Source organism: Lycium ferocissimum, chromosome 9 (assembly GCF_029784015.1).
Source record: "Lycium ferocissimum isolate CSIRO_LF1 chromosome 9, AGI_CSIRO_Lferr_CH_V1, whole genome shotgun sequence".
In the NCBI taxonomy this organism is placed as follows: Eukaryota; Viridiplantae; Streptophyta; class Magnoliopsida; order Solanales; family Solanaceae; genus Lycium; species Lycium ferocissimum.
The window spans coordinates 2,019,835-2,091,923 of record NC_081350.1 but is presented as its reverse complement, the minus strand read 5'-3'; the positions used below and the strand labels follow the sequence as shown (position 1 = coordinate 2,091,923).

Genomic DNA, 72,089 nt, shown 5'->3' with positions numbered 1-72,089 from the left:
ATCATTATCGTGCTCGTAATGTATCTCTTATCTCATATGGCTATTCATGAACATAGACTCTTAGTTTTTCGGAATATAGGAGATTCATGGAGAAAGACGAAAAACTATGCCATAGGATTCATGCCTTAGAAAGAAAGGACTAGCCTCACATACCTTTTTCATTTAACTATTCTATCGCTTGCTCGTTCTTCTTCAATGCCCACGTTTCTACCTTCAAGAGAATTCGTATTAACATTAGCTAAACGATTACATAAAAGCGCTTACTAAAGCTAGAGAAAATTGGGCAGCATTCCCTTTGCTTATACGACTTCCTCCATATTCATTTGCATTATCCACATTTCTCAATTTCACTTCAAATTCTCCATAATCATGGTCATAGTTCACTATTACGTTTTCTCACATATAATGCTTATCCCATGTTTCAAATGTCATTCATAACGTACTGACAATCACAATATAACAATAATCATGATTCAATCCAAACTACTACTCAACAATGGTATTATTCCCACATTTATGACCCATTTTCTATATTCTTCTACAATCCAAGTGTTTCAACTTTTCAATACCTCAAACATCATGAAAATACCATAAAACTTACCTTAGATAGTGTAGGAACAAGCCTTGAGTGTAAATACTCTTCTTGCGCCAAAACCCCAATTCACTTCCAATGGGATTTCTTGACTTAGATGACTTTAATGTGTTTCACATTCTTGATTTTTGTTGGTTTGATGAAATTGATCATCAATTTCCTTTGGGTTCTTGTGGATAAAGAGTGGAGAAGATTCTAGAGGTTTCTTGACTTGTGGAGAAGAGAAATAAAATGAGAGAGAGGTCCTTATATGATTTTAAAATCTGTCCCGACCATGATCTACGGACCAACATACGGTCCGTATAATTTATACTGACCGTATGTCTAGCCGTAGATTTGGTCCAGAGAGGTATGACATTTTGGGATGATTATACAGCCAGACATACAGCCAGTATAATTTATAAGGCTAGTATGTTGGGCCGTATAATGCCCAGCTCTTCCGAAATCATTCTCGTTGACTCGTTTGATCTCCAATCCTTATGGAACCTTCTTGGCACTTGTTTAACACCTCAATACCAATCTAAGGGACGTTATAAATATTCTCCAAAGCATCATTAAAACATCATTAACTCGATACTCATAAATCTTGCCCGACACACAACATATGACTTGCTTTGCTTAACAACTTTATTCCCTTACCTTAAATGTCTTTGAAATCTCGATTAGGGTCATCAAATGCTATTTCTTACTTATCAAAATATCGTATACGTCATGCCCTTTGTTAGTCTATTCACTGTACGCTAATGGAAAATTTCCACGGTGTAACATTCTTCCCCCCTTTTTGGAACATTCGTCCTCGAATGTTAAGTCATCGGGGATTCTATAAAAATTTCGCCAGAGTTTTTCCTGTAATATGGCACTACCATCCTGTCACAACATCCCATAATAACATTGCCTCATAGGGCCACAACACAATAGTAATATAAGTTGGTCACACACGACCCATATGTATAGAAAGAAAACATACATACCTCATAATCTCAATATCTCATCATGGATCTCTTCCGGGGGCTGAAACAAGTGCGGGTATGTGGATTTCATCTTCTCTTCCGCTTCCCAAGTCATTTCTTCTCGGTTGTTATTTCGCCATAAGACTTTAACTGAAGCCACTTCCTTGTTTCGAAGTCTCCGTACTTGCCTGTCTAATATGGCAATGGGCACTTCTTCATAAACTAGCTTTTCTGTCACTTGAACATCATCTATTGGCACAATCTTCGTAGGATCTCCCACACACTTGCGTAGCATTAAGACATGGAAAACTGGATGGACTAATTCAAGTTCTGGAGGCAAGTCTAATTCATAAGCTACTTGACCCACCTTACGGGTAATCTTATAGGGTCCAATGTATCGAGGACTTAACTTTCCTTTCTTACCAAATCTCATCACCCCTTTCATTGGCGACACCTTCAAAAATACCCAATCATTAACTTGAAATTCTAATTCTCGTCGGCGGTTGTCCGCATAAGATTTTTGGCGACTTTGGGCTGTCAACAATCGATCTCGGATCACTTTGAATTTTTCTACGGCTTGTTGAATCAACTCAGGGCCTATTAGCTATACTTCTCCTATTTCAAACCATCCAATTGGAGACCTGCACTTCCTTCCATATAAAGCTTCATACGGAGCCATCTGAATACTGCAACGATAGCTATTGTTGTATGCAAACTCAATTAGAGGTAAGTGGTCATCCCAACTACCCCCAAAATCTAGAACACATGCTCTCAGCATATCTTCCAAGGTCTGAATGGTACGTTCGGCTTGCCCATCAGTTTGCGGATGAAATGCCGTGCTGAGCCTTACTTGAGTACCTAAACCTTCTTGGAAAGATTTCCAGAACTTGGCTGTAAATTGCGCTCCTCTATCTGTCATAATGGATATCGGAACACCATGGAGTCGCACAATCTCCTTGAGATACAACCTTGCATAATCTCCTGCTGAGTATGTGGTTTTGAGAGGAAGAAAATGAGCTGCTTTCGTCAATCTGTCCACGATCACCCATATGAAATCATATTTACCTCGGGAATGAGGTAATCCCACAATAAAATCCATATTGATCACTTCCCATTTCCAAGTAGGAATTTTCATTGCTTGCAATAATCCTCCTGGCTTTTGATGTTCGATTTTCACTTGCTGGCAATTTGGGCATTGAGCTACAAATTTTGCTATGTCTTTCTTCATTCCATCCCACCAATAAAGTAACTTGAGATCGTGATACATCTTTGTTGCTCCTGGATGAATAGAATACCGAGAATAATGAGCTTCTTCTAAAATTCGACGACGCAATTCTGCAATATTCGGAACACATAGTCTGCCTCGGTATCTAAGAATTCCATCTACAGAAGTTTCAAATGGAGACTTCTCTTTTTCGTGAAATGTATCTCTATAATGGCTCAACTGAGGATCTTCATATTGCCGCTCTTTTACTTCCATATCCAAGGACGAAACTATGGGATTATTAACACTAACTCCTGCACCACCTGAATCAATTAGACGCATTCCAAGATTACCTAGTTGATGGAGCTCATGAATCAATTCTTTCTTCTCCGAAGGAACTTCACATAGTCTGCCCATTGATCGACGGCTAAGCGCATCAGCTACTACATTTACTTTTTCGGGGTGGTATAAAATATTTACATCATAATCTTTCAATAATTCTAGCCACCTCGCCGTTGCATTCAACTCCTTCGTTTGAAAAAAATGTATTGGAGACTCTGTGATTCGTATAGATATCAACATGCACACCATACAAGTAATGTTCCGCACATCTTTAATGCATGAATAATCACAGCCAATTCGAGGTCATGAGTTGGGTAATTTTTTTCATGTTTTCGCAGCTTGTCTCGAAGCATAAGCAATGACTTTACCGTGTCGCATTAACACACATCCTAACCCAACACCGTAAGCATCACAAGACACCACATAACCATCTGGCCCTTCTGGAAGTGTTAAGACTGGAGCTGAGGTTAATCTGTCTTTCAACTCTTGGAAGCTGCGTTCACAAGCATCATTCCACTAAAATTTGGCTGACTTCTGGGTTAGCTTCGTCAACGGGGCTGAAATGGAGGAAAACACTTCCAAAAACCTTCTTTAATAACCTGCCAAGCCCAGGAAACTACGGACTTCTGTAGGCGTCGTAGGCCTTGGCCAAGTCTTCTGTCACGACCCAACCCCGTAGGCCGTGACTGGTGCCTGACCTGGACACCCGTATGCATACCTATTAAATATAATCAAACTGAAACTACGAAAATACGGAAACTTATAAAGGAACTCCAAAGCTCGTAACATTGTCATATATATATTTCCAGATCAACTGTCTCCTGAGGAGTCACGACTGATCAAATCATAAAATGATACGCAAGCCGACAAGGCTGCCATTACATATCAACATCAAGTCATATGCAAGCCGGTAAGGCTGCCACTACGGACGGACATCATATCATAGCACATCGTATAGACACAGCTGAACAGAACTGATACACAACCCACATATATGTCTACAGACCTCTAAGAGTACGAATAGCAAAATATGACGGGACAGGGCCCCGTCGTACCCCTAGATAACATATACACATATACATCCAAAAGGATCTGTACCAAAATCTAGGCTCCGAAACAACGGAGCTCTCCAAGACAGCAGAAAGGGAATCCTAAGCTGGCGGATCACCAAAGCGAAAATCTGCACCTGCGGGCATGAAACGCAGCCCCCCCCCGAAGAAAGGGGGTCAGTACGGAATATGTACTGAGCATGTAAAGCATGAAATATAGTAAACAAGATCATACTGAAATAAGGAGGTAGAAAACTAGTACAAGAATTTAAAAACCACAAGGCTTGCCTTTGAAACATAAATCATGCGTGTCAATATCATACCCAACTCGTTATGGGACTTAGTGACATAATTAGATAATCATCTTTGTATATATGCATATATAACGTCCCAGCCCTCTAGCGAGGGACTCACAAATCAAAATCATCATATACATATACATATAACGTGTCCCGCCATAACACTCGGGTGAGGGACTCGGTAATAAATATATATGCCATCCGGCCGCCATTCTAGTATCATCATATCATCATGTCATCATATCATCATATACATGTACATATAACGTGTCCCGGCCCTCGGTAGTGAGGGACTCGGTGAATAATGAGGACTATATGCATTTAAAACATTTTCAAGACTCCGGACTCGTCATTTGAAAAAGACATGTTAAGACTTGCACGATGTCAGTAGTGAGCAACCATATGCATTAAAACATTTTTCAAGACTCAATAGAATAATCAACACGATGTCATTTAAAAATCAGACAATGGTTATATCAAATACTATTCAAATGTTGCTCGGACATTTCAACTAACTCTCGAATACTATCATGAAGTATATCAAAAGGAATTAGAAATCATATTCATATGTCAATCAAGTATGAAACATCTTATAAGAGTCCAGCCACAAGTTATCACAAAGTTCCTATGAATAAGAACAGATGTATATCGACTAGTGTCCAACATACATAAAGCTGAAAAGAGAGGCTCAACCACTCGGGAGTTCTAACATCAAGAAGTAAATAAGAATTATAGATCACATCCAAAGTCAATGAATAGAATTACCCCAAAGTTCATATCATTTATCACTTAAATATAGGACATGCCAAAAGAAAGAAAGGATGGCTTTACATACCGTTGACGACTATTCGTAAAAACGTTCGCCTCGTCGCTCTTTTAGCCTATTTAATATAAGAGTAACGTTATCGTTAGTAACTATATTTTCTAGTTCGTAAATCCGTAGGCCGTCGCTTATAGAACTTATTCTTTAACTTATATGTCTCGTTTAGGTTTTTCATTAGTTAAGGGCTTAACGAAAATCGGGCAGCATTTCCCCTATATATTCGCCTAACCCGAATTTCCAATTATTCTCCTGTTAACACAGAAATACCAACAACAGAGATATACATACGAAATTCTCACAATTCAGCCCATAACAATTCTAACAACCCAACAACTCCTCTAAATCCATTTCAACCCACAATTCCTATAACATCAATGTTATGCATTTTCTTACTTCCAATTTCGTCCAATCCAATTTTAATAACTCCATTACAATACTATTAACACAATTACACCATAAAACAAGAAAATCTTACCTCAATTTTCTCGGAGGAATTTCTACTCTTAATTGCTCCAATTTCGCAATTTCTTCTTCCTCGATTCAATATCCAATGTTGCTATCACCTCCTTGAACTTGAACATAATTTGGAACTTAACCAAAATAGCAACAAAATTATTTTTTTTCCTTCAACCATGGCTGGCCGTGAGCAGCCATGGAAATTTTCTCTCTCTCTTTTTTTTTTTTTTCAAAGTTGATCTTGTAAAATGAAATTAATTGCCAAATTATTCATCACCCATGCTATATATATGATTGCCCTTTAATGGACACATGTCCCCCTCTCCTTTATGACTCACCAATCCACTTCTTGGATTTTTTTTTTTTATTATTATTTTTTTCTGGTGGGGCCCACTTGGTAATTAATCCTAATTAATTTAATTAATCACTAATTCTTACTTAGTAATCTAATCACAATTAATTAATCCCTAATCTCCAAATAATATTTTTACACTAAATAAAATTTATAAACAATTTATGTTTTAATTAAAATTGAAAATTAAAGGTTTCTACTTTTTGTCCGAAAATGATTCTGCCTTTAACTTGACTCGATTTGCTTGCGAATAATTCGACGTATAAATATACGGGGTATAACATCCTTCCCCCCTTTAGAACATTCGTCCTCGAATGTTAAACTGATCCTGAATTCCCAATACTTTTCTCAAGTGTTCTCTTAGTTAATTATGCCCTTCACATACCTCTTCCGTTTGTCGGTTCGCTATAATGCATTATAACGCATTCCAGGCCTCTACATAGTCATTCCTGTAATATCCCCTCTTTCTGTTGCTTCCCGAGATAATAATTCCACGTCATTGCCCTCACTCTCCTCTTACTTCGCAATCCGTTGTCAGTTGAACCGTGAGCTCTTCCGTTGAAATCTTACTTTCTTCCTTGTGCGCTTAGTCTTAACTTGACCCCTTCTCCTCCTATAGTTATTTCTTTAAGGTATCATTTCGTTTATCTCACCTCTCAATCTTTAAATATGATTTTAATAACGCGCAGACGTCCTTCGTCAGTTCATTAGACTTTAGTATCCTTGGAGTATCGCATGCCTCTGGTAACCTGTGGACCCTTCGCAGGTTTACGAGTAAAACGAAACTTCCCATAGGATAACATTTTTGTACTCCAATATCCTTGCTTTACCGTTGTTATAGTCCGTATTTTGGAATCCTCGCATCATGTGTTACTTCTCGATTTTCTTTTAAAGGTCTCTAACTATCATTTGTTTTTATTTCTTGATCTCGACCTTTAGAGTTGTTATCAAATAGCGCTAGGGTCCCCTCATATTATAATTTTACTGTCATCCAGTAACCAGTAACCTGCTTGTTCCGATCGTCTCGGTTGAATCATTTCGTAATTTCCTTTACTCTAACTGGCAATACCCTAGGCATATTATCTCGTGTCGTTTCTCTATTTTTGACTCAAACCCTTCTATTGCCCCTTTACTCAAATTTGCTCTTAGTTCTCCTACCACGCATCCTATTGCAATCTTTACACGAGCATGTGTAGGTGCTCAAATCAGCCCAAAAATACCTTAGCGTTGCCTCGCTAGTCTTTATGCAGACCCTATATTCTTCTCTTATATCTTTCAATTGTTATCAAGGCTCAACTATGGCTTTTGCCCTCAGTACTAATTATCTCTCTGTAGTTTTGTCTCAAACCACCTTATACCTTTCTCTGATGTATCCAAAATATCGCAACCACATTGTTGTTACTGAATTCTTACTCTTCTTATCAAGTACTCACTTGGCCTCGTTCTTAGTATACAAGTATTTGTAGGGTGCATAACTATTCTTGTACCACTTGTATAAAGTGTTTCTAATCTTAGTCATAGTCTTTCCTTCTCATTGGCCGGTTTATTCTCGCTCTACATATCTTGTTATACTAAAACTCACTTGTTGTTTACTCTGTCATGCCCCTTTCCCTTCCTTTACTACTTATATGTCACCATGTCATTGGCCAATAACTCCGTTGCCAACATCTTAACCTCTAATCCAATATAGCCTTGCTATCCTTTATAATATCTTTTAAGTTACTCGTTACCATTCTCTTGTCATATTCTCCCTTTTTATAAGCACCCATCTTCAGGTGTCATATTATCCAAGATCTTTTCCAATAATTCTCAGAACTGCCTCAAATACCATTTTGGCTTCTGTCCGTTTATCGCTGGCTTTTAGATCTTACCAACTTGCTTCAACAGGGGATCTCACTTGAAGTTTAAGTTTTCACATCAAATGTATTGCAGTGTCAGTTGATTTCATCTTACACTTGCATTTTTCTCATCCACTTCCCTCCTTTAGGGTGTGTCTACATCCTTATCTATTTATATTCCGCTCTATGCCCCCATTTCCAATTTTCAAATTCATATGATTCCTTTCCAATACATTTGGTATACTGCACCATATCCATATCTTCCTCTATATCATCTATAACTTAGATTACCCCTGGATGAAACCCTAACACAATTACGAGGCGGTGGGAACCCTCGATATATAGTACAAAATCTTATCTGATGGTTGATACTCGAGCAATGTAATTGATGTAGCAATTTATCCGAAGCCACCTTCCATTTGTTCCGATCAGTAATTAGCTAGTGCTTATAGTCGTTTCAAATTTTCCATTCGGTAGCACTTATATTCTGAGGATAAGTGTCCCAAGCTTTCTTATAACACTATCTTTATCCCAACGGATATCATCTGCTTCCTCTAGTAAACTCACAATACATCAGTTGTTTCACAAATCCACAATCCTTGTCGTTTAAGGATTTCACTATTTTCGAGGTGAGGTTACATATACGCAGTACTCTTTTATGCCTCATACTCTTTCTCTCTTGTTGTATATCCAATACTAACTTCTAACTTACTCAAAATCATATCAAATTCGCCTTAATAGTGGTCTTGTCTTATCACCTTTTTGTCATACTACACCTTAAGTTTGTAGCGATATATTTCCCTTTACGTCTGTCTTGAGTGCTTCCTTTAGTATTCCTTTCATTTCTCCGGTCTATGTCCATCTTTTATTGTGTGCACGAGGAATCTCATGTCACTTCTATATCCTTCGAAAACACTGCTTGTACATAACCCCTTTCTCCTTTTCAAAATGTATTATGTTTATCTCTATTTGTTCTTATCATCCCAGTCATTTCTGGCATTCATTCTGTCTTGTTGCTCATCTTCCTTTAGGTCGGTCTTTCACAATTCTGTCGCTTATATTACTCGTTTTCTTAGCTATACAAGTCATAACACATTGCTACACTGTAATCCCACTCGTTTTCCTCTTATCTTCCTTTTTCTATTAACTCCTTCTCTTCCTGTGCTCGCTTTCACTTTCGTTACCACTTGATCTCTATTCTGAACTTTCCCGTAGAACTCGTAAGTCCTTCTTATTCGCTCTACATTTGCTTTTCCGTTTCACACCGATCACATCGCATTCTTTAGTTACTCCCTTGTTAGGCTTTACTCATTCTATAGCAATCCTTATGGTATTCGCATTACATCCCGTTTGTAACCCATCCTATAACGTAACACTTCTTAATCTTAAGGATTCACGATTCTTACTATGGTTTTAATTTCACTCGTGGAATAGGCGTACTTAACCCTTCACCCTTTCTGGTCGATCTTATCCTTAATATCTCACAAGCTATCTTATCAATACCTTCATAATTTGTCATAATTCTTCCTCCTCCGTATTTTTATCTCAATCATACTATTACTCTTTTTAACTGTAAACTCGTCGTAATTTATCCCTACTTATCGGTTCACTTGATACCTCAATAAAATGTTTTGTCAAGATTCGCCACCTTTTCTAAATCATCCCTTAGTATCACAAGCCCTTCCGAATTATCCTAGCATTCCATCAACAGCATATGAAATACATGATCCTAGACAGCCCACAAGTTTGAGCTTTCCTTCCACAAATTCCATCTCCAATTAGTTGATTAAGAACTAATAAAATGTCACCATGAAGCATTCTCCAACCACCAGCAGAAGAAAATTAGAATCCGACAAGCACCACAGGACTTCTTAGTGCTTGATTCACATAGTTTACCTCCATATTTGCCCTTGGGTCGTGAGCGAACCATTTAGTTCACAAACTACTTGTTGTACGCTTTGTACTCTTCCAATAAAGTGAAACTTAATTGCTAGACGTTTTTGGCCTATAACATGAGCTTTTTCTAAGGCAAAATGTGGTTGGAACGTATTCTGGTTCGTTCAAATGAATTGCGAATTCACGCTCATATACGCTTCTTCAAAACAAGGTCTCCCAAATAAGAATGATGCCTCTTATGGATGACGTGGGGTATTTCTTAAAGTTTTAGTCCAACATAATAGATTTACCTTGTCGGTATCAACCTTCAAAACATATTATGAACTTATATCTCATTCTCTTCCTTTTTCCTATTTTTCGGAAAATTTGGGCGTAGTTTCCTCTATACTTCTTACTATCCTAGAACCTGTACGCAGAAAATACCAACAATGCCTCACAGGGCCAACATATATACGCATATATCATATCGTATCATAGCCACACAGGGCTCCCAATTTCCAGTAAAAGTATAAAGGTGTCGGGACTTACCTCACATATCGCACCTCGAGGCGTACCTGATCCTTTAACGATCTGTCCTGTTATACCTTCCTATCTACCTTCTCTTACATCCTTCAACTTTACATTTCAATCATATTTCACTATTCTTACCTTATCCAACATGCCTCTTTCGCACCATAACTTACCTGTGTACCTTGTAACTGCCAATATCATCGATTGCTTTCTTCGTCGATGTCATTTTTCACGAAATCAAAGCTTAGTATAAGGAATCTCATTTCCTATGGCTTGGCTCTATCGCACGATCTTAGATATGAAAGAAAGGTAACATCCTAAATGTCCGTAGCCTCCTCGTTTATAGATGTGGTGCACAACACACCGATAAACAAGACTCTACTAGACACGGTCCGTAGACACTCCGAGGATGAAGCTTGCTCGATACCACTTTTGTCACGACCCAACCCCGTAGGCCGTGATCGGTGCCCGACCGGACACCCGTATGCATACCTATTAAATATAATCAAACCGAAACTACGACAATACGAAACTTATAAAGGAACTCCAAAGCTCGTAACATTGTATATATATATATATTTCCAGATCAACTGTCTCCTGAGGAGTCACGACTGATCAAATCATAAAATGATACGCAAGCCGACAAGGTGCCATTACACATCAATATCATTACACATCAATATCATGTCATATGCAAGCCGGCAAGGGCCCCACTACGGACGGACATCATATCATAGCACATCGTATAGACACAGCTGAACAGAACTTATACACAACCCACACATATGTCTACAGACCTCTAAGAGTACGAATAGCGAAATATGACGGGACAGGGCCCCGTCGTACCCCTAGATAACATATACACATATACATCCAAAAGGATCTGTACCAAAATCTAGGCTTCAGAACAACGGAGCTCTCCAAGAATAGCCGAAAGGGAATCCTAAGCCGGCGGATCACCGAAGCGAGTATCTGTACCTGCGGGCATGAAACGCAGCCCCCCGAAGAAAGAGGGTCAGTACGGAATATGTACTGAGTATGTAAAGCATGAAATATAGTAAACAGGATCATACTGAAATAAGGAGTATAGAAAACTAGTACAATAACCAGAAAACCACAAGGCTTGCCTTTGAAACATAAATCATGCGTGTCAATATCATACCCAACCCGTTATGGGACTTAGTGACATAATTAGATAATCATCCCGTACATATGCATATATAACGTGTCCCGCCCTCTAGTGAGGGACTCGTAAATAAAATCATCATATACATATACATATAACGTGTCCCGGCCCTCTAGTCTCGCATGAATAAAGTCATCATATGCCATCCTGGCCGCCATCCCCGTATCATCATATCATCATGTCATCATATCATCATATAATATATATATAACGTATCTAGTGAGGGACTCGGTGAACAACTATATGCAAGTGGATCGTGCACAAAAATCAAGAAAGTTATGTCCCGGCCCGAGACTCGGTGAAAGACATGTTAAGACTTGCACGAGTGGAGTAGTGAGAAACCATATGTATATAAAACATTTTCCAAGACTCAATAGAATAATCAAGATTAATTGTCATTTAAAAATCAAGACAATGGTTATATCAAATACTATTCAAATGTTACTCGGGACATTTGAACATCATTATATCATGAACTATATCAAAATAAAGTTAGAAATCATATTCATATGTCAATCAAGTATGAAACATCTTATAAGAGTCCAGCCACATTAGTTATCACAAAGTTCCTAAGAATAGGAATAGATATATATCGACTAGTATCCAACATATAAGACTCGAAAAGAGAGGCTCAACTATATTAAGAGTTCTAACATCAAGAAGTGAATAAGAATCATAATCACATGCTCAAACTCTATGAATAGAATTACCCCAAAGTTCATATCATTTATCACTTAAGTCTAGGACATGCCAAAAGAAAGAAAGGATGGCTTTACATACCTGTTGACGACTATTCGTAAATCTGTTCGCCTCGTCGCTCTTTTAGCCTATTTAATATAAGAGTAACGTTATCGTTAGTAACTATATTTTCTAGTTCGTAAATCTGTAGGCCGTCGCTTATAGAACTTATTCTTTAACTTATATGTCTCATTTAGGGTTTTCCATTAGTTAAGGGCTTAACGAAAATCGGGCAGCATTTCCCCTATATATTCGCCTAACCCGAATTTCCAATTATTCTCCTGTTAACACAGAAATACCAACAACAGAGAGATATACATACGAAATTCTCACAATTCACCCATAACAATTCTAACAACCCAACAACTCCTCTAAATCCATTTCAACCCACAATTCCTATAACATCAATGTTATGCATTTTCTTACTTCCAATTTCGTCCAATCCAATTTTAATAACTCCATTACAATACTATTAACACAATTACACCATAAAACAAGAAAATCTTACCTCAATTTTCTCGGAGGAATTTCTACTCTTAATTGCTCCAATTTCGCAATTTCTTCTTCCTCGATTCAATATCCAATGTTGCTATCACCTTCTTGAACTTGCACATAATTTGAAACTTAATCAAAATAGCAACAAAATTATTTTTTTCCTTCAACCATGGCTGGCCGTGAGCAGCCATGGAAATGTTTTCTTTTTTTTTCTAAGTTGATATTGTAAAATGAAATTAATTGCAAAATTATTCATCACCCATGCTATATATATGATTTCCCTTTAATGGACACATGTCCCCCTCTCCTTTATGACTCACCTTTTTCCACTTTTTTTTTTTTTTTTTTATTATTTTTTTCGGTGGGGCCCACTTTATTAATTAATCTAATTAATTTAATTAATCACTAATTTTCACTTAATAATCTAATCACAATTAATTAATCCCTAATCTCCAAATAATATTTTTACACTAAATAAAATTTATAAACAATTTATGTTTTAATTAAAATTGAAAATTAAAGGTTTCTACTTTTTGTCCGAAAATGATTCCGCCTTTAACTTGACTCGATTTGCTTGCGAATAATTTGACGTATAAATATACGGGGTATAACATCTTCACAGCTTCAATTTTCTGAGTATCAACTCGAATGCCATCATCCGAAATAACTTGACCCAAAAATATCACAGAATTCAGCCAAAACTCGTACTTTGAAAATTTTGCATACAATTCTCGAGTTCGAAGAATTACAAGAACAATACGTAAATATTGCATGTTCGATTTTGTCGAGAGTATACCGAATATCGTCAATGAATACTATTACGAATAGATCCAAGAGAGGGCGAATACATTATTCATCAAATTCATGAACAAATGTTTCGGAGCATTAGTTAATCCAAATGACATCACCGAAATTCATAATGGCCATATCTCGTTACGAAAGTAGTTTTTAGGAATATCTTCTTCTCTAACTCTCACTTGATGATAACCTGACCTTAAGTCTATTTTGGAAAACCACTTGGCACCCTGTAGCTGATTAAATAAATCATCAATTCTCGGAAGAGGATATTTGTTCTTTATCGTCACCTTATTCAACTGCCTATAATCAATGCACATTCGTAGGGAGTGATGTGCCGTGAAATTATGGCACATTCGATACTTTTCGGCTATAAGTTTTACTTGTTTTTGAGAGAGTCTAGGTCGTTTTGATGTGTTTGTGACATGTTGCAGGTGTTTAACGTGATTCGGGAGCAAGTCGTGAAAATGGAGTGAAAAAGTTGTTCGAAAGAGAAATTAGCGAAAACGAGTTATACGGAGGAAGATACGGACGTAGAATATTCACGGTCCGTAAATTCCATCGTGAATGCTCAATAGAATGCGTCTTTGGATGAAGCAAATGTCGAGCAGAAGTACGGACCGTATAATATTTACGGTCGTAAAAATCCACCGTATATTGTTCCAGAAGATTTGCTAAGACAAAGAGATTTACGGGCAAAATATACGGACCGTATAATATTTACGGTCCGTAAAAGTTGATCGTACATTGGACCATAAGAGAGATTTCACGGAAAGCTTCATTGATTCTACGGACCGTATAAAAGTACGGTCCGTACATTGGTCCGTCGAGGGTAATTTTGTCAGTCCAATTTTTGCACGACTTTGACTCTTATAAATACCGGTTTTAGGTTTCCGCATCACAATTCATTACGAATAGAGTTTTCTTTTCCCTTAGTATTAGCACTCGTATTTTTGAAGTCTTTTGGGAGATTACAAACAATTAGAATTCAATTCTCTTCAATTCCAAACAATCAATTGTAAGCATTATGTTTTCTATTACCGCTTATTGTTCTTCTCCTTCTATGAGTAGCTAATTTTCCTTGCTAGGGTTGTGAACCCAATTGATGGGTGTTTTGTGACTGGGCTGTGATTGATATACACATAATGGATTATTTGGGTTTGTTTATTCTTCAATCTTCATTCATAATTAATGGTTGCAAACATTGATTAATGCCATAAACCTTGATTCATTTGGGAAAATAATTAGGGTTGGTAAGAATAAACAACAAGAACTCAAAGCTTTAAACTTTGTTTAATAAATTCACTTAGGAATAAGAAGAATTTACTTGGCATGTGTAATCGTTCTTCATAGTTACTTTCTTATATTTGGGAAAATCAAAGAAAGAAATAATCTTTATCTATTGGGAAATAGTAGAGATTCATATAGGGATTAAGTGCATTCATATAATGATCCATTAGAAGTATATCAAGATCAATGCCCATGATCATACACTCTATCTAACGGGGACACAACCTTAGCTTCTTTTACCATAAATTCACAACCAAAGCAATATTTAACAATTAGTTACTAAAAACCAAATTTCTACCAAAATCATCGGATTAAGACATTAGACCTAAGCATAGCCATCTACGAATTTAGTAACCTTTTCACACCCTATTCCCTGTGGGATTCGACCCCAACCTTGTTGGGTTACTATATTTGACAACGTCCGCGTTATACCATTAATAGGTGTAATTTGAGCGTATCAGGGAGCCATCTTTCTTTCTCACAAATAGGACTGGTGCTCCCCACGGTGATGAACTGGGTCTAATAAACCCGGAGTTTCAAGCAAATCTTTCAACCGTGCCTTTAGCTCTTTGAATCTAATCACCGGAGCCATTCGGTAGGGAGGAATAGAAATAGGCTTGGTATTCGGCAACACATCAATAGCAAAATCGATTTCTCTTTCTGGAGGAAGGCCTAGAAGTTCATCAGGAAATTCATTCACTACCGGAACGGATTGGAAAGTTGGCGACTTCGCTTCAGTGTCATGAACTCGGACTAAGTGACAAATATAGCCCTTAGCTATCATCTTTCTTGCCTTAAGGTAGGAAATAATCCTACCTCTTGGAGATGCCGTATTACCCTTCCATTCAAGCATGGGCTCTCCTGAGAATTGAAATCGGACTGCTTTCATTCGGCAGTCAACATTAGCATAACATGAGGCTAACCAATCCATACCCATAATCACATCGAAATCTAACATTTCGATGTCAACTAAATTAGCTTTAGTCTGGCGATCGCATATCACAATTACATAATCTTTGTACACTTGTCTAGCTATCACGGGATCACTAAAACTCGGAGTAGATACCTCAAAAGGTTTAATTGGCTCGGGTTTCACAAGCAATACGAAAAATAAAGAAACATACGGAGTAATATAAGATAGGATAGAACCTGGATCTATCAATGCATAACATCATGGGAAAATACGGATAATGTACCCGTAACCACATCAAGGGAGGACTCAAGATCCCGTCGTACCTTTTTAAAGCATACATGTGTCTGAGTGGCACTTGTAGATGCTCCCCTCGGCCTCTACCTCGGCCTGTCGCCGGAATATGGGGAAAACGCCTACCGGGCGCACCGAAGAAGAAACCTTCGAACGTGGGCGAACCCCAACTCTACCACTTATCAACGGGCAATCTCGCATCATGTGCCCAATCAAGGCTTTAAGCATAACAAGCATCCGAACCACGGCAAAACCACCGAGTGTATCTACCGCACCGGCCGCATCGCGATGCGGGGGTCTCCTCGGCTATAATCTCCCCCAACCGAGAACATTCGGGGCCCTCGAACTCGACCCTGTCCGAACGAACCGAGCGATCAAATCTCCTACCCGTAAATCGGGGAGGTGCACTAGTCACCGACTGGCCCGAGTGTCTAGAATATATCTGCATTGATCCCCCTCTATAATCACTACCTTCCCCCACAGATCTGGCCCTCTTACTTTGCCGTCTATCAATATCACGATCACTCCTCTGTTGTCCTTCTAGATTCTGGGCATGGGCTTGAATGCGAGAAATATCCATCCCATCTTGCAACGAAGCCGTCAAACAGTCTTTGAACAAATGTGGTCCTATCGCACGATCTCTTAGGATGAAAGATGGTCATTTTTCCTAAATGCCCTGTAGCCTCCTATTTATTAGCGTGGCGTGTAACACACCATAAGCAAGACTCTACTAGACACGGCTCGTAGACACTTCTTAGGACTGAACTGGTCTGATACCACTTTTGTCACCACCCGACTAGGGCCATGACGTGCACCCTGGGCTAACCACTGAGCACCACTCATTCTATTACTCATCCTGCGTTCATTCATACTTCTTATGCTCATAATCATAGAAAGCTATTTTCATTTGAACATATTCACTTTATATATATAGCCTTTTATATATCAATATCAATATATATATATATATATATATATATATATATATATATATATATATATATATATATATATACAATTGAGAAACCGTGAGAGACCATACTACCCACAACTACACATCTACGAGCCTCTCCTAGAGTGCTAGACATAGAGACGGGACAGGACCCCGTCATGCCCAAAACATACATATACATATATACCAAAAGAATAATCAATGGCACCTCCGGAAAATGGAGTGCTCTTAATGGCCTTAATAGCTCCTACGAGCTCTCCTCCTTGTCTATTTCAATTAACGGCATGAACAGCGTCCAAAGAAAATGGACGTCAGTACGAACATTGTACTGAGTATGTAAGGAATAAACAATAATGATAATAATACGTCAATGAAATAAGGATGCATCAAATGAGGAGCAATCAGAATCAATTCGTCAATCATAAAGAAATAATAGAAAATTACTTCATAATCATCATCATATCATGTATGCATATATGTATAAATCGCCCGACCTTATAGGTACGGTGTGATAATCATTTGATTACTCCGGGCCTCCGCGTGAAGGGTACCATCTCATGCCGCCCATTAGTGGTGTCCGCCCATGCCATCTAGACATGGTGTATATTTTCCCGCCTAGCGGTGTCCGCCCGGCCATATAGGCGCGGTGTAATATCATCATCATATACTCATCATAATGCATGCATAGAAACTTAAAGACAACCATACTTTATCGGGGTGACGTAAGGTCGTGAACCCCCGATTCCATTATGGAACATTCATACACATTCTACCTCACCTTGAAGGGATTAGTATATAAGGTGAGTGTATATAATGAACAACATCAATGGATTATAGATAGCATCATTAGCTTTATAGGAACATCATATCATGGACTCGAGTGAATCTTTAGATTTAAGCTCATCATTATCATTATCGTGCTCGTAATGTACCTCTTATCTCATATGGCTATTCATGAACATAGACTCTTGGTTTTCCGAAATATAAGAGATTCATGGAGAAAGAGGAAAAACTCTGCCATAGGATTCATGCCTTAGAAAGAAAGGACTAGCCTCACATACCTTTTTCTTTTAACTATTCTATCGCCTGCTCGTTCTCCTTCAATGCCCACGTTTCTACCTTCAAGAGAATTCGTATTAACATTAGCTAAACGATTACATAAACGCGCTTACTAAAGCTAGAGAAAATTGGGCAGCATTCCCTTTGCTTATACGACTTCCTCCATATTCCATATCAACTCCCAAACATTCATAAAAACAATCACAATATTATAAACAACAATCATCATTCATTTGCATTATCCACATTTCTCAATTTCACTTCAAATTCTCCATAATCATGGTCATAGTTCACTATTACTTTTTCTCACATATAATGCTTATCCCATGTTTCAAATGTCATTCATAACGTACTTACAATCACAATATAACAATAATCATGATTCAATCCAAACTACTACTCAATAATGGCATTATTCCCACATTTATGACCCATTTTCTATATTCTTCTACAATCCAAGTTTTTCAACTTTTCAATACCTCAAACATCATGAAAATACCATAAAACTTACCTTAGATAGTGTAGGAACAAGCCTTGAGGGGAAATACTCTTCTTGCACCAAAACCGTAATTCACTTCCAATGGGATTTCTTGACTTAGATGACTTTAATGTGTTTCACATTCTTGATTTTTGTTGGTTTGATGAAGTTGATCATCAATTTCCTTTGGGTTCTTGTGGATAAAGAGTGGAGAAGATTCTAGAGGTTTCTTGACTTGTGGAGAAGAGAAATGAAAGGAAATAAAATGAGAGAGAGGTCCTTATATGATTTTAAAATATCAACGACCGTGATCTACGGACCAACATACGGTCCGTATAATTTATACTGACCGTATGTCTAGCCGTAGATTTGGTCCAGAGAGGTATGACATTTTGGGCTGATTATACGGCCAGTATAATTTATACGGCCAGTATGTTGGGCCGTATAATGCCCAGCTCTTTCGAAATCATTCTCGTTGACTCGTTTGATCTCCAATCCTTATGGAACCTTCTTGGCACTTGTTTAAAACCTCAATACCAATCTAAGGGACGTTATAAATCTTCTCCAAAGCTTCATTAAAACATCATTAACTCGATACTCATAAATCTTGCCCGACACACAACATATGACTTGCTTTCCTTAACAACTTTCTTCCCTTACCTTAAATGTCTTTGAAATATCGATTAGGGTCATCAAATGCTATTTCTTACTTATCAAAACATTGTATACGTCATTCCCTTCATTATTCTATTCACTGTACGCTAACGGGAAATTTTCAAGGTGTAACAGGGTCTCCCACACACTTTCTCAACATGGACACATGAAATACTGGATGTATGGCGTTCCAAGTCTTGGCAACTCAAGCTGATGGATCTTGACTAGACCAACTTTTTGAAGCCATTTATTGTATGGTTCAATATAGCGAGGACTAAGTTTCCCTTTCTTACCAAACCTCATGAGACCCTTCATAGGTGAGACTTTAGGAAATACCCAATCATTAACTTCAAACTCTAAATCTCTCCGTCTCACATCTGTGTAAGACTTCTGGCGACTATGAGTCGTCTTCAAACGCTCTTGAATTAACTTGACCTTTTTCATAGCCTAATAGACCAAATGTGGTCCTAACAACTCTGCTTCACCAACTTCGAACCAACCAATTGGTGATCTACACCTTCGCCCATAAAGAGTTTCAAATGGTGCCATCCCAATACTAGCATGGTAACTGTTATCAAGGACACATGCCGTCAACATATCCTCAACAATCTGAATGGTGCGCTTTGACAGGCCATCTGTCTGAGGGTGAAAAGCTGTACTGAGGTTAACCTTTGAACCCAATCCCTTCTGAAAGGATTTCCAAAATTTTACTGTGAACTGAGCACCACGATCTGAAATAATGGACACTGGAGTCCCATGAAGACTGACGATTTCGCGAAGATACAACTTGGCATAGTCCTCCGCTGCATCTGTGGTCTTAACTGGTAAGAAGTGCGCTGACTTCGTAAGTCTATCCACGATCACCCAAATTGAATCATGCCTCCTAGCTGAACGAGGTAAACCTGTTACAAAATCCATGTTTATTATCTCTCCACTTCCAAACGGGAATATCAATATTCGAGCCAAGCCACAAGGTCTCTGTTTAATTGGGAGAAGTGCTACTATGTCGACCATGTGGAGACTTTGCCACAAAATCTGCTACATTTTTCTTCATGTCATTCCACCAATAAACTTCTTCATGCCATTCCACCAATAAATCTCCTTAAGATCGTGATACATCTTTGTGGAACCTGGGTGAATGGAATACCTAGAGTGGTGAGCTTCAGACATAATTCGCTCTCTGAGCCCATCTACATCTGGAACACATAATCTGCCTCGAGATCTCAAGGTACCGTCATCTCCCCCTTGTTCAAAAGTCGTCGTCTTATGCTTGTGAATCCTCTCTTTCAGCTGCAACAAGTAGGGATCTTTATACTGTTTCTCTTTAACTTCAACGACAAAGGAGGAAAGGGCTCTATTCTGAACAACCACGCCGCCATCCTCGGAGTCCAATAGCCGAACCCCAAGACTGGCCAAATAGTGGACTTCCTTGGTCATAATTTTCTTATCCGCATCAACATGAGCTAAACTTCCCATGGAATGCCGACTGAGAGCATCAGCTACAACATTCGCCTTCCAAGGGATGATAGAGAATATCACGTCATAGTCCTTGACAATTCAAGCCATCAAAACCACGATTAAGATTCAACTCTCTTTGCTTGAAAATATACTACAGGCTTTTATGATCTGTGAAAATATCAACATGCGCTCCATACAAATAATGACATCATATCTTAAGTGCAAAAACTACAGCTGCCAACTCTAGGACATGAGTCAGATAATTCTTCTCGTGAACCTTGAGCTGACGAGATGCATAAGCTACCACCTTACCATGTTGCATTAAGACACATAGCGAGAAGAAGAAGCATCACAATAAACTACGAACCCCTCGGTCCCTTCGGCAAGGTCAAAATCGGACAATATCAACCTTGTTTTTAACTCCTCCTCGCGCTCACAAGCATCCGACCACCGAAACTTAGACTTCACGAGTCAATCTAGTCAACGGAGTTGAGATGGATGGGAAAATCACTCTACAAAACGCACCCGTGTAACCGGACCCAAGAAACTACGAATATCCGAAACAAGAGGTAGGTCCGGGCCAACTCTAAGAGGCATGAGATGCCTATTAATCTTAGTGTTATCAACTTTGAATACCCTCTCCGAAAATAACATAGCCTAAGAATGCCACGGACTTGAGCCAAAATTCATACTTGGAAAATTTTGCGAATAGCTCGGTGGTCCTTAAGTGTCGGCAATACTACAAGAAGAATGTCTTGCCGATCATGATCTAACTCTTGTAGGAGTATACTAAAATATCGTCGATGAAGACAATCATGAAGAGATCGAGATACGGCTTAAACACTCTGTTCATAAGAGCCATGAATTCTGCTGGTGTCACGACCCAAACCGATGGGCCGTGACAAGTACCCGACCATTACTGGCCAAGCACTCTTATGCTTGCATTTACTTCTCACTGACCATCCTGGGCCCATGTACAATCTGTAACTGTGCTATACTATATCCCGAACAATCAACATAAAAGACACCGTATCAGGAATTCACGGCCAACACATACATATAAACAAAAATCGAGAATAACGACGAGCCGATTGGCCACACATATATAATTTGTACAACAAAATAAGTGCCGACGAGGCGCATAATATCACGACTACATATCACGTCTCTACGTACCTCTATAGAATACAAAGCGTAGAAATGACGGACAAGGCCTGCCGTACCCATATATGTGCGTAACCGAATAGCATACCAAAAGGGGTGTAGCTCCGGATCAATGGAGCGTAATCTTACCGACCGCCTGAGAGGGGTCCTACTGCTGCGAATCGTCTGACTGGCAACCTGGTCCTGCGGGCATGAACGCAACGTCCACAAGAAGGGACGCCAGTACGAGCAATGTACTGAGTATGTAAGGCATGAGTAATAACATATTCAAGGATACAAAGCATGAATAGTAACAGGACGGAAATATAGAGCATATCATGAGATAAAAAGCTAACCTGTACATCTGAGTGCTTTTTAGGCGGGTACCATGCATGCTTAGTACTGCGGAACGTGCAGCCCGATCCATATATATATATACTATATTTATATATCCATAGTAATGCTTTCTTTGAAAAACATTTCTTGTTCATGTATACGATGAAAAATAGAACATATCATATTGCCGAGGAACGTCAACTCCGATCCATTTAGCCACATATATCCCGCGTCCGGGATGGTATCATGTCATATAATACCAACTGATCAGGTGGTTACGCGTCTATAGCGCTCTGGTCCTCTTTCCCATATACATATACACATATCATGTACATATATCATATAAGCAGCATGCATGAGAGCCCAAAGAAAGTCATGTATCTATCGGAGTGATGTAAGGTCGGTAACCTCCGATTATATTATGGAATAATCATCGTCGCTTTGTCTCACCTTGAAGGAACAATTATTATAAGGTGAGACTATCAATGAAGAATAACATCAAGAGAAAACATAGAATAGGATCATAAATCTCGTAAGGCGTCAATTCATATATTTTGGAATCTTTAAAAATAGTCATCATCCATGAATAAACTTGAGGGATCAAGAAACAGCTCAACATTCTTTTATCGTCATTGAAATCATAACTTGGAACCTTTAAACATGAAATCGTTCTCATCATAGTCATCATAGAAAAATATTCTCATCTTTGACATCATCACTGTCATTGTAAAACTATCCATCGTTGTTGTCATAAACCTCCGTTTTGAAAAAATATGGACATTTTGGAAAGCATTTATGGATTATCGGGGAAAGGGATCATGCCTTGGAATCATAGACTTCTAACTTTTGAAAACAACGAAGTTATGGAAGCATTTATGAAATCGTAACATAGGAATCATGCCTTTGAAAGAAAGGGACGAGCCTTAACATACCTATTCAATCTCCTATTGGCTACGCTTATGCGTCCGAGCTCGTAAGTCTACATTTAAGAGGATTTACACTAACGTTAGCCTTTTTCTCGCACACTTATACCAAGTTTCAAATTATACTATTCTATATTCTACCGAAAATCGAGCAGTATTTCCCCTGCTTATATGCCCAGCCCGAATTCTCAATTCAACAACCAACAACAACAATAACAATACCAACATCAATAAAAACAATTTCCCATATCAAAGTATTCCATAGAACAGCCCGTATGGTGTTCGTCCCATATTTCCTCCATAGAATCATTTTATAACAATTTTACAACTCCTTCTCCGTAAATAAACCAAGATTAACGTTAATAGTAGGAGATTCATACCTTTCTCTCGATAATATTGCCGTATCTTCACTTTTGCACCTTGAACTTAAGCCACAACACATTAATACACAATTTTGTAGTTGCAACTATACGCCGTCTGGATCGGGATTTGGGAATTATACCTGGTTTCGGGCTAAAAAGTTGATGATGGAAAGTTGGGGAATATTCTGGAAGATTAGAGAAAATTTGGGGTGGTTTGGGACGAAAATGAGGGGGTCTCCCCTTTAAATAGCAGTCCGTGTTGCCGGACCGACTTAAAATTCCTTCGGCCGCGTTCGCGCCCCCTTAGTATTTGCACGCCGCGCTTCGTTCAGTAAAAAGGTCATAACTCTTGATTCCGATATCGTGTGAGGCCCCACGACCTATGGTTGGGAATCTAATTCAATTATCTACAACTTTTATTCTTGGTGTTTTTCCAAATTCGAAACCTATAATGGCGTTTTGGCCCCTCCAGGTCAGATCATCCGAAAATGTTTCCTTAAATCGTCCTTTTGGAGGGCTTATGCCCATATTTGGCTTAAGGGTCTTTCTTAGGACTTACTCAACTTTCCATGTTCTACTCATATATCTCTTCATATGTCCTTTATAAAACTCCGGTGTGTGGGCCCCACTTAGCTTGCAGCAACGAGGGCTTTTCATCAAGTGCCACATGAACCAATTCACCCCATATGGTCTCCAAATGTCATATATAGGTTATTATTACATTCTTATAATATAACCTTCATCCCGAACCCGGGCCTTAAAACTGCTCAGCGTGTTCGCGCCTCGTTGGCCCTTGGCCTTCTGCGCGTTCGCCCTACTCCCTGGCGCGTTCGAGCAGACCATTTTCCTGGTCTGCCAGCCCGACTTGTGATGTCCATATCTCCTTACCCCGATGTCCTATTGAGAAGCGATTTGTTGTGTTAGAAACTAGACTTTCGGAACTTCACTTTAGACTTTTGTTTCACTTCAAAACTTTTAATATACTAAAACATATTCTTTCTTCCAGTTAGACCAAAATTTCCGTACCAAACCTTGCCCAACTTTCCTTCAAAGCCTCGGAAGCTTAATCTCCTTAGTTCACTGGTTTTTCAATCCTCCTATAACCTGTTACGCGAACTCGGACTCTTATAATCGTAACACGAGCACCTATGATCTTGCATCTTCTCGACAATAACTCCGATGTCTGCAATTAAATAGCTAATACCTAACGAGTTTCAACATACAGAAACTACGGGGTGTAACAGCTTGCGCATTCGTCAACCCGAAAGACATGACACAAAACTCATAGTGCCCATATCTGGTTCTAAAAGTTGTCTTGGGAATATCTTTTTCCTTGACCTTAAGCTGATGGTAACCAGATCTGAAGTCTATCTCAGAATAAAACTGAGCACCCTGAAGTTGGTCAAATAAGTCATCTATTCTAGGAAGGAGATATCTGTTCTTGATAGTGACTTTATTAATCTGGCGATAGTCTATACACGTACACATGGAACCATCTTTCTTTAGCACGAATAAGACTGGTGCGCCCCATAGGGAAACACTGGGGCGGATGAATCCCTTATCTAGGAGGTCTTTTAACTCAACCTTCAGTTCTTTAAGTTCTGCTGGAGCCATTCTATATGGAGAAATAGAGATAGGCTTAGTGCCAGGGAGTAGATCAATTCCGAACTCTATTTCCCTATTAGGAGAGATTCCTGGAAGATCCTCAGGAAAGACTTCGAAAACTCACGGAACTATTAGAGCGATCGAAAAGTCGGTGCGGGTATCTGCGTCATCCCTAACCCGGACTAGATGATAGATATAGCCCTTGGAAATCATTTTTCGAGCCTTCACATAAGAGATAAACTGACCTCTGGGTGCTCTTTTGAATCACTGGACCAAACTAAGGTGGCTCATTTGGGAATTCAAATTTACTCGTTTTGTCCGACAACAACCGACGCATAACAAGATATATAGCCAATCCATCCCCACGATCGAGATCAAAGTCTACCATTTCCTAACTCCTGAAGGTCTGGTATTGTCAACTTATGGTACACTCTCACCGGACAACCCCTATACACATATCTTGCTAGAATTGCCTCACTAACAGGGTTAGACACTTCAAAAGGTTTGGACAATGGTTCTGGCTTGACCCCAAACGTTTTAGCAATAAAAGGGGTTACATAAGAAAGGGTGGATCCTGGGTCCATAAGTGTAAAAACATCGTAACTGAAAACGGTGATAGTACCTATGACAACATCGGTACGACCGTCAGCATCCTGTCGAGCACCTAAAGCATACAAGCGGTTTGGACCACCACTTGCATTCCCTGATCTCGCTAGGGCTCTACCTGACTGAGCCTAAGTGTTCTTGTTTGCAACCGAATTGGTGGGTGAGTTATGGTATTGCCACCTTAGCAAATGGACAATCTCTCAAAAATTGGCCTGACTTTCCACATCCAAAGCAACCATCCATGCCCGAGCGACATGTCCCTGAATGTCTCTTCCCACAAGTATTACAAACTGGGTGGAAGCCGTGACTGCTCGAATTTCCTTTAGATTAGGAGCCTGATGCTCGAAAGATTCCTCTCTTCTCCTATCCGAACTTAGGAGGGGATGCGGCGATAAAGGAACGCGTCCAGATGACCTGCTATTGAAGAATTTTTCTATTCTTTCCACTATTCCCGCTGAACTGCCCGGTTGACTTAACTCTCTTATTAAACTCTTTACCTTTCTCTTTCTGCACAGCTTCCTCCTCCTTGAGCCTCGTTTCGTTTCCTTGCACAAATGTCAATATCTTAGCGATAGTCATACCTCCATTCTGGGCTGCAATATTCGCCCCATCATATAAGTGAGAATCAAGACCAGTGACAAACCTCTTTACTCTGGCCCTCATGTTAGGAACAAGCTTAGTAGCATATTTTGCCGGACTCGCACAAACTCCAGTAGTAATCACGAACGGTCCTCCCATTCGTTTGAGCTTAAACTCGGCTACGCTTCTCAAACCTCAACGGGCATAAAATGGTCCAGGAAAGCCTCTACGAACTCATCCCATGTGGCATCAGAAGCATTATTACCTCGGGATAATTCCCAAGTCTCGTACCAGGCATTTGCTACTCCTTGCAGCTAATGAGCTCCAAACGTAGCTGCTTCTGTCTCCGTCACAGTCATCATTCTATAAATCTTCTGAAGGCCATCAATGAAATCTTGAGGGTCCTCTTCCTTCTTTGTCCCCAAGAAGACTGGGGGCTTCATTCTCAAGAACTCTTTAGCCCTGGAGGATTCTCCATGATTTCCAGAATTAGACCCCGCTTCCCCGGCCTTTGGGCACGGCCGCCTACTAACTGTGTGAGCATTGCAATAGCACTCCCAACATCCACATTAGTTGTTCCAATCTGAAGAGCCGGAATATCTGTCAGAGCTGGAGCAGTAGGAGTACTCTCTGGCGTAAGCGTCTGATCAGAATTGGCTCGAATAGCCTCGCGACGAGCAGCGTTGGAAGCTGCCCTTAAACTGTTGGTAGTCTTTCTCTTTGGAGCCATAATCGTATGAAATTATGTAAACGCAAGAATTAGGAAGACATCCTGAAGTTATAGCTCTAGTTACACGATCTAAAATACAAAGAAGTGAGACTTCCTTAATATGTCCTGGTGGTCAGCTGTTTATATGCATGCGGCCGTCATACATATAAAGGAGACCCCACTGGACACGGTTTCATAGACTCCCTACGACACTGAACCAACCTGGCTGCTCTGATACCAAGCTTTGTCACGCCCCGAACCATGGCCTGGGCACGACACGGCACTCGGTGCCTGACTGTCTATGACCGAGCAAACCCATGGCTGCTGAATCTAACAGTTGTATCATGAAAGCATGCAAGATATAACACGAAGCAAGAGAATGCTCTAACTCAAATATATTAATGAATGCGTAAATAGATGTTGTGAGGCAAAACCAACATAGCTGACTAAAGTTTGTGTCTATGAAACCTCTATGATCAAAATACTGAAAGAATAACTAGGTCAGGACAAGACCCTGACATGCCTCAAATACTAATGAACTAACTAATACTCGAAAAACTGGGAATAGACGGGAAGCCCTAGATGAGAGGGGCTCACCAACTAGCTGATGTACTCAAAGCGCTGAAAGCTAAGCGGTTGTTGTATCCTCCTGAAAGTCAGACTCTGCACCGTGAAGTGCAGGCCCATGCATAAGGACGTTAGTACATTTGAATTGTACAAGTATAATAAGCAACTGAAGCAATAATAAAGGATATGAACAATAAAGCATAATGAAACTGAATGCTCATATCATGAGCTGATTTGTATAGAAACCATCTGTGCAAATATCATGTAACTATGGCCTCAGGCCCAATAAATAATGAGATCTCAAAGCTATGGCCTCAGGCCCAAAATAATTACATATGCATATGAATCATAACTATGGCCTTAGGCCCAATCAAACATGAAGCAACAGGTGTAAAAGCGACTACTGGCTCTGTAACATGGGCGATGACTTAGGCATTCGTTACGAGACTCGTAGATTGAATTACAAGTCTTTTAGATTAAGCTAGGGTCCATGCATGCATAACAAGTATGAACATAATCGAAAAGGCGAGCTCTAACCCTAGGTTATGAAAATCAAGAACTAGGGCAAAATCATGGCTGATTTTGGATTTCGAGAATTATGATAATTGAGGTATGAGGATGATTAAACAATGTTCCTCATGTAGATAGTATGCTTAACATACCTGGAATTTCTCTCAAACTTGAATAATAAATTGGTCTTGGAAAAAGAGTTCCAAGGTTTTGCTCTCTATGCTCTTTAATTGGGTTTTCTTGAAAACCCTATGTTAAGAACATGGTTTCATGATTAGATTAAAAGCATATATGATAGAATTGATTTGGAGGAGTTTGGAATGACTTGCCTTGTTGTTTTGGATTGTTGGGAGAAGAACACTTCGTTTCTAGGGCTTAGAATTATGAAAAATGAAATAAAATAAAATTTGGTATTTATAGGTTACAGTGCGGAAATTTGGGAAATACGGGCCAAAATACGGTCCGTAAACCTGGACCGTAATTCAACATGTTTCAAACAGAATCACTAGTTTTCGTTTCCTCCTTAAATACGATCACACTTTACGGGCCGTATTTCAAAATACGGTCCGTTTTTAACAATATGAAATTTCACCAGACAAATTCCAGAATGCACAGTGATTTTGGGTGTCACTTTACGATTTGAAATACGGGCCATATACTGGTTTACGGTCCGTATTCTGGGACGTAAATCCCCATCTGACAGCTGAAGAGAAATTTTCAATTCTCACATTCTTTATCTGATTTTCTAAGTCTGGGATCATGGTCAAGGCCTAAGTTAAAGGTCTGAGGTGTTACACTTGAATTTGCCGAGGCTCACTGTTGTAGTGGAGTTTGGGGTAAATCCTACAGAGGTGTAGGTCGTGGTTTTTGTCGTTCTTGTGAGCCGGTTGGTTTCTACGTAAAAATCATTATGTTCTTTACTTACTTGCAATTTATATTCTGCAAGACGCTAGCATAAAACATGTAGAGTAACATTTTCCATCATACAGGCGAAAATTGGATACTGCATAGGATAGGAAGTAGGTCGTGCAACCCAACATATTCTGAATCCGAAACTCTCGTTAACTCCTTAAATTACCCTAATATATGATTTATTTATTTAAAAAAAAAAAAAAAAAAAAAAAGGATGGCACATTAACTTGATTACACGGGCTCGACTTCTTTTTCTTATTTTTTTTTTTTTCAAATGAACAAAAGTAAAATAAGGCCCTAAATTCTACCTCCAAAGTCCAAAGTGACAAGCTTATTGAGCTTTGTTCAGTCAATTTTGTTTCACGAATTATCTTGACGTGCAAAGATAAAACAAAAACTCAGGATTTTAATGAACTACCACAAAAAGAATAATAGAAAGTAATGGAATAATACGAAAAAAGAAAGATCACTAGAAAGGAACGGTACAACTCGTAACATGTGAATTTGGTATAGTTAACATATTTGGCCTGAGCTACTTAGCTTAGCTTTGCCAAGAGCGGAAGTTGATGCAAACCGAAGTCCAAACCCTCAACGTACTTGATACATGGTGGGTTTGGCAATATATTGTTAACTAATTATTCGGTTCATCCTAATCGTGTTTATTTTATTGCAAATGCAAATATTCAATCGCAATTAATATGAGAAAAGTACAATTTATTCACGTACTTATAAGTAGATTAGCATTTGCAGTTGATATTGCTGAGTGTTTCTTCTCTCTTTTTTTTTTTTTTAAAAAAAAATACAGTAAAAGTGAAACTGTATATTTGATTAATCCTAGATGATGAGCCAAAACCAGTTCCTCCAGACCTCTGTATTGGTGTCATACATTGATACACAAAGTCAGCAAGGCAAATCTAGTTTCAGGCCATGTTAGTAATGATCGTACTGTAGTATGGCTTGTGCACTAATACAGAGGTCTGGACGAACTGGTTTTGGCTCATCATCTAGGATTAAGTGTAGTGGTTCTTCACCTGGTTTGGAACATCATTGAAGAAAGATCTGGAACATCATTATGGGGTATGTTCAAGTGTACAGATTTGTAATGCATATCAAATTTTTGCTGGCTTGATTATTTTGCCACAATGATATGCTATCAAGCAACCATGTCAGTACAAAGAAGTATATAATTCGATGTGGAAGAACGCATATCCAAATCTTAAGTTCGCTTATTAAATGAATAGAATCCTTCTCTTTTATCTATGAAGTTAGACATTTTGCATACAACTTCAATTGTTGCATCTTTATAGCTGTATACATAATGATGCCGTGATATTACAATACCAACAGTCATGTTGGATGTCAACTCTAGATCATTTTCTTGGAAGTAGGTTCAGATACACTAGATATGACAAAATTTTACAATATTTACCTGAATTCAACTATCTAAATGCTTGTTTTGTATAGTTTCACTCGAAGGATCTTCACACTCTCCAGGAGATGACATTTTCTTTTTCAGAGCATAACGCATGACTGAGTTCACCTGTTTCCTCAACTTACCGTTATCAACAAGGACATTTGTCAGCATGTTTCTCAACTTTTCATCTACAGTCCAGGAGTCACTATTTACATCATTCACTTTCTCAGCAGTAGCAGAAGAGGAATCGGCTCCTTGGTCTGTGTTCACCTGATAAAAACAAGTCACAACTACTCACATGAGAGATTAAACAAACAGCAAACTAATATATGCAAATTCTTCAGGTAAAGCTGAGGCAACAGGTTGACAAATTATAACAAACCAGAGCAACACAAAACAAGATGATGTAGCCTGTAAATACAAAATCAGGACCTAGGTCACTGGTACATAAAAAGTATTGAGTTTCTAGTTTGTGAACCTTGGTTTAACCAACGTGTTCCACCACAAGATTTTTCTCTGGCTCATAAAAAAAATAATTAAATATCAATAATCAACCAGCCGTGTTCTAAATAAATGTGTGCCCACCAAAAAGAACACCTAGGACTCTTTTTTTTTTTTTTCTCTCTTCGAAAACTGGTAAATTAGAACATCTAGGATTCTTAAGTGTGTGACCATCTCCTTTAATAGCTTAAGCTGTCAGAGAGAGCAACAATTTTATTATTTTATTATATTCTCAACACGCCCCCTCACGCGCGGGCCTGATTCTTTTTCATGGGCCAAGCATGTGGAAATTCTTTTTGTCAATGGGTAGTGGTGAGATTCAATTCCAAAACCTCTGCCTGCTCTGATACCATGTTGAAGTGTCACCATCTCATCTAAAAGCTTAAGCTGTTAGAGAGAGCACACTTTTATTATTTAATTGTATTCTCAACAAGGACCTATGCTGCTCAGACTCTCAAAAATTCCGTTAGGGTGCGTGCCAGGCAGTCCAAAAGTAGTGCATTTTTTGAGAGATGCTGAGAGTGTAGAGTTGAGAATATTGATTATGTTACTCAATGTCATGGGATTTATATCATACAAGATTTCAAGTGCCACATTAGTTTATATCTCATCTTCCCCTGTGAGGTCTGTCTTACCATTTGCCAACATGATAAAAAAGTCAAAGTATAAGAGAATGAAATGCATCAAGCTTTACATGCCACTTTCCACAGTAGAAACAGCTATCACAAAATTGCAACTCAAAAGTCATTTTGCTGAAAATTCTCAATAGAAAGTGGGAACTGTCTTGAAATGTAGAAATGAAAATAGCAGCTTCAATACCTCTGAAAGGAGAAGGTTGATTTGGTTGTCATAGGTCGTGAGGAGATTCAAGGCATCTGAGCATGAGGGATCCATGACAAGGTCGTCTTCATTTTCGTTGACTAAATTAATGTTGCATTCTTCAAACCGCTGTCGAAGAACTTGGCATTCATTTAGCAGCTTCATGAAAGATGTCCTTGCTTGTTCATTGGCTTTCCTCTCCTCTTCGTAGAGTCTCTGCATATGCAAGAGAACGTTCAGTAACAAAAAGAATAATTAACAGACGAGGATATGCAGATCTGTCAATGCATGAATCCAGTTAATCCTTTTTAAACTAAAAGAGATCTCCACAATTGCGCAAATTATACTGAAAGGGTCTAAGTTTTTCTCCTACTACTATACTACCCTTTCCTTTCACTCCTCATAAAGTTTAGTATTGTAAATAAATTTACGGACAGGACTGGAAGGAATTGTGTCAGAATAGCGAGTCGGTCATAATTCATATTCCATTATTGGATAGGTACGACCAATCCACTTTAACTGAAAGATTTTCATCAAAGTCAAAGCAACTTTTATATAGAATATATTCACAGATAATTGAATCATAATCAACATAGAGCTGCAAGAGGGACTGAAGAGCAGTTCACACCAAGACAAAGTTATAAATTCTTGAAGAAAGGACTAACACAGAAAATGATCAGTCTAGGAGGAAAATTAATGTGAACAACAGCAATGGAGTAGCAAGGTATACCTCAGCCTCCAATTTTTCTTTAAACGAGTGATTTAGCTGCTGCTTCAAATCTGCTTGTGAGACTCGAAGAGATCTTACTTCTTTAACGAGAATTTTAAGATCAGCTTTTGATTTTACTTCAAGTTCTTGATGTTGTTTCTGCAACTCATCAAGCTTCCGTTTTGTGGCATCCAACTCCTGCAAGACTCTGTCATTCTCCGGACTGGCATTGTCTTCCATGGAAGCATTGCCCAGCTTATCCTGGCGAGGTGTGACAAACATAGCGTCTGATCTTAAACATTCTAACTGAGAAGAAAATCATCACAAACCAGAGGATAATCAAGTGAAATGGTGGAAAAACCTTTTGTGGGTTCAATTTCAGCTCCATTTCCAATGACTTCCGTCGAAGCTCTTCCATATCCCACTGTATCTGGGTGACCCTTTCCCTTTCAACCAAGATTGCTTGCTCAAGGTTTTCTTTGCTTTTCTGTTTAGTAGCCTCGAGCTCCACTTCCAAATCCTTAACCTGGTATAGTAACCATTATCTCAGAACAACAGAGCATCACAGAGTAACCCATTTATGACCCCAAAAATTAGGTCTTTTCAGAGAACTATTTTCTCACAAACAAAACGGTTTATGCCTGACTATGACGCCATCGACATTCTCCATTTTTTAATAACATGGTGCTCGGGCAACCTTCGACGCACATCAATTAATCTATTGGGCGGTCTATGGCTGCTACTTACACCAACACATATATTGGGTAACTCACCCACCAAGGTTTACGCAAATTGGCAGAAATCGTATAGTGTTGCCTCTGCTAGAGTTGAGCCTTGGTTCCGAAGGTTGTCACTCCAGCTCTTAGACCACTAAGACATACCCCCTTAGGGCCAACATCATCTCTATTCTTAATGCAGATTAGCATCATGTCATTAACATAGATCTTTCTTTTAACTATTACCTACAATTTAGAAGCAAGAAGAAAAGAAACTTGCCAGATACGTAAGTTTCTTTCTTTAATCCACAACTTTTTCACCTTCTTCACATATATAATAAGGAAGGTTCTTTGGATTACTATTCCCGTGGAACCAACCAGGAATAAAATGTTCACCATTGGTTTGCTTAGTTATCTGATCCTAAAAATGTCTAAGAAAGAATATAATTAAAATCTTTGCTTAAATGATGACTTATGAGTCTTCCCAATTATGATGTCTTACAGTAAATCAGCAATTATAGATTTCAGCACAAGCACTCAGGTTTCCAACTTGTCTAATATTTTAGCATTCTCCTCTCAGAAACTGAATTGGTGAAGGAAATACAAACTCATTTTGTTCTACTTAAATCAACTCATACTTCCACATAGCAGAGTGTTCATCTTTCATCTCTTTACTTCTTTTTTTTCTTTTTTTTATGGAGTTGGGTTCATTTGTTAAAGATATCATAATATATTCCTTGTATCTGCTTCATGGAGGAACAAATTTTAAAAGGCTTTTCAACAGCCATAATCAAAATAGACCCATCATCGGTGATTTATCTTACTACTAGGGGGTTATTATTAGGAGCGCTTTTTCAGCATCATATGGTAATTTAAGGTCATTAACCCATGATCCAAGTAGTTCAAGGTCTCTCTGGTTGCTATGCTACGTATCCAGTAGCATTGTCAAGTAGCAATACATAAACACGTTTATTCTCGAAAAGCCTTAGTAGCACCGCTACACCAAGGATATACATTTTCTATGGCGGAAGATTGATTTCATCCAATATCCTTATAAAACATGCAAGAAGCTTTAATTTCTTTTATTTTTATATTGGTGCGGGAAGCGTTGATTACCAAAATTTAGGTACTATTGAGGATCAAGAGCCTCGTAACTTTTTTATAAATAAACAAACAAGTCTCATATCCTATTGTAAGTGGTACAAAGGAATTGCAAAAGCAGTAAAAGAAGAATGCTTCCCATAGCAAGCTAACAGTTATTGCATGATGTTTCCCTTCTATGATTTTTATTAGATCAACATGCGGAACTCTATACCTGACAGCCTTTATGATGAAAATCAAGAACCTATATTGGGCTTTTGTTATTTAGGGCGTCAAGAACAAGCTCTTGTGAACCCAAGAATTGGTGTGTGGACTTGTCTTCAAATTCAAGAAGCCCAAGGATGATTTCAAGCCCAAGAAGCCAAGTTAAAACTATTTCCTTCTAAAATTAGGATTAGTTGTTTTCCTTTTTCTAGTAGGTTTTACTTTCTTCTTTTCCTTGTAGAATAGGGATTTTACTTTTCCTTGTTTTTAGCTATTTCCTTTCTAGAGTAGAATAGGGATTTGTAGTCATCAAAGAAGAGACCCTAGGCCTATATAAAGGGTTCTTCTGCTTTGTTAAACACTATTCACGCTTTTAGCATAAAGCTAAATTTTGCAATAGAGTTATTTTCTCTATTTCTTGTTCCTTATCCTTGTTTTTGGTTCCAAGCAAGGTGGTGATTTCTTTATCACGTAAGTTGATTTCAAGTGGTGACTTAGGAACTTTATTGGTTCTTGTCTTCTTGATCATTCAAGAGCGTGTTTCTTGATTAAAATTCGTTCTATTTCGTAGCCAGAACCTTAACTTTCTTCCCATCGTTCCGCCCTCAATATTTACTTGTTTTTAAACGGGTAAATAGTTGTTTTCATAGTTCAGATCGTCATCTTTCACCTCGTTTTGGAATCACCTAATTCCGAGACCTATAACTTGAGTTACGTCAGTTTCTTGAATTCTGCCCATCAAGTCGCTTCAAGATCAAGATCCTGGTCGATTGGTTCTTTGTTAACTCGAAGAATCACATTACTTTAGCATCTTTTACATTCAAGGTCTGTCAGTTTGATTCTACAAAGTTTTAGACGTGTCACTGGAATATCCAAGGATCTGGGAAGGTGCAGAACATGCAATTACACTTGTTAGGCAGTAACTAGCTATGTGCAGGAAAATGGCCCAAAAAGAAAAGGAGAAAATATCGGGATTGTAGTGTGTTGAAAGATACATTGTTGCAAAAGGTGGGTTTTCTTTGCTTCTTAGTGGTCCGTGAATCATCTGGTAGTTTTGGGGTATGGCACTGGCAGACCTACAATGCAACTCGTAGCTCTGATACAGTGTTGTCATAGATAGCTTGTAACTTGGGAAGTTCTTATATATTCTCCTCAGCTTCATACTTAGCTTATACAAGTAGTCGTCTTTTTCAAAGAAAATTAGAAAAAGAAATACCTTAGTTGTGAGGTAGTCTTTCACAGCAATTTCCTGATTTAATCTTGAGATAAGATCCTCCATGTCAGTTTTTGCTGTTATTAGTCTCCTTTGCATGGTTGCAAGCACCCTGTTCATTTTTTGGCGCTGATCTGAAGAAAGTAATAATTGCACATCACTTGGCAGCAGTAAGTCAGTGTTCTCAATGTTCGCTGACGTCTCAGCCGCTCTGGGTACGTCAACCAGCCCTTGTCCATATAAACTGGGAATTGCTGAGCCTGACAATTCACTGCCCCTTTGGGAACTTGTATCGCTTCCAATGCTCTCACCAGATAACTTCCTAGCATGACGGATAACTTTGGTGTTCTCCCGCTCCAAAGAGAGTCTGTTCATACCATCAGTACCAACAGCAAGATCAGACGATTTGGAAGCATTTCCATTACCTTTATTGTTCTCTTCAAATTTATCAGTCTCTCTGCTGTGCACCCTATGTCTAGGATAATTTCCAAGTTGATCTAGAATAGCCTGACCCATGAACAAGCCTTCATCAATGTTGGACATCCCAAACTTCACAAACTTATCTATTGGACTTGTTGCATCCTCATCCAAAGAGAGATCATCTGTCCCAAAATCAGAGTTATTATCCCTTCCGAGGCGTGGTGTGCCAACATCAGATATCTCATAAGCTGTGTCACTGCCATAATCTGATGTGAGCGATGAACTCCCAGCTATTGCAGACAAGCTTAGATTAGGATGAACTTGAAGGGAAGAAACAGAACTATTCACAGAAGGATTTGATTCTGAAGCATGTTGGTTTTCATCTAGGAATGCTGAAAGAGTTATAGTACTAACGTTAAACTCTTGGACATAACACAAAGATAATTCTAAAAATCAAATTAGCCACATGTATCATCTTTTTCAGAGAGATGACATTAATATTGTAGCAACAGACATACAAGATCTAGCAGCAGCTTCCAGTTCGAGAAAAGATGCCACTGGAACACTTCTTGATATATCAATATCAGATAGTAATTTGGTCATCCATTCCTCCAAGGAGGACCTTCTCTGGAAACATACAAGTACATGAAAATTAGAATTATCATATAGAACTGCAGCTGCAAGCATCACTTGGAAAGAAACCTTTGTAGTTAACCCAATACTTTCATTCATTATTTCTAAAATAAAAGACAAAACTTACATTTTGAACAATTGACGCTGCCAATTAACATCCAATAGTTTGTTGCAATTTTTTTTTTATTTTTTTTTTTTTCAGTAGAGCCATTTGTTATCAGAATATTGAAGAGAAGAAGTCTGTAAATTCCATAATATAAAAACTAACCATACAGAAATTTGGCTCTAATTTAAGGATATATGTGATTCTGTTCCGAATTAAACTTTTAGTTTCAAGAAAAGACAAATGACAACAATTTCACCACACATCTTGCATGATGAAACTAGCAAGTATAATGCTTACCTCTTCTAGAAGGGTTCTAGTTTTCATCCGCAAGAAACCCTTGGGTGGGGCAGGAGGAATATTCTTCCTTGGAAACATTCTTTTCAGCTGTGACACAGAATCAACCACACTATTAAGTACCCTGTGATTATTAAAATCCTCATAAAAGAAGGCAACTGTCAACTTTGATTATGGCCCAAGAACTTACTCATGTCCTCTTAACCTAAAAATTTAGAAAAAGAAAAATATATCTGAAAAGAGTGTAGAGTGTGCGCAAACTTACAGCAGCAAGAAACTTCAAGAAATCATTGAACCTTCTTAATACGACCCGTGTAGTTGTATTCCCTTCTGGTGATTGTAAGCCAACCAAAACCCTGTAAAACTGTCCTTTAACATTGTTAAGTTTAAACTTCAATAAATGGTAACACATAAGAACCAAGTCTTGACAAAGGAAAAAAACGCAACAGGTTATAAGTTTACTATAGGCAAGGTCCGCTGGACCGAGGTCCATGTTTGAGATGTAAAAATGAGTTCAACATGGGGTTTCAAAAATCAAATTCCAGTTAGCTATTAATGATGAGAAATCAACTACAGACATGCCAGCTTCTCACAAGAACAATTATATTTTATTTAAAAAAAAAAAAAAAAATTGGAAAACTTAAATAACTCCTTTTGTAGCTGAAAATGATTAAACCTTCTTGCACTTTTGTCAAAAAAGAACGATAATATTTTTTCCAGTTTAAGAAAGTTTACTTATACACTTCGAGAACTCTATCATACATTCGATTCCTCATCTCATCAAAGTAGAATTTCCTTGGGTAGACGCAGAGAGAAAACTCAATCCAACACCACCTGCTACTTCAACTATTGGAAGTTTGAAAGTCCATAGAGAATCTCTGGTCTCATATATTTTATTTATTTTTTCATCCATAGAGAACCTTAGTCGCATCATAACCAGAAAATGACCACAAGATAAATGATATGAGAACTTTCTATTTTACATCTGAGTTACACTAGTAATTTGTTAGAAAAAGCTAAACTCATGATATATAACTATTCCCATCTTTTGCTTAAGAATCATTTATCACAATAATTAAGGGTGACGAAAACATGGAAACACCACAAAAATCACTATAAAAATTGTGAACATCCTCAAACCTGGCAACTGACATATGCTAGGACCTACTATGCTAAAGGAACTCTTCATACTATTGAATGATAGTTTCCAAATAAAGTCGGACACTACAAAAGATGAATCTGCAGATACATTCGTAGCGAAATGCAGAAGAAATCAAGCTGCTGACTGCTACTCATTTCTTAAATTTGGGGTGTGCACTGAATGATGCCAGGTTCAGCGAATGATATATGGATGGGATGTCGCCCCACTAGCCATCATGTGGGTCTTGTGAAACGAGAGAAATAAGAGAGCTTTCGGCAGGTTAGAAAATGCTTTTGTACATTTGGGAATAACCTCTTATCTTTAGTTAAGTTTTGTGCACCCGTGAAGTTCCTGTGTGTATAGAAGATAGCTGACATTTGTAGAGAACCATATAACAGTGAAAGTTCTCTACTTTTTGGCAAATAGCTTGTAAGCGGGAATTATCCCACGTCAATAAAATCATTAACCTTATCAATAACGATAACAAAATAAAATTATATGTGCAATGTCAGAAAAAATAACTATAAACTATAAGATTGTTATGGAGAACGAAATTGTAAAGATGCAATTAAGTGAAATGTAAAAGGGTAAAATCCATCTGATCAAGGTTTTTTATTATTTTTTTGCTAAAGCATCTTAATCAAGTTTAAAACCATTTTAAATTTTTGATTAACACACAAAAATACCTAAGTTTTTAATTCAAATTTACTAACTAGTATTCTTATGGAGTAAATTTATGATTTCTATTTCATAATAACTAACGTATTCTTTTGATAAGCATAATAACTAACATAAACTTTTTTATCTACAAACATATTTGTTCACACCAATCCTTTAATAATTAATATATTCACGCACCATCTTCATTATCTAGTTCTATAGAGGCAAATTAAGGCTTTTTAAGTTTATAGGTTCTAAATTCTAAGACAAGATAGGTTTATTTATACATATTAAGTAAATTTTTAACACAAAGACAAGGTTTAGGCCAAAGTTACTAGAATCTGCCGAACCTGTAAGCAACGATGTAGATCACCCTGGTTCCTAAGTTACTTGGACTCTTCAAAAGTGTTGTCGCACCCGTGTCGGATCCTCCAAAAATACACTACTTTTGAAGGATCCGACACGCACCAGACGACATTTTAGGAGAGTCCGAGTAACATAGCCTGGTTCTACCCTTTTTTCTTTGTGTGTGTGGTAGTGGTGGTAGGGTGGGTGTGTGTGTGGGGGGGGGGGGGGGAGTGTAAATCGTAAATATATCTAGTGCTATCCTGTTAAGGCAGAGCGAATTTGCTAAGGCACACACAAAGCCCTAACCCCTTGGCCTGCAAGAAAGTGCCACCAAAGCTTGGTGAAACATTGAACCTGCATTGCACTAGGTTTTAGGGCTTAAACGCGCTTTTTAACAACAATGATTTGTCAAATCTTCCCGATGGTCATAGAAATTCTATCTGAAGATCAAGAGCATCCTCTATTTAGAAAATATAGATTATGAAATCATTACCACCACGTCTTTAGCATTTCAGATCTTTAATAATCCTTAGTTATTTGTTTGAAAGACGTACTAGTATCACATTAACTCTATATCATAATGAATTGAATATTTAACTGCATGGATAAAAGGCTGAATACCACTATGGGATCTGAATTTGTCGATTTTGCCAGGACAACCCACGAAGGAATTGTAACACAGTAGCTCCAGCCCGTGTGAGGATCATGAGGCCAAACAGTTTCTCGTCCAGCCTGGATAGAATGTTAAGCATATGTGAGTTTTTTTCCAGGGAAAAAATCAAAACAATATATGACAGGAAGTCTGGAAGGTACACCATTTTTTTGAAAAAGCATTTGTGCGTCAGTACAAGTTAAACAAGTTCAATGTTCCATCTCTTTGAGAGAAAGTCATTTGGCGAGAGAATTCATGCGGAGAAAATTAACCAAGAGTTATATCCTCGATTAGGTCATAAAGATATACTCATTACCAAAGAAAAAGAAAAACTCGATATAAGCAATCCTTATTCCATTCAAATTCTACAACGTCATATATGTTCATGAACTAATCGAGTCGTGGAACAATGCCTTGGTTCACAGATCTAAATGCCTATGCATTTTGCTGCTTGGCCTACTATGTTGAATGCTAGATTAAAAGTTCTCATAGATCACTCAAGCAAAGTTAACAAACTGAAGCTTATTAAATCAAACAAACTGCCAAATGGAGAACAGTGATGATATGAACAACCTAATTCAGTATCACCAAGCATAAAGTATGTATCAATAGCCACAACGATAAGACAATTCACTTGTCTTAACTTTCTAGATTACTTGTTAATAAAGTCAAGGTAATATCAAATACTGTCACAAAGGAAGTCATCCAATTCTTTGCTGACCTAAGATATTTTCTAAACGCCAATAAATATTTGCACAATGATGGAAAGTTCTGACTATATGCTTCTTTATGAGAAGAAAAGGAAGTACTGATTACATGATTCACCACCCATTTGTCTCCATTATGCGTCGTGTGCCATAAGAAAGTCAACATCGAAGCTCGTCTAACTTAAACGTTATTATAACAGGGTAGCAACAATGAGCAACGAGCACCGGGAAGTCAACTACGACTACCATCAATCTATAATCAAGGATACTCAGCTTTTTATGCACTAGATAATAGTTCGAATGGACCATAACATTCACTTTGAAACTTATGAAGACTGGCCAAATTATGAAATTGCTGTATCTAAGTTTCATTCTTACCGCTTACTTAGGTTCTTATGTGTTTTGCACAATAACATTCCAGCTGAATTGAACCACAAGGATATCAAGGCAAAGAGAAGATGCCGACCAGTGAACCTCTGTTCCTTCCACAAGAATGACAAAGCCAGCATTTGATTTCTCAAAAAATATCAATTAACAGCAAGAAACAATGTTCTGTCTTTAGTCCTATTTCTCAAGTTATAGCCTATTGATACCAAGCTATGTTACGTAGACACGGCTATGGTAGAGAGCTCGGCTACTAGGGGTGGGCATGGTACGATATTGAAAACTTCGGTTGGGAAATTTCGGTTTTCGGTTTTTAAAAATACTATACCATTACCGTTCCGAATTAATTCGGTTGATTCGGTATTTTTAAGTTGGGTTTCGGTACAAAAAAAGTACGGTAAATCGGTAACCATAGTTTGTTCGACTTCGACTTACCTATACTAGTATAATGGAGAATTATGGCTTCGGCTTTTCAAGAAATGTTTCAATTTTATCATACTAACACCTTACACATGTAATTTTCAAAAGGAAGTATAATTAGCAATTCCTTTACTAATCAATTGCCAGAACATTTCAATCAAGATAGAGTAGTCAAAGTTCCAACGTCTAAACAATTAGTCATGTACTAATGCTAATTTATATATTTGTTAGTATTATAATGATATACATAAATTGTATATGTAACTATATACTTCGGTATGACATTCGGTATTTCGGTATTCTTTTTATAAATACTGAATACCAAAAAGTTTTAAAATGCCTACCAAGTACCATAATAACGAAACCCCGGCATCAAAAAATTCTGTTTCGGCATGGTATTCAGTATCTACCGTACCATGCCTACCCCTATCGGCTACTTCTCCTCAACACTTCTTTTTCTCCATGCCCGTTCCGCACTTGCTTCGTGTGCCTTTGGCACTTTGCTCTCCTCTTATTTGTCAATTGGACAGTTCGAATGGACTTCGCTGGCTGGACCAGGTGTCAGCCCCCTTACATGGCCTTACGACTTCGAGGAAACCTGTGTTTTTTATAAGCAGTCACTATGATCCCCTTTGTGAGGAGGCAGCCCTCCTACCAAAGTTACAGCTATCTGATACCATGTACATGTAATGTTTCCTAACTTCTAGCGTGTATTGAACATCTGCACAAGGTACCGACAGACTATGTGACACCTATGTTGTGTCACACCAATTCCACATAGGTACGCAAGGAAAATGAAGCAAGGGCGGACCTCTGTAGAGCCAATGAGGTTCAATTGAATCCCTTCATTGAAAAACTATACTAAGCAAATAGGGCAAAAAAATATTTTTTTTTTTAATTATATATTAATTGTTGAATCCCTTTGAGATAAGGGAAAATTTTAGCAAAGTAGCAAGGGGGATTCAAAAATTGATTTAGGCCATAGGTTCAAAAGTGTACAATTCTAGTATTTTTACTCCCCCATTGAAACGAAGGATCCCTGGAATATAGGTACCAAGTAATTTACTTATTGCCACTTACTTGAAAATCTATATGTATAGTGTGTGTTTATGCTCAACTCTTTCAACAGGCTTTACTATGTTGGTTAATCAGCTAGGAGACAAACAGCCAGCTGACTTGACATATTGGCAAAGTTCAGAGGTCTTTCCTATTAATGCTAACAGGACATATTGGCTAAAGATTGCATTTATTGGACCGAGATACATGCAACATTTTGCTAATTTCTAGAGTTAATGGTCAGAAACAAACCTGAATTATCACTTCTCCACGTTTCACACCCTAACTATTAGTAGTGCCCTTTTCCTATCTAAACTATCCCCATTTACTCAACTAGGTGTGTTTTAATACGTAGATGATGATAGTTCAGGTAGGAAAAGGGAACAACTGATAATTGGGGTGTGAAACTCGCGAAAAAAGTGATAGTTCAGGTGTGTTTTTGACCATTATCTCTAATTTCTAATGTGTTACAAGAATCTGTACGGAGCCCCAAACCCATTGTCACATCCATCGGACATCAGGCACATCAAGACAAATGAAGAACCCCTTAACACGGGTACCAGGTAATTTGCCTATTGCCAATTATTGTAAAACATTAACTTAACAGGCCTACTGTGTTGATAAATCAGCTAGGGCATATTGATTAAATTCACAAGTTCATCCAAATAAAGCCGATGCCATTTCCTTCCAAGAACTGATCAGAAGTCTAATTCTACTGTTCCCAATCCCAATTCAACATGATCAATCAATACCCATAAAAGTTTCATACGTACCATTCAGTAAAGAGATGGATAGATCCATGAAAACATGTAGTAAATTAGAATAGGAAGTGGATAAAGAAAAGACTGACCCAATTCTTGGGAGGAGGGCTCCAATCCATACCCAATGGCAAAGGCGAAGTCCCATCATGTCTATGCTTCGGCGGACTTTGCCTCTGCATAGCTAACTGAATCACAACTCAAAATCAATCAATTTACCTCTCTTTATGTACAATTAAGAAAGATCAGTCAGTTGGTGTGCAAAGAATAGTGGAAAGTGGAGAGTCTGGAGAAGCAACAATCTTGATTTGTTTTGTATGTAAAATGTGTTTTGATCTCTCTGAGCTTCTTAACCAGGCAGGCGCATTATAACAAAATAGAGTTGGACGTGTCTAAAATGTGCCCTGCTTGGGATTCCTTTCTTCTCAAGCGCGTGTGCCACGCGGATAATTGCCCCCCAACCAATTTTTCTTCTTTATATATGCCAACAGTGACACAAGAAAAAAAGACAAGTTTATGTATGTATTTTTCAACTAATTAATAAACTTAGTCGAGGTTTAAAGGCAAGGAGGTTGATAGTATCGTACTTGTTTTATGGTATAAGCAAAGAAATTTTTTTCATTCTTGGGCAAGTTTATATGTGTTTTCTCAAGTGTCCATTACGTAGAATGATCCAACCGGTCGTTTTATGTTCTAAAACCCCGTTTTCCTATATGAGACTTCTTATATGTTCAATTGGTGATTATGACTTGCGAGTATTGGTGGCACGGTCTCGAGGGACTCCAGAGCGTTCTAGAGCATTTGAACATAAACTTGCTTAAACTTTACAGAGTTAACCAAAGTCAACATTTTGGGTAAACAAGTTTGGATTCCTGATTTGAAGGTTCCAATAGGTTCGTATGATGATTTTGAACTTTTCTTTAAATTTTGGTTTAGTTTTCGAGGTGGTTCTAGTCGGTTTGTAACGCATTCTGCATAAATAACATTCTAAGAGAAGGAAAAAACCGACCCACTTCTTGTACATGTGGTCAAAAGGATAATTCCACTGCATGGTTAGGTTCGTATCATCATTTGTGACTCATAAAACTGGTTTTTTCCAATTTCGAGTTAGTTCGATATGTTTTCATACAATTTTGAAGCGTTTTGACAATTGCTGATTTTTCTGGTGCTGGTTTGTTCTTCACAACAGTGAAGGGCATCTCGCTATAGCGAAGAGGAAAGTTAGGGTTGACCAGTCAATGCAATTTGTTCTATGCGATAGTGTCACGACCCAAGTAGTCGCAAGTGGCACCCACACAAATCCCCTAGTGGGCGAACATCCCCTTAACCTTTTTACTTAATCATTTGAACAATTATAAATTAATGACCAGAAATAAATCATGAATTAGCCAAAACATTGCCATAAATAAAATAATTGCGGAAGTCCTAACTATTACAACTCCAAAGATTCGAAATTCATCGTACAAGGACTCTAAAACATAAGTTGTCTAATGAATGAAATAAATGTCTAAAATAATCATAAATGTTTGGAATGAAAGTAGACATCCAAATAAGGAAAGATTTTCAAGCGGCATGGCATGGATAGGAGCTCACCCTCGGATCTGATCGGGAACTAGCCTCACGCTAGATATGAGGTCTGGAAGATGTCTCTGACACACAATCTGCACTCAAAAGGGGTGCAGCAAGGTAGTATCAATACAAACACTAAGTACTGGTAGGTGTCATACGCCGACTAAGATTAGTATCATGCATACGTTCATAAAATTAACAGAGTAGGCAGATAGGCACAACAGCACATAAACAAATAATGTCATCAACAGAATTCAGCCAACACAGGCATATGATAAGTCCAGTCAATCTCAGAAATTAGATAAGTTCAGACATCACAAGTTCAGTCATCAACCAAACACAAGAATAAAGTAGTGCAATGCAATGTAATAATGACAGAATCTTAATCGGGTACACACATGCTAAATTGTATTATTTCCCCAAATATCCATGACCTGTAGGGGACCCATGGTGTCCATGTATCACTAGCTCCAGAACTGATCACGGATCACGAGCCCATAACTAGGCCACATCCTCACCCCTTGTCAAATGTGCCTTTATATATATAAACATTTTGTTTCTCATCATGATGTGTTTCTCAACATATTCCAGTTCATTAGTAAATGTGGAGTATGATCAGTCAACAATATGAATATCAAGAACACAAGGCATCATGCCACAAGTCATATCAAGACTCAATCAATTCAACTCATCAAAAGCATGAATATGAAATCATCTCAATAACAAGAATAGTATATATGAACTGTTACACCCCGGAAAAATTTCGCGCTACCAAGAATTGTAGACGGCTTGGTACGAGCTCGGAGAAGAGTAAAATCATACAAGGATTAGGGATGAAGATTATATGATCGGAGTATAAGAATATGTATATATATATATGTATGACAGCTGGAGACCATACGGGGTGAATCGGTTCATATGTTACTTGACGAAAAGCTCTCATTACTGCAAGCTAAGTGGGCCTCACACGCCGGGGTTTTATAAAGGACATATGAAAATTTATATGAGTAGTACATGTGAAGTGGAGCAAGTCTTAAGAAGGACCCTTAAGCCAAATATGAGCATAAGTCCTCCAAAGGGATGATTTAAGGAAATGTTTTCGGACGATCTGACTTAAAGAGGTCAAAACGTCATTATAAGTTTGGAATTTGAAAAAACACCAAAGATGAAAGTTGTAGATAATTGAATTATATTTCCAACCATAGGTTGTGGGATCTCATACGACATCGGGATCAAACGTTATGCACGTTTTAAGATCAGTACGTCTGGGCAGGAAATTAACCCTGCGCGAACGCGCCAGAAGGTGGCGCGAACGCGCAGGGCAGAACCCTGTAACTCAGCGCGATCGCGCTAAGAAAATTTTAAGTCGGTCCAAGCAGAACCTGGACCGTTATAAAAAGGGGAGACCCCCTCATTTTTAAGACCAAACACACCCAAACCCTCTCTATTCTTCTGGAAAATTCCCCAATACTCCAACATCAACTTTTAAGCAAAAACCAGGTATATGTAACGACCCATTTGGTCGTTTAGCACTTTTAGGCCTAATATTCCTAAAACACCCTTTTCGTGGTCTAATCTTGCTTGTCTATAGTACGCGATAACGGGTGATTCGGTTATTTAATTGACGAGTTTTAGTCATCATTTGACATTCGAGGACGAATGTTCTAAAGGAGGGGAGAATGTTAGACCCCGTATTTTTATACGTCGAGTTATTCGCGAAAGAATCAACGTGAGATAGAAACTTCGGATTTTAATTTCTAAACTAGAACTAATCGGTTACAAATTTTACTTAGTACAAGAATGTTGTTGGAAATTAGGAACTACTTAATTGTGGTGTTAAGTTAAAATTAGTGGCAACAATGAGCCAATATGAACATTAACATGCCATGTCCAAAAGATGACTCAAAGTCATCTTAAATAAGACTATTATGGAGACATACAAATATACATTTAAATGTGATTCATCCACTACACTTTCATTATATTGTGGACAAATAAATTGAAGAAATATACATGTATATTCAACCATAGGAGCTGAAAAGTTGGAGGAGGAAAAGGTTAGTCATGCAATTGAATATTGAAGCATGCATTATTTTATAAAAGTATACATTATTTTATGAAGACATAACATGGTTGGAGGGATCATTTCACATTAAATATGGATCATTCATCTTGGAATGATTACAATGGACAAAGGTTAGTGTGTGAATCATTCACCACACATGATATTGTCTTGTAAACAATTGAAAAGAAAGAAAGAAAGGAAACAAAGATGAAAAATCAGCCAACACACTTAGCCGAAAATGAAGAGAAAAAAATTAGAAAATTTTAAGTGTAAAGTTAATGGAATGAATCATGCCATAAGTGGAGCATGTGACCAACTTGTAGGCATCAAAGTTGAACCAAATAATGACTAAGAATCATCCATCACATTCATTTCAACTACACAACACAAAGAAAAAAACCTAAGAGAGAAGAGAGCATTCGGCCAAGGGGCTGATTTTTGAGCTCTTTGAGTCTTGATCCAAAAATTATTTTCCAAGGTGTTTCAACCCTTTAGAAGGTCCCTAAAACGTGAAGATAGTCTTTGGAGCAACAAGAACCATTTTCCATCTCAAGTCACCAACTCTAGCCAAGTAGAGAAGTCAAGTTGTCAAGGTAAGATCTAACTTTCTTTTCATGTATTAAGGGTGATGTAGATGTGTGAATATAAGTTGTATGCATGAAATAAGGTGTGTTGATGTTGGAACATGATAGTAGTTATGGGGTTATATGTGTTGATGTTGAAGTATGGTTGTAACTTGACGAACATGAATCGCATGCATAAAATCATGAAAGTTGGTGTTGGAATGTTAGTTGGCCGTGGGGACTGTTTTGGTGGAATTAATGGACTGATTTTCTTTAATAAATATGGTTGTTACTATCATAGATCTCATGGTAAAAAGAATGAAAAGAATTGGAAGGTTAAAGGTGAAGTTATGTTAGTATGAAAATGGTTGAATCTATGATTTTATGTGAGTGATGTTGAAGCATGGTGTAGCCATGTGTGGACTGTTTTGTGAAGAAGTTAGTGAACTATTTTTACTTGATATTTTGATTGTTATTATCATGAATTTTATGATGGAAATGAAGGTGTTTAATGGTTGGAGTTGAAACTAAAGTCATTTGTGAGTTGTTTTAAGGATTATAAAAATGACGATATAGCGTAGTTGCGTATGAATTGATGTTGTACTTGTCGTGTGGATAGCTGGTCATAACTTACTGAAATTATATGAAAAGAAGACATGAAATGATGTATAAAAATCGCATGTGGTTGGCTTAGTATGTTCGTAAACGTTTGCAAGAATTCCGAACATCGTTATGTTGTCGGTTAGAGACTGTTTTGGACATGTTGTGGTAGTGGACTGTTTTGGACTTGTGTTTTCATTAAGTTGGAAAGAATAATTATAAGTTAAGAGTATACATCATATTGTATGTTGGATGGGCTGTTATAAGTTGTTACATGAAAACGTTAAGGCTACAAACTAATAAAAGTAACTTGAGAATGTCGAAGCCGTATGTGAATCGTTATTGCATGTTATGAATGTGGGCTGTTTAGAATATTGTGTGGGCTGTCCGGATTGGTATTGAACACATAATTATTGATGTTGTATTGGTAGTATGTGGTTGGTTTAGATACAAGAGAAAACATCGCCTAAACATCTAGAAAGGAGTTACTAACGTTAGAATACGTTTGAATCTCCCGTAGCTTAACCATAGTTGTTGGCGTCTTAATATAGGTTGAAGTATTATTGGGTAGCGTACACATATTGTGTGACGAATAAGCACTAAAGACCTTGTCCGATCGGAAGCACTTCGAAGGAAAAAGCTTTGGCGTGAAAGTTCGTGACACTGTTCGGCATTGAGGTAGGTTACGGTTTACTTTATGTCTAGACTCCGGTTAGCGAAACGTATGTAAATAGTAGTGATTGACGGGGAAAGCATGATAGGCCTTCGGGCATGGTGTGGAGGTAAATTCCATCTAGGTTGGTATTGCCGGTGTTATGTGGGCTTGTCGCCATTATTGTGATACTGTTATGTGGGCTCGTCGCCATTATTACGATATTGTTATGTGAGATGTCATTGTATTGTGATTTCATGTATTTGATATAATTCTCTCTCTCTTGTTATCCCACTGGTCATATGGAAGAGGAAGGTTATTACTGAGAATTGAATATTGAATTGCAATTCCTAGTATGAATCTATGGAACCTATGATTGCGGTGATTATTGAGGTTGATTCCATGCGAGGCATGCATCCCATATTCTATGTGCTATGTGATGTAATTATCACCTAGTTGTATCTTTATCACATACTAGCTCCCTCACCTTATGAAAGGGAAGGGTAATATTGATGATTGAGCCGTGGGCAATAATATGACTTGTACTTGTTTATTGCATATTGGTGATATAGTTGAGACTGATATCATGCATGACATGCTTTCATATTACTCTTATGTTGTTATAATGGTGAGGAGAGTGATTGAGAGACTCCGAGGTTTTTGCCGGAGATTGAGAGTGACAGAGAGACTCCGAGGTTTTTGCCGGAGATTGAGAGTGACAGAGAGACTCCGAGGTTTTTGCCGGAGATTGAGAGTGACAGAGAGACTCCGAGGTTTTTGCCGGAGATTGAGAGTGATTGATAGCCTCCGAGGTTTCTGCCGGAGAGCACGAGTGGTACATGGACTTCGCGGGTCCCCCATGGGTCATGACTATGAGGCATTGCCATAGCATGTGTGTACGGGAGTGGAGTGTGAGAGGTGACTACGCATTGCATAACATTTACATAGCACGACATTGCATTGCATAGCACTCCATTTGAATGGTCATTCATGTCATTGCATGGCACATTCTCTGATTGATTCTTGATTTGTGAATTATTGAGTTGTTGTTTGTGAGTATTTATTTTAAAGGCTGGATGGAATCGAGGTTTATAGAATTCTCCCTAGGCTTATAATCTGAGATATTGAGATCCCTTGTGACTATCGTTAATGCAAGACTTTCTCATGTGCTAGATGTGTACCGTGTTTGATTACTTATCCGCTTACTTGTTAGTTGCTTCTTGTTTATATGCGTGAACTAACCATTGTCGGCCTATGATACCTACGAGCCTTGTGTTGTGCTCATACTACTCTTGCTACACTCCTTCCGGAGTGTAGAGTTATTTTCGAGGTGATGTTCGGAGTCTCACGACCGTTTCGAGGCATTCGTCAAAGACGTTTGGGTGAGCTATTGCAACCCGCAGTCTCTCCTTAGATTTCTGTTGTTCTCTATCCTTAAACGAAGTCGTATCGTTTGAGTCCGTTATCTATTCAAATTGTAAACTTCTTAGAAGCTCTTGTATGAGTCTAGACCAGATTTTGGGAATTTCTTATAATAAAAGTATTTATTCCGCATGTTGTATCAAATTAAGGTAGTTATACGAAGGGTTCGCCCACCGGGGAGGGTTAGTGTGGGTGCCCGCATGATCCATGATTTGGGTCGTGACAAGTTGGTATCAGAGCTTAGGTTACCCGGTCTATAAGTACAAGAGCAATGTCTAGTAGAGTCCTACTTATGGGTGTGTTGCGCGCCACACTTATAATTGGGAGGCTATGGGACATCTAGGAAACTTCGATTCTTTCATTATTTCGTGCTACTTCATTCAAATTGGTATCTAGTTGATCCCAATTGGTATCTGAACTTCTCTGTTTTACCTTCTCCCGGATGATGGGAACTCGTCCTTAAATTCTTGCGCGAACGGTTGTTTACGACATGTTGTGGTACAGTACGAGCTGTGTTGTCCTAATTTAGATGCGTGACTAAGTTCGGTTTCTAGCTATGACTTGAGGTTTCAGCTGTGTGGAGTCGTGATTAGGCTCGTTATTGTGAGGTTGGTTGAAGAGATGGGTGAGGCGATTCATAGGGTCATAGGATCTCCATAATTATAGTATTGGGTTTTCTCGAAAGAGGCAAGAATGCATTTATGGCTTAATAAGAGCGATTTATATATAATTAGGGTAGTAGTACTTTAATTTCTTGCTTTAGATGACACTCAGGATGTGTTTGGTAGGAAGGAGGAAAATTTTCTAATCTTCTTTGTTTGATTGTTCCAGATATTTTTTTTTTTTTTTTTTTTAGAACATTGTTCAAAGATATAAACTATAACAAGTTTATTAAAAGTTAAGAAAATAAATTTACTTTTTATAGAAATGAGGAAAACAAACTTCGCATGCATGAAATTAAAAAAAAAAAAAAAAAAAAAAAGGAGTGCGGTGCACGAAACATTTTACACAAGATTCGGAAAGGAACTGCATCTCAAGATAAAAACACATAAAAGAAAAGTTCAGTCATGCAAGGTTGGGCTACTGGAAGTGAAACAGTCAGCAAGAAGAGACTTAATGACTTCATCATCATCATTTTCCTCTCTATGGCCATAACCAATAGCAACATTATTGTCTGCGACTGGACTACTGTTGCAATAAGTACCAAAAGAAGCCTGCAATTCGCCATACCCATAAGCCTTCTCCTCTTGAAGTTAGCCTTGAAACAAGCTTGCCTTAATCTCTTTGTTTTCTCCTCAAGTTCCATGTCGGAATTTCTTCCATCTTCTTCTTCTCTTCCTCTAATAAATTTATCACATCCTTCCACTTTTGCTCCATACCATTTCCTTCCCCCTCTTCAATTCCTGCAAATATTACATAACCGAAACAAGGGTAACATGTTTATATAGAGAATGAATCTTAACGTTCTTTTTCTAAACGAAATATTAAGAAAATATATTATTGTTACATAAACTAAAAGGTTAAATTTTTTTTTGCCATCACCATAATATTATATGCAATTGAAACAAGAGTGTATAGAAGATGTGTATATAGAGAGAGTGAACCTTAACATTCTTGATTAGTGTTTGAAGACTCATCAACTTCCTATGTGGCCACCTTCGAATTCCCAAATCCCTACATCTTTTCTTCAAAAGTGTCACCCCAATATTAAGTTCCTTGGCTGCTTGAGTTATTGGCATGTAAAAGTACTTTGAAATTGTATCTCGAGACAACATTTTTGAACTGTTAATCTCCTCTCTTTGCTTCCCCTTTTTCCGTTATAATTTCCTCAACACGATCATTAGTCATTATCTTTTCTTGATTTTTGTCACATAACAACAATTCTGGTTCTCAGTTCTCCGAGTAATTGGGTACTTAATCCAAATTCACCGCTCATTTCACTCCACATTCTAAATCCCTTTCCAATTTCGTCATAGCATAACTCTCCTGCACCCATAACATTATAACACATTAGCTAATTTATTTAGAACAAATACTACTAGTGTATATAAATAGTTATTCAAAACATGACCATCACCTTGGGTAAGGTTATAAAAAGATGAATAAAATGGATCTTCAAGAGTACGTTCCATCATCAAAGGGTTATTAGCGACATCAAAAGCGTTATCGTGAATGGAGAAATCATCGATGATCGATAGCGTAGTGTCCGAATATTCATTGTTTTTAAAACGTAACATATTATGATTCACCATAAAGGAAAAAAGAAAAAAAAAATTTGTACCTTGCATTCTTTCTTTAATTGGATTCATAAGGAAGGATCCTATAGGCATATATGCGGCATTGGTTCTATATGAACGAATGTTTACAAGTGGACGGCTGATCTTGAAGATGCCGTCTGCTTTTGCTTTTGTAAAAGTGGACGGCTCCTTTTACAAAGTTGTCGGCCACCTGGATTTTACCTGAAGGGGTAAATGCTTTTTGAAAAGTTGGACGGCTATATTATTTTTTTTATAAAGTTTGTCGGCCACAAAAGTCAAATTAGCCTAAAAAAAAAAAAAAAAAAAATCCGGAATTTCTAAAAAAATTGGGGTTTAAAAAAGTGGGTTTGTGGATTCCGTTGAGTTAAAGTATGATTTAATTAATGGGTTACGTTAGTACTTGGTAGTGATTTAAGTACTATGGTAGCAATAGGTTATAGGGTGATCGGATGGTGTCCTACGAACTTGGCTGTATTCGGTGGTATGCTTCTGCATTGTGATTTGGAGGTGTAAGTAAGACTTAGAATTAGCAAGGTCGGTTATGAGTGGATCGGTTGTTGGGATCGCTTAAGGTTGCTCCGCTAAAGCAAGGAGTCTTTCTGGCAAGAGTATGTTGTGGTTTCGGGTTGGTCTTCATGTATTCCTAAGAAGTCGTGGTACGAAGAAAATTTAAGAATGGTGAAAGAAGGGTTAGTGAAATCAGAATACTTTACCAGTTCAGAGTGGGCAAGGTTTGCGTCTTATTCTAAGGTTGGTGTGGTTCTAAGGAAAATTGTAGGGCCTATCTATAACGTTCATCGGTTTGGTTATATAGGTTTAGAATATTTGACAAAAACAATGCTTATATTCGGAAAACCGAGGATGGGGGAAAATTTGAATTTGGAAATATGAAAATTAGGTCTTTTATCTAAGTTAGAGGGAGTTCCGGCTAGTAAGGCGAGAGAGAAATGTTTATGATGCATTCCGTAGAGGTTTCCCGCATTGTCCTATTAAAGATTCTTTAGTTACCGTCGGCGTTCATTCTCTCATGTCGCTCGAGGACGAGCGATTGTTTAATTGGTATCGATGTAACGACCCATTTGGTCGTTTAGCACTTTTAGGCCTAATATTCCTAAAACACCCTTTTCGTGGTCTAATCTTTGTCTATAGTACTTGCGATAACGGGTGATTCGGTTATTTAATTGACAAGAATGTTTAGACCCCGTATTTTTATACGTTCGAGTTATTCGCGAAAAAATCAATGTGAGATAGAAACCTCGGATTTTTAATTTCTAAACTAGAACTAATCGGTTATAAATTTTACTTAGTATACAAAATGTTGTTGGAAATTAGGAATTACTTAATTGTGGTGTTAAGTTAAAAAAAAAAAATTTGTGACAAAAATGAGCCAATATGAACATTAACATGCCAGGTAAAAAGGATGACTCAAAGGCATCTAAAATAAGGTTAATGGGAGACATACAAATATACATTAAATGTTAAATTCATCCACTACACTTACATTATATTGTGGACAACCAAATTGGAAGAAATATACATGTGTGGGATTCAACCATAGTGCAAGCCGAAAGTTGGAGGGGAAAAAGTGTGAAACATGCATTGAATTTGAAGGCATGCATTATTTTATGAAAGTATACAAGTTGGATGAGATCATTGCACATTTAAATATTTATCATTCATCTTGGAATGATTACAATGGACAAAGGTTAGTGGTGATTTATTCACACACATGCAATTGTCTTGTAAACAATTAAATGGAAAGGAGGAAAGAAAGTGAATAATCGGCCAACAGCTAAAATGAAGGAAAAAAATTGAAATTTTAGTTCAAATTAATTAATGCTCAATGTCATAAGTGGAGCATGGGTCCAACTTGTAGGCATCATAGTTTAACCAAATGATGACTAAGGAATCAGCCATCACAATTCATTTCAACTACACAACACAAAGAAAAAAAACCTAGAGAGGGAAAGAGAGCATTCGGCCAAGGGGCTGATTTTGAGCCCTTTGAGTCTTGATCCAAAAATTATTTTCCAAGGTGTTTCAACCCTTTAGAAGGTCCCTAAAACGTGAAGATAGTCTTTGGAGCAACAAGAACCATTTTCCATCTCAAGTCACCAACTCTAGCCAAGTAGAGAAGTCAAGTTGTCAAGGTAAGATCTAACTTTCTTTTCATGTATTAAGGGTGATGTAGATGTGTGAATATAAGTTGTATGCATGAAATAAGGTGTGTTGATGTTGGAACATGATAGTAGTTATGGGGTTATATGTGTTGATGTTGAAGTATGGTTGTAACTTGACGAACATGAATCGCATGCATAAAATCATGAAAGTTGGTGTTGGAATGTTAGTTGGCCGTAGGACTGTTTTGGTGGAATTAATGGACTGATTTTCTTTAATAAATATGGTTGTTACTATCATAGATCTCATGGTAAAAAGAATGAAAAGAATTGGAAGGTTAAAGGTGAAGTTATGTTAGTATGAAAATGGTTGAATCTATGATTTTATGTGAGTGATGTTGAAGCATGGTGTAGCCGTGTGTGGACTGTTTTGTGAAGAAGTTAGTGAACTTTTTTACTTGATATTTTGATTGTTATTATCATGAATTTTATGATGGAAATGAAGGTGTTTAATGGTTGGAGTTGAAACTAAAGTCATTTGTGAGTTGTTTTAAGGATTATAAAAATGACGATATAGCGTAGTTGCGTATGAATTGATGTTGTACTTGTCGTGTGGATAGCTGGTCATAACTTACTGAAATTATATGAAAAGAAGACATGAAATGATGTATAAAAATCGCATGTGGTTGGCTTAGTATGTTCGTAAACGTTTGCAAGAATTCCGAACATCGTTATGTTGTCGGTTAGAAACTTGTTTTGGACATGTTGTGGTAGTGGACTGTTTTGGACTTGTGTTTTCATTAAGTTGGAAAGAATAATTATAAGTTAAGAGTATACATCATATTGTATGTTGGATGGGCTGTTATAAGTTGTTACATGCAAACGTTAAGGCTACAAACTAATAAAAGTAACTTGAGAATGTCGTAGCCGTATGTGAATCGTTATTGCATGTTATGAATGTGGGGCTGTTTAGAATATTGTGTGGGCTGTCCGGATTGGTATTGAACACATAATTATTGATGTTGTATTGGTAGTATGTGGTTGGTTTAGATACAAGAGAAAACATCGCCTAAACATCTAGAAAGGAGTTACTAACGTTAGAATACGTTTGAATCTAGGTGTAGCTTAACCATAGTTGTTGGCGTCTTAATATAGGTTGAAGTATTATTGGGTAGCGTACACATATTGTGTGACGAATAAGCACTAAAGACCTTGTCCGATCGGAAGCACTTCGAAGGAAAAAGCTTTGGCGTGAAAGTTCGTGACTTTGTTCGGCATTGAGGTAGGTTACGGTTTACTTTATGTCTAGACTCGGTTAGCGAAACGTATGTAAATAGTAGTGATTGACGGGGAAAGCATGATAGGCCTTCGGGCATGGTGTGGAGGTAAATTCCATCTAGGTTGGTATTGCCGCCATTATTGTGATTTGTTATGTGGGCTTGTCGCCATTATTGTGATATTGTTATGTGGGCTCGTCGCCATTATTACGATATTGTTATGTGTTTGTCATTGTATTGTGATTTCATGTATTTGATATAATTCTCTCTCTCTTGTTATCCTTTGGTCATATGGAAGAGGAAGGTTATTGCGAGAATTGAATATTGAATTGCAATTCCTAGTATGAATCTATGGAACCTATGATTGCGGTGATTATTGAGGTTGATTCCATGCGAGGCATGCATCCCATATTCTATGTGCTATGTGATGTAATTATCACCTAGTTGTATCTTTATCACATACTAGCTCCCTCACCTTATGAAAGGGAAGGGTAATATTGATGATTGAGCCGTGGGCAATAATATGACTTGTACTTGTTTATTGCATATTGGTGATATAGTTGAGACCGATATCATCTATGACATGCTTTCATATTACTCTTATGTTGTTATAATGGTGAGGAGAGTGATTGAGAGACTCCGAGGTTTTTGCCGGAGATTGAGAGTGACGAGAGAGACTCGAGGTTTGCCGGAGATTTGACGAGAGAGACTCCGAGGTTTTCACGGAGATTGAGAGTGACGAGAGAGACTCCGAGGTTTCGCTTGGGAGATTGAGAGTGATTGATAGCCTCCGAGGTTTTACGCCGGAGAGCACGAGTGGTACATGGACTTCGCGGGTCCCCCATGGGTCATGACTATGAGGCATTGCCATAGCATGTGTGTACGGGAGTGGAGTGTGAGAGGTGACTCTTGCATTGCATAACATTTACATAGCACGACATTGCATTGCATAGCACTCCATTTGAATGGTCATTCATGTCATTGCATGGCACATTCTACGATTGATTCTTGATTTGTGAATTCTTGAGTTGTTGTTTGTGAGTATTTATTTTAAAGGTGGATGGAATCGAGGTTTATAGAATTCTCCCTAGGCTTATAATACGAGATATTGAGATCCCTTGTGACTATCGTTAATGCAAGACTTTCTCATGTGCTAGATGTGTATTTGTGTTTGATTACTTATACGCTTACTTGTTAGTTGCTTCTTGTTTATATGCGTGAACTAACCATTGTCGGCCTATGATACCTACGAGCCTTGTGTTGTGCTCATACTACTCTTGCTACACTCCTTCCGGAGTGTAGAGTTATTTTCGGTGATGTTCGGAGTCTCACGACCGTTTCGAGGCATTCGTCAAAGACGTTTGGGTGAGCTATTGCAACCCGAGTCTCTCCTTAGATTTTGTTGTTCTCTATCCTTAAACGAAGTCGTATCTAGTTTGAGTACGTTATCTATTCAAATTGTAAACTTCTTAGAAGCTCTTGTATGAGTCTAGACCAGATTTTGGAAATTTCTTATAATAAAAGTATTTATTCCGCATGTTGTATCAAATTAAGGTAGTTATCTGAAGGGTTCGCCCACCAGGGAGGGTTAGTGTGGGTGCCCGCATGATCCATGATTTGGGTCGTGACAGTATAATTCCCAAATTTCGGTCCAGACGGCATATAGTTGCGACTGCAAAATCGTATAGCGGCGCATTGTGGCTTAAGCTCAAGGTGGAGAAGTGAAAATACGACACTATCATCGAGGGAAAGGTATGAATCTCCTACTACTAATGTTAATCTTGGTTTATTTACGAAGAAGGAGCTGTTAAATTGTTGTAAAATAATTTTGTGGTGAAAATATGGGACAAACACCATACGGGATGTTTATGAAGTATTTTGGAGTCGGAAATATTATGGTTAATGTTGGTATGGTTGTTGTTGTTGTTGGTTCTTTGAATTAGAATGCCAGGCTAGGCATATAAACAGAGGAGATCTTTGTCAAAATTTGAGATTATAAAAAGATTTGTTTGAAGGCTCAGGATAAGTATATAACAATAGGCCTAATCATAGTATGAATGGTCTTATATGTAGACTTGCGAGATCGGACGAATAAGCGTAGATAGTTGGAGGCGGAACAGGTATGTTAAGGCTTGTCCCTTTCTTTCAAAGGCATGATTCCGATGTTATGATTTCATAAATGCTTCCATAACCTCTTTGTTTTCAAAATTTAGAAGTTTATGATTTAAAGGCATGACTCCTTTCCTGATAATCCATAAATGCTTTCCAAAATGTCTGTGTTTTCCAAATCAGAGGTTTATGGTTCCATAAGCTTTTATGACAACAACGATGGATATGTTTTTACAATGACAACGATGATGTCAAAGATGAGAATCATTCTATTATGGTTACAACGATAATGATGATTTTATGTTTAAAGGTTCCAAGTTTATGATTTCAATGACGATATGAGACTGTTGAGCTATTTCTTGATTTCTCAATTATAATCATGGATGATGACTATATGTCTAAAGATTCTAAAGTATATAAATTGACGCTTTGTAAGATTTATGATCTTATCCTATGCTTTCCCTTAATGTTATTTTTCATTGATAGTCCCACCTCATAATGCTAGTTCCTTCAAGGTGAGACATGACGATCATGATTATTCCATAATACAATCGGAGGTTACCGACCTTACGTCACTCTGATAGAGACCTAACTTTCTTTGGTCTCTCATGCATGCTGCTTATATGATATATGTATATGTATATGTGGGATATGGGAAAAAGGGCGAGGCGCTATAGACGCATGGCCACCTGATCAGCTAGTATAATATGATATCATCCCGAATGCGGGATGCCCGGACGCGGTATCTGGTTAAATGGATCGGGGCCGACGTTCCTCGGCACTATCATATGTTCTATTTTATGTATACATGTATAAGAAATATTTTTCAAAGAAAGCTAAGCATGCATGGTATCCGCCCCAAGAGGCATCCTGATGTACAGGTTATTCCCTATCTCATGTTATGTTCTATATGACTTTTACATTACTATTCATGCCTTACATACTCGGTACATTACTCGTACTGACGTCCCTTCTTGTGGACGCTGCGTTCATGCCCGCAGGATCAGGTAGCCAGCTGGACGATCCACAATAGTAGGACCTCCCCTCAGCGGCAGTCAGTACGCTCCATTGATGCGGAGTCTGCGGCCACCTTTTGGTATGCTATCTTGTCATGTGCATATATGGGTATGGCAGGGCCTTGTCCTGTCCTTTCTACAGTTTGTACTCCATAGAGGTCTGTAGACAGTGATATGTAGTCGGGATATTATGCAGCCTCGTCGGCGCTTTTTTTGTTGTACAACACATGTAGCGGCCTAATCGGTTTGCGTTGTTACTTTCAGTATTTATGCTTATGTGTATGTGTTGGCCGTGAGTTCTCGATACGGTGTCTCTTGTGTTGATTGTTTGGGAGACAGTATAGCTCAATTACAGATTGTGTATGGGCCCAGAATAGTCAGTGAGAAGTAAATGCAAGCATAGGAGTGCTTGGCCAGCAGTGGTCGGGTACTCGTCACGGCTCATCGGTTTGGGTCGTGACAAAAGTGGTATCAGAGCGGTTCGTCCTAGGGATTGTCTACAGACCGTGTCCAGTAGAGTCCTCTTTATGGGTATGAAGCCGGCCACACTTATAAACAGGAGGCTGCGGGGCATTTAGGAATCATTGACCTTTCCTTCTGTCTTAGATCGTGCGATAGAGCCAGAGTCTAGGAAATATCGCTTCTGGCCTCTTTTTCCTGTAGGTACGTACAGACTGACGAAAAGATAAAGACATCAAGCTCGGGCAGTGGGGGTGCTAAGAAGGCCCCCAGAGTTGATCCAGGACCCCAGGCTCCAGGACCGAGCAAGAGGAGCCTCAGTTACTCCATTGAGACTGATCCCTCGGAGGACCCAGTGACGATTCCTCCGGAGTTTTTGACTTTCAGAGAGGAGGACCCCTCAGGGGACAGCTATGACACAGATCCGTCTGAGTATTCGTCTGGGACACCGGAGGAGGAGATCCCCGAGGCCGTGCCAGCTGCTCCTATGGTGGAGCACTACGTCAGACCAGCTACTCCGGTGAGTGTTACGGATTACTCTAGCCCTCTATCCTGGCCGTCGGTAAACCAGGAGTTGCCCGATTATCCATATCCTTCGGACTCAGATGAGAGAGATGATGAAGGCCAGAGGAGCAGATAGTGGGTAGACGATGACAGAGAGCACACTTCACTTGATAGTCCACCAGATCAGACTAGGGACGATCGACTACAGGTATATGAGACTTTATTGGAATTTCCCATGTATGTGCATTTGCTGTAGATTATTACTTAATAGCGGCGAGCGGAAATCATAAAGGGACCGATAATTAAGCATTTATAAGTAACTACGATCAAGGTGTTTTCGCCACCATTGGGAATCTTGAAATTTGGGACGAAAGGTAGTCATACACACTGATGAAAGGTGAATATCGAGAAAAATAATATTTGTGTAGTCAGAAGAATAAGAGATCTTTTCTAATCCGGAGGGATATGCATTATGAGAATGTTTTGGAATCTGTTAAGACCTCAACTTGCTCTAGATGATGTGATGAAGGTCGTGCAGTAAGGTGTGTGCGGCCAAACCAGCACTAACGCACCGGATTTCATCAGAGTTTCAAGGTTAAGCGTGCTGGGGTGAGAGAAATATTAGGATGGGTGACCCCCTCGGAAGTGTACTTAAAACCCTATGAAGATAGACATAAGAGGCAGATGGGAAACTAGAGTAGCCTATGGGGAATTGGAGTATGCGGAATGGTTGGAAATTCTAAAGAATCATGAAGAACGAGGCGGACTAGATCGGCAAAGAGAAGGAAGGTGTGTCACAGTTTTAGAATTTGGATAGGCTTGAAAGGTATTCGGAAGTACTTGTGAGCAAGGCATTAGAAAATATATACGTATGCGTATGGTACCCCATATGTGGTTGTATCAAAGGGTATGTGTATCCTAGAAACCGACGTTGCGGTATATGGAAGGCATTAATCGGATAGGGTAATGAAGTTCAAGTGACAAATGGTACAAGGTAAGTTGATGTCATTCTTACTGCAGGTTAGAGTTGAAAGGTCCTAATGCAATAACATCAAGGAAAGGGAGAAAGTTCTCCTAAAAGGCGATTTGGAAATGAAATGGATCTTCAACCCTAAAAGGATATTCTGTGAACCTCAGGGTCAATGTTATAACAGGAGAAAAGAAGAAGAGCATTTAGGAGTAAAGTAACTGGAACGGGAGTAAGAAGAATACTTTAACGATTTGGCTGTAGGAAACCGATCAATCGTTGAGATAAGAACGAGGATGATGGGGCGACACAAATGATTAGAAAATCGATGACATGGGAAAAGAGTTCCTGTAGAGACTGAGAGATTCGATCACAGAGGAAATAAAATGAAATGTGAGGAATGTGCGTGGAAGACAACTAGGCCGTAGCGTCAGAAAGACGGATAAAGGGCACGAGGAATGAAGCACAGAGAGAGTGTAAACTATAAGAATTCCGTGCTAAGAGCAAGAAGTAGCAGGACACTAGAAAAACTTTGATGCACAGCTACAACACAACCACGTGATTAAGAAGAATTAGAAGTAAATGAACTAAACAAGTGAAAGGACTGGTAGTGGATGGAAGGGTATGGAATATTGATAACATGGTACGGTATAAACATAAATAGAGGAAGGAACTCAAGGAAGATTTGAGGATGAAAGTAGGAACGGTATACTAATGGGCTGGTCAAAAGGAGAGGAGAAGAAAGAAGAGAGTATATTTGGAAGGGTTTCATGACACAAACAAGAAATGGCAGGACACTTGGAAGAACTACAACGCATAGATGGGAGGCAACTAAATAGACAAGGAAAATTTCAAATAAGTGAGTTAAGTGAATAAAAGGACTGATAGCGGAAGTGGAAGAGTTTAACATTTTAACTCTCAATGATATATTGTCGACGGGAAGAGAAACCGAAGACTCAGAGTAATAAGGATTTCAGCGATAATAGTTGTGAAGGAAGACGAGGGATAAAAAAAAGAGCGAAGTGTCTCCGTAAAAATGTTTTGATGGATTCCAATGCCCTCATTAACCCGTTGATTCGGGAAAAAGTTCAGTCACAAAAGGTAGAAGTAGAAGGGCCTTAAGGAAGGCAGCGAGAATGGATCTGTAATGTATAAGCGCTACGTTTAAATGCAAAGCCCCGATTAGCAGAAAGGAAAATAAGTTAAACTATACGATGAAGGAACTCCGGCCTTAAGACGATCGTGAAGGGCGGCAGATAAGTATTGAAGACGCTGGATACTCGAAGGTTATTGGTGTATAAGGACCTCCTAAAAAGGGGGGAAGAGCATATTAGATTTGAAAGGAATTATGACGTTCTTAAGATCTGGAAAAAGGAATTTATTAGCTCGCGGCCAAAGCTCGGGGCGTATTGGCATATCCAGAAGGTACCAGCAACAGATTAAAAATAAGTATGCCATGAGGCAGGTATAGAAAGGAAGTATGGAAAACAGCACAAAAGAGCACTTCACGCCGACACGAGCTACGACATTTCTGGACCATGGTTTGAATCCCTCGTATCGGGAGTAATTTCGCCGTACCTAAGTATGCAGCGACATGTCCTAAAGGGTAATAAAGAGAGCAAGAAAGGTTTCCAAGCCAAATTCACAAAGGACGAATCCAAGGATGACAACAAAAAGGGGATTTTAGCACCGGAAGGGATAACAATTGTAGCAAAAGGAACAACGATTGGTAGTTTGGCAATTTTCGAAGAAAGGAAGAACGTTGCTCTTATGAATGGAAAGAGAGCTGTACCACCGGATATTAGAAAACATCTCACGGATCACTAATTATACTGAACATGGGAGCATGTACTATGGAATTATATGAACCATCAACGTAGAGTTATGTCTAATTACAATTGCGAGAAGGCCGCATCGGAAAGCCAACAAGAAATAACGACTAAAGAAGTGATCGCCGATACAAGGGAAATCAAAAATAAATATACTTGTGTTGCAAGAGAGTCATAATGGAGTAAGAATTGCCGTAGTCCTATGCTTCTGGGATTGTATCACGAGATGTGAGGGAAGAAAGTTAAGGAAAAGTTGTGGCAGGAACTCAAAGATGTTGTGAATTATGAAAATAGTTTGAACTTGGATTATGAGTTGCCATAAAGCGTAACTGTACTGCGAAGGATAATAAATGGTGAAGAAATATTACGTACATACATATTTTGGATATTGATATAACTGGTCTTGGAAAGGAACTGGGGAAAATATCTTAAGGTACAAAACTATTATGCTCACTAGCGACAAAGTAATGTTGGATAAAGATTTGGAATGTAAGGTTAAGAGAGATAATGACAAGGATGTAAAGGATTAGAGAGCCTGACTGATGAACTACAGGGAGTCAGTATGGTGTATATCTAAGATCAACGGGTATAAAAAGGATAGCCCGAGATGGCACCGGAGGAGTACACGCAAAGAAGGCGCCGTAAATGATAAAGGTAATTGCCCACTAACAGGGAAACAAGGAGTGAGAAAAAGAGAATACTTACAGGACGATGAATAGTTATGGCATGACAAGTCAAGACTACAATAATGGAGGCAGAACAAGAGCGAGATACTAGTTAATTTTCGATTAGGTACATGAGGACAAAGAAGTAAAAGAAGTTGACTGAAGGCAATAAAAGATTTAAGGAGGAATAAGAAGAGACTGATCCAATTTATGGTTCAAGTACATGGTAATCAGACCCTAAAGGAAGAATAAACGTTCTAACGAATTAAAGATGGTGTCGAGGGTTATACTGCAACATTCGAGGACGAATGTTTCTACGGGGGGAAGGATGTTACACCCCGAAAAAATTTCGCACTACCAAGAATTGTAGATGGCTTGGTACGAGCTTGGAGAAGAGTAAAGTCATACAAGGATTAGGAATGAATATTATATGAATATATATATATATACGATATATATATAATATATATATATATATATATATATATACATATATATATATATATATATATACATATATATATATATATATATATACATATATATATATATATATATATATATATATATATATATATACATATATATATATATATATATATATATATATATGTATATATGATATCATATATATATATATATATATATACGGGGTGAATCGGTTCATATGTTACTTGACGAAAAGCCCTCGTTACTGTAAGCTAAATGGGCCCCACACGCCGGGGTTTTATAAAGGACATATGAAAATTTATATGAGTAGTACATGGGAAGTGGAGCAAGTCTTAAGAAGGACCCTTAAGCCAAATATGAGCATAAGCCCTCCAAAGGGATGATTTAAGGAAATGTTTTCGGACGATCTGACTTGAAGAGGCCAAAACATCGTTATAAGTTTGGAATTTGGAAAAACACCAACGATGAAAGTTGTAGATAATTGAATTAGATTTCCAAACATAGGTCATGGGCCCTCATACGATATTGGGATCAGACATTATGCGCGTTTTAAGATCGACTGTCTGGGCAGGAAATTAACCCTGAGCGAACGCGCAGGGCAGAACCCTGTAACTCAGCGCGAACGCGCCACGTGGCAGCGCGATCACGCTGAGCAAGTTTTAAGTCAGTCCAGGCAGAACCTAGACCATTATAAAAAGGGGAGACCCCCTCAATTTTAAGACCAAACACACCCAAACCCTCTCTATTCTTCTGAAAATTCCCCAATACTCCAACATCAACTTTTAAGCCAAAACCAGGTATAATTCCCAAATTTCGGTCCAGACGGCCTATAGTTGCGACTGCAAAATCGTATAGCGGCACGTTGTGGCTTAAGCTCAAGGTGGAGAAGTGAAAATACGGCAATATCATCGAGGGAAAGGTATGAATCTCCTACTACTAATGTTAATCTTAGTTTATTTACGAAGAAAGAGCTGTTAAGTTGTTGTAAAATAATTTTGTGGTGAAAATATGGGACAAACACCATATGGGATGTTTATGAAGTAATTTGGAGTCGGAAATATTATGGTTAATGTTGGTATGGTTGTTGTTGTTGTTGGTTGCTGAATTAGAATGCCGGGCTAGGCATATAAACAGAGGAGATGCTGCCGAAATTTCGGCAGATTATAAAAAGATTTGTTTGAAGGCTCAGGATAAGTAAATAACAATAGGCTTAATCATAGTATGAATGGTCTTATATGTAGACTTGCGGGATCGGACGGATAAGCGTAGACAGTTGGAGGCAGAACAGGTATGTTAAGGCTTGTCCCTTTCTTTCAAAGGCATGATTCCTATGTTATGATTTCATAAATACTTCCATAGCCTCTTTGTTTTCAAAAGTTAGAAGTTTATGATTTAAAGGCATGACTCCTTTCATAATAATCCATAAATTCTTTTCAAAATGTCCGTATTTTCCAAATCAGAGGTTTATGATTCTATAAGCTTTTATAGATGTGGTGCACAACACACCGATAAACAAGACTCTACTAGACACAGTCTGTGGACATCCCGAGGACAAACCGCTTTGATACCACTTCTGTCACGACCCAACCCCGTGGGCCGTGACTAGTACCCTATCTGGGCACCCAAACGCACCTATCAAACGGAGTTACACACGGATGGCTTATATATAAACAAATATCAAACATCGCCTCGCATTATATCAACACATACGTGTATATACGGAGAGCCGACAAGGCTGTGTTTCAAATTTATATGATTTCCAGAGAAATTTCGGCAGAGTTTCCTTTGTTTTACGGACTATCCAAAATAACCCTGCACGCAAAAAATACCAACAAAGGCCACACAGGGCCAACAAAACAACATATATACATATGCGGGCCGACAAGGCTGCCGCGGCGAATGGAATCGCCCAAACACAACATATACAAACACAATCGTACAGAAGTAGGCACAACCCACAAACATGTCCACGACCTCTAAACGTACAAACGAGAATCATATGACGGGACAGGGCCCCGCCGTACCCCTGAACGAATATATACAATGCAACGAACGAATATATATACCAAAAGTAGGCTCCGGAATAAGGGGAGCACTCCAAACAGCAGAAGAGGGTGTCCTAAACGGGTGGATCACCAAGATGTGCGTCTGTACCTGCGGGCATGAAACGCAGCCCCCGAAGAAAGGGGGTCGTGACGAAATATGTACCGAGTATGCAAAGCGAGAAAATGTAGTATACAATCCGAGTCACAATCGAAATAGAGGTACGTAAAGTAAATGCATTTCCAAAATATCAAAATGTTACTTCAAAATATAAATCATGCATAGGGCACAGAAATATGGTCGCCCGCCCGTCGATGGCGCCATAACACAAGCATAACACCGTAAAAGTTTCAAATCTCCGAATCTCCGTCACATATCATACACAAAGATATCGCCATACACAAGCATCACACCAAATATAAGTGGAACCCCCTCGAGCGAGGAACTCGGTGAACCATGAACACAAGATAGGTACATCATAATGCGCACGACAACGAACCGGCCGGTGAAACGTAATGCACGAGCGAGTCGTGAGGAATCATATGCATAAAATCATTGTCATAATCCAAAGGCCAAACCCATCGACAAACACCGTGGTCGTATTTCTTTCACTTGAGCATCATAATGCCCTTGTTCCATTTAGACACTTCAAGTGGGCCATTCCTATTCCACTTAGACACTTTTTGCACCGTTATCGGTGCAAAATCAACATCAGTCGTCTCCTACGTGAATTAAGTGGCCAATTAAATTGTGCCAGCTCATTTAAATTGTGCCAACTCAATTAAATTTTGCCAACTCATTTTAATTGTAAATTCATTAATTTGTATGGAGTTTTGACCATTAAAATCTTTTGGGGTGGTTGGATGTGCAAAGGTGGCGCCCCCTTTGGTGTTGGTTTTGCTCCAATAAGTGCAAAAAGAGTCTAAGTGAAATAGGAATCATATGTGGAAATAAAATCACTTTTGTCATAATGGATGACCACAACATTGTTCAAAATCCAAAAGATAAGTAAAATAGTCATATTTGAAATCGGAATAATAATTACAACGTTTTCTTTCAAAAGTTATCGAAATTACATAAAAGAGCGTCGCGGGACCCACAGACGGGTGTAGACCCGAGCTGGGCCCGCCTATGAAAAACATACTCGTCTAACATCATACAATCTTCTACGAAAATTTCAAGGCAATCCGAGATTTTTTCGTGAAAGTTATGAGCGTTTGAAATTTTGGAATCGCTAAAGAATAAACTTTAAAACAAAAATCAGCTTTCATGTAATCTTTACAACTTATGAATTCCAAGAACATAAGGATCAATGTTTTGTCATGTCAACATAAGAATGCCGAGGAACAAGTACTATTCATAAATATGCTCGGATTGCGAGAATAGAGTTTCTTCGAGGCTCGTATCATAGCCTACTTTAACTAAGGCATGCCAAAAAGAAAGGTTGCTTTACATACCTCAAACGCTCTCCAATATGATCCAAACTCAAGCTAAATCCAACCTATGATTCGGGCTGCCCACGATCTATAAACAAGCCATAAAATGCCAAACATTAGCTAAAGACTTTTTGGGCATTAAATTCCAAATTTGCCCTTAATTCTACGTAAATTTAAAAGCATTTCCCCGTAAATAGGCCACCCCGAGAATTTAACTCGGCCAAATCAATCAACAACAACAACAATAACCAACCTAGCAACATCAACAACCAATCCGAAAGGCAAAACAACAATAATAACTCTCTTTTCCATCATTCAACAACTTTCATAAATTCACTTCGACGACTTGCATTCAAGCCAACATCGACGCTTATACATTCACATACTAACCCGAACCCATAGCGACAACATTTAAAGGCATTCTAAGCAATTCATACAACATTTCCAACAATCCAAATTTTTCTCCAATTCAGCCGAATTCAGCCCCCCAAACCCGAGAACCTCACTTAACCCATTCCTCATTTTCAAATCATGATTTGCATCCACAATTCACATTCTAACAATGCTATTCTCATCAATATACAATTTACATTAAATGTACAATAATCTCCAATTCAGTCCGCAACAATCACAATATCAATTTGAGTCAATAAACATTCATTTCCAACATAGAATTCACAACGACGACGACTAAAACATTAAGCGATATTCATTCGTTCATTGTCATATAATGTGACCCATTTCGACCAACACTACACATATACATATATGGATGATTCTCAATCGTTCTTCACCTTACAATGATCATAATAAACTAACTAGGCATTAATTCATAGTTTCAACACAACACAACACACACATACTTACACGGCTCAAGCACCACACACACAACTCACTTCCAACATTCCATATTTCATGATTTTCCTCCATTATAACATACTACAACAAGCATACAACCTTTATAACATACAAAACATAATCAAATCTTACCTTTTCTCTTCAATTTCCCAATAGCCTAGGGTTTCCAAAGATGAAAAATAATGGATTGATCGCTCCAACGACACCTCCACGCTACTTAGGGACCTCAATATAGTGGGTTAGCATCAACAAAATATTTTTTGGAAGGCTAGAAATGAGGGTTGGTTTTCTTGGTCCTTGGCCGAGAACCCCCTTTGTGGTGTTCTTCAATCTTCAAATTTTTTTCTAAGTGTTATATGAATGAAGTGAACTAGTGGTCATCTTTTACCATTTTATGAAGTGTACAATTTCCCTTGGCCCACATTAATGTGTTGTTCCAATTAAAAGTTGACACAAAAATGGTGTGGGCCAACTCCACCTTACACGGCCACCATAGAAAAATGGATGACTTTTTCAACTTCCAATTTTATCACTTTTGGTCCCAAATTCTCCTAATTATTCCATACCAACAAATTCATGAACAACTTATGTCTCAAAATAAAATCGAAGGTCAAAAATCCCGACTTTGTATCCCGAATAGTTTTGTCCTTAACTTATCATAATTAATCCGGATTGTTCCAATGCACAAAAATACGGGTTCTAACATCCTCCCCCCCTTTAGAACATTCGTCCTCGAATGTTAGATTTACCTTACGGGTCATACAAACAATTTGGGGGAGTTTCTTTAATAGCTATCACAATAATTCATTCATTAATCAACAATTCATTTGTCAAACAACATAGTCAAATAGAGGATTGGATTACCTGTAGGCTCTGAAAATAAATGAGGATACTTCTTCTTCATCTGCTCCTCAGCTTCCCAGGTCACTTCCTCTCGGTTATTATTCCGCCACAGCACTTTAACAGAAGCCACATCTTTGTTCCGCAACTTTCTTACCTGACGATCCAATATGGCTATAGGTTGCTCCTCATAAGATAGCTCCTCTGTGACTTGGATATCATCTACAGGAAAAACTCTGGAGGGGTCACCAATACATTTACGAAGCATAGAAACATGAAATACCGGGTGTACCGCTCCCAAATCAGCTGGCAGATCTAACTCATAGGCAACCTTGCCTATTTTACGAATAATCTGATAAGGCCCAATATATCTCGGACTGAGCTTCCCTTTCTTGCCGAATCTCATAACACCTTTCATAGGTGACACCTTCAGGAAAACCCAATCACCAATCTGAAACTCCAAAGGTCGACGGCGATTATCTACATATGATTTCTGTCGACTCTGGGCTGCCAATAATCTCTCTCGAATAAGTTTCACCTTATCCACGGCCTGCTGGACCACATCTGGGCCAATCAACTCAGTCTCCCCAACATCAAACCAACCGATCGGTGACCTACACTTTCTGCCATACAATGCCTCATAAGGTGCCATCTCGAATACCGGAGTGGTAGCCGTTATTATAAGCAAATTCAACAAGCGGCAAATGATCATCCCGCCTACCTCGAAATCAATAACACGGTGCCCGCAACATATCTTCCAATGTCCGAATAGTGCGCTCGGCCCGTCCGTCGACCGGGGATGGAATGTCAGACCGACCGAGACTCACCGCGTCCCCAATCGCCCGAAAGGATCTCCAGAAATTAGCTGTGAACTGGGCACCTCTGTCGGAGATAATAGATATAGGAACTCCGTGAAGTCGCACAATCTCCTTAATATAAAGCTCGGCATAATCCTCAGCTGAGTAGGTAGTCCGAACCGGAAGAAAATGGGCTGATTTTGTCAGCCGATCAACAATAACCCAAATGGAATCATACCTCCGTGGAGTGCGAGGTAAACCTGTAATAAAATCCATATTAATGATCTCCCACTTCCACGTCGGTATCTCCATCTCCTGCAATAGCCCACCGGGCTTCTGGTGCTCAATCTTAACCTGCTGGCAATTCGGACACTGAGCGACGAACTCTGCTATATCTCTTTTCATACCATCCCACCAATATAGACATCTGAGATCATGGTACATCTTCGTCGACCCTGGGTGAACAGAATAACGGGCATAATGTGCCTCGCCCATAACCTGTCGCCGCAACCCCCGCAACGTCGGTACACACACCGCCCCCGTGAAATAACACTCCATCGTGTGAAATCTCAAACGGAGTCTTCTCCGTGCCGGGCCGCATCTCCCGTACCGTGCCGAACAGATCCTCATACCGATGCCGCTTAATATCTTCCGTAATAGAGGACTCGAAAGCAATACCTCGAACAAAACCCCAACATCCCGTAATCGCCCAAACGAACTCCAAGACTAGCCAACCGATGAATATCGCGAACCATTTCTTTCTCTCCGATGGCACGTCCGCTAGGTACCCATAGACTTGCGACTAAGTGCATCCGCCACAACATTAGCTTTCCCCGGATGGTAGAGAATATCAACATCATAATCTTTTAACAACTCTAACCACCTCTCTCGTCGCAAGTTCAACTCCTTCTGCTTAAAGATGTACTGGAGGCTCTTATGATCTGTATAAATATCAACGTGAACCCCATATAAGTAATGTCTCCACATCTTCAAAGCATGAATCACCGCGGCTAGCTCCAAATCGTGAGTAGGATAATTCTTTTCATGTTTTCTGAGCTGCCGAGAAGCATAAGCTATCACCCTGCCGTGCTGCATCAACACACACCCCAAACCAATACCAGAGGCATCACAATAAATCACATACCCATCTGCGCCCTCAGGAAGTGTCAGGACTGGAGCTGTAGTCAACTTCTCTTTCAGCAACTGGAAGCTACGCTCGCAAGCATCTGACCACTGAAACTTAGCTCCCTTCTGAGTCAGCCTTGTCAAAGGCGCTGAAATGGAAGCAAATTTCTCTACGAATCTCCGTAATAACCGGCCAATCCCGAAAGCTACGCACCTCGTCGGCGTCGTAGGCCTAGGCCAATTCTTTACGGCCTCAATCTTTCGGGTATCCACCCGACGCCATCCCCCAATAATATGCCCCAAAAATGCCACTGAAGTCAACCAGAATTCACATTTAGAAAACTTAGCATATATTTCGGTGCCGAAGTGTGCCAAGTACCGTCCTCAAATGGTCCGCATGCTCGCTTCGACCGAGAATAAACCGTAATATCATCGATAAATACGATCACAAACATATCCAAGAACGGTCTGAATACCCGATTCATAAGATCCATGAATACTGCCGGAGCATTCGTCAGCCCAAAAGACATAACTCTGAATTCATAGTGCCCATATCGGGTCCTGAATACTGTCTTGGGAATATCAACCTCCCGTACCCGTACCTGATGATAGCTCGACCCGCGGTCTATCTTCGAGAAACACCTGGCACCCTGCAACTGATCAAACAAATCATCAATCCTGGGGAGGGGGTATTTATTCTTGATGGTTACCTTATTCAACTGCCGATAATCAATGCACATCCGTAGCGAGCCGTCTTTCTTTCTCACAAATAATATCGGAGCTCCCCAGGGTGATGTACTGGGCCTAATAAAGCCCTTCTCTAATAAATCTCTCAGCTGCTCTTTTAATACTTTCAATTTCGCAGTGTGCCATTCGTACGGAGGAATAGAGATAGGCCGAGTATCCGGCAACAAATCAATAGCAAACTCTATCTCCCGCTCGGGGGAAGACCCGGAAGCTCATCCGGGAATACATCTACAAATTCATTAACCATCGGGATCGACCGAAGAATCGGTGCCTCTCGCTCTAAATCATGAACACGGACCGGATGATAAATATACCCCTTTTCGATCATTTTTCCGGCCTCGAGGTATGAAATAAACTTACCCTCGGCGATGTCGTATTACCCGCCCATTCTATAACCGGGTTCCCCCGGAAACCGAAACGGACTATCTTCTTTTGACAATCAACATTAGCATAACAAGAAGCTAGCCAATCCATACCCATAATCACATCGAACTTAATCATATCTAACTCTACCGTATCGGCCTTAGTACACGCACGTATAATCACCGAACAATCTCTATAAACCGACCGGCTATATGTAATCCCCTACCGGT

General features: G+C 38.7%; 1 protein-coding gene across 3 annotated transcripts; it reads right to left on the bottom strand.

Annotated features, from left to right (window-relative positions):
• Window positions 1–30,080: 30,080 nt before the first annotated feature.
• Window positions 30,081–43,553, bottom strand: LOC132029507 (PX domain-containing protein EREL2). 3 transcript variants are annotated; one of them, XM_059418749.1, is made up of 10 exons: window positions 43,221–43,546; window positions 39,773–39,883; window positions 37,268–37,366; window positions 37,006–37,092; window positions 36,488–36,596; window positions 35,553–36,361; window positions 32,677–32,841; window positions 32,337–32,576; window positions 31,607–31,822; window positions 30,081–30,556 (listed from the first exon to the last, which is right to left on the bottom strand). In XM_059418749.1, the coding sequence occupies exons 1-10, from the start codon at window positions 43,308–43,310 to the stop codon at window positions 30,308–30,310; spliced, it is 2,175 nt and encodes a 724-aa protein (XP_059274732.1). In that variant the 5' UTR covers window positions 43,311–43,546; the 3' UTR covers window positions 30,081–30,307. The 3 variants fall into 3 exon arrangements, with proteins under 3 accessions (XP_059274732.1, XP_059274733.1, XP_059274734.1); XM_059418750.1 differs by lacking the exon at window positions 43,221–43,546 and having other exon boundaries at window positions 37,268–37,358; XM_059418751.1 differs by lacking the exons at window positions 32,337–32,576; window positions 32,677–32,841 and having other exon boundaries at window positions 43,221–43,553.
• Between the last annotated feature and the right edge of the window lie 28,536 nt (window positions 43,554–72,089).

Excerpts from the sequence above, each read along its gene's own strand:
- LOC132029507 (XM_059418749.1), bottom strand. The coding sequence starts at position 43,310 with ATGCAGAGGCAAAGTCCGCCGAAGCATAGACATGATGGGACTTCGCCT. Across the intron at positions 37,367-39,772 it reads CAAATTCAGATCCCATAGTG|TTTTACAGGGTTTTGGTTGG; the intron begins GTATTCAGCCTT and ends GTTAAAGGACAG. Across the intron at positions 32,577-32,676 it reads TGAAATTGAACCCACAAAAG|GATAAGCTGGGCAATGCTTC; the intron begins GTTTTTCCACCA and ends ACACCTCGCCAG.